At 29.4% G+C, this 66,455-nt stretch overlaps 7 protein-coding genes and 1 pseudogene across 7 annotated transcripts; 5 read left to right on the plus strand and 3 right to left on the minus strand.

Moving 5' to 3' along the window:
* The first annotated feature begins 15,941 nt into the window (after positions 1-15,941).
* Positions 15,942-18,111, plus strand: LOC125867382 (myb family transcription factor PHL8-like). The gene is made up of 5 exons (XM_049547863.1): positions 15,942-16,306; positions 16,431-16,507; positions 16,612-16,835; positions 17,172-17,241; positions 17,498-18,111. The coding sequence occupies exons 1-5, from the start codon at positions 16,168-16,170 to the stop codon at positions 17,978-17,980; spliced, it is 993 nt and encodes a 330-aa protein (XP_049403820.1). The 5' UTR covers positions 15,942-16,167; the 3' UTR covers positions 17,981-18,111.
* A 2,060-nt stretch (positions 18,112-20,171) lies between these two features.
* LOC125866985 (E3 ubiquitin-protein ligase MPSR1-like) lies at positions 20,172-21,069 on the minus strand. Its single transcript, XM_049547384.1, has one exon. It carries the CDS (start codon positions 20,940-20,942, stop codon positions 20,298-20,300), a length of 645 nt encoding a protein of 214 aa, XP_049403341.1. The 5' UTR covers positions 20,943-21,069; the 3' UTR covers positions 20,172-20,297.
* Positions 21,070-22,759: 1,690 nt separating this feature from the next.
* LOC125866986 (uncharacterized) lies at positions 22,760-24,846 on the plus strand. Its single transcript, XM_049547385.1, has 4 exons — positions 22,760-23,025; positions 23,127-23,221; positions 24,369-24,521; positions 24,651-24,846. Exons 1-4 carry the CDS (start codon positions 22,917-22,919, stop codon positions 24,804-24,806), a joined length of 513 nt encoding a protein of 170 aa, XP_049403342.1. The 5' UTR covers positions 22,760-22,916; the 3' UTR covers positions 24,807-24,846.
* A 1,392-nt stretch (positions 24,847-26,238) lies between these two features.
* On the plus strand, positions 26,239-28,236 carry LOC125866984 (protein DMP8-like). The gene is made up of 2 exons (XM_049547383.1): positions 26,239-26,707; positions 27,998-28,236. Exons 1-2 carry the CDS (start codon positions 26,247-26,249, stop codon positions 28,221-28,223), a joined length of 687 nt encoding a protein of 228 aa, XP_049403340.1. The 5' UTR covers positions 26,239-26,246; the 3' UTR covers positions 28,224-28,236.
* An 836-nt stretch (positions 28,237-29,072) lies between these two features.
* Positions 29,073-31,717, plus strand: LOC125866983 (protein REDOX 2-like; annotated as a pseudogene).
* A 310-nt stretch (positions 31,718-32,027) lies between these two features.
* Positions 32,028-34,724, plus strand: LOC125866982 (protein REDOX 2-like). The gene is given in 5 exon segments (XM_049547382.1): positions 32,028-32,503; positions 33,274-33,520; positions 33,797-33,979; positions 34,456-34,537; positions 34,540-34,724. Coding segments are annotated over 5 exon segments (972 nt in total). The 5' UTR covers positions 32,028-32,183; the 3' UTR covers positions 34,680-34,724.
* A 133-nt stretch (positions 34,725-34,857) lies between these two features.
* LOC125866981 (beta-1,3-galactosyltransferase GALT1) lies at positions 34,858-41,274 on the minus strand. Its single transcript, XM_049547380.1, has 9 exons — positions 41,093-41,274; positions 40,195-40,388; positions 37,838-38,689; positions 36,978-37,198; positions 36,566-36,847; positions 36,175-36,303; positions 35,925-36,104; positions 35,620-35,727; positions 34,858-35,476 (listed from the first exon to the last, which is right to left on the minus strand). Exons 3-9 carry the CDS (start codon positions 38,595-38,597, stop codon positions 35,267-35,269), a joined length of 1,890 nt encoding a protein of 629 aa, XP_049403337.1. The 5' UTR covers positions 38,598-38,689; positions 40,195-40,388; positions 41,093-41,274; the 3' UTR covers positions 34,858-35,266.
* A 15,104-nt stretch (positions 41,275-56,378) lies between these two features.
* LOC125869343 (intracellular ribonuclease LX) lies at positions 56,379-60,154 on the minus strand. Its single transcript, XM_049549917.1, has 4 exons — positions 59,949-60,154; positions 59,537-59,692; positions 57,220-57,412; positions 56,379-56,802 (listed from the first exon to the last, which is right to left on the minus strand). The coding sequence occupies exons 1-4, from the start codon at positions 60,054-60,056 to the stop codon at positions 56,546-56,548; spliced, it is 714 nt and encodes a 237-aa protein (XP_049405874.1). The 5' UTR covers positions 60,057-60,154; the 3' UTR covers positions 56,379-56,545.
* Between the last annotated feature and the right edge of the window lie 6,301 nt (positions 60,155-66,455).

The raw sequence follows: 66,455 nt of genomic DNA on the forward strand, positions 1-66,455 counted from the left end.
TATAAGGTTACTATATTTATTTGAGAATTTTTGGTGTTAATTTTATATATTTTTCTTATTTTTTATTAATCAATTACTCATTTTCGGGATTTACCGAGAAAAAAAATTTAAACAAAATTGTTGAAAATGGGTCGAGGAGTTTATTTAAAAGGTGGTTGATTTATGGATCGGAATAGGTGTTTATGGGTCCAAATTTTTGAGGGGCATAATTGATCCCTTTCCATTTTCATATAAATGTCATGTGGTAAGGTCAAAATGACATGGCAATTCCATGTGGGATTTAAATAAATAGAAAATGGGATGGATATGTCCAGCAGACCAACAAACGCCCATAAGGGCATATCTGTGCGTAAAGTTGGACGGCGAGGGCATGAGTGAGCCAAACTTTAAACGGAGGGTGTATCTAGACCTTTTTGAATAGTTTAGGGGCATAGTTGACCCTTTTCCCTTTCTTTTATACAAAATGCTTGCTTTTTAATACCTTTGGAATTTTTTTCCAACTAGTCTCTTCACTTTTTTATATATTGGAGTATTAAAAGAAGACTCAAGGAGACTCCTTGTTACCTTTTTTTTCTTTGAAATGGTTGCGTGAATCAATTTACGCGTATATTCATGATTCGAAGTATATGAATTTTCAATAACTATAAAAATTTACAAATGGAAAATCAAAAATATATCTAAAGTATTTTGTTTTCTTGAGTTTCAAATCTGAATGTTTTCTTGAATGATAAGATGTGTGAATTTTCCATCTATATTACTAAATGTTTATGAAACATACGTTAACTTTCAGTTCTCTACTTTTTTCCTTTTTGATATTATAGTCGTTCAGGTTGAAAGGTGAACAACTGATAATTGATATTTGTTTGGATAAATATTGGCGATAATTTAGTTAGGAAACTCACATACTTGATAATTCAGTTAAAGAAACTCAAAAAATCAAGATACTTTAATTAGGTATTCTTTTTTATCCCTAAACAAACTTTATTGTATGTGTCTGAGAGAAATCAATCCTTATAATCAAGAAGGATAGCAAAACTTAAAGTTAATTCTACTGGATCATGAGACAACTTTGATATTGGTTTCCAACAATATATTTCTTATATATTTTAATAAATTTCTCAATTTAAATATAAAATTTGGATAAAAGTTATTAACTTTTTGAGAACTCACTCCTACCATCCTAGATTTGCTCATGCGCGCATCCTGATTATTCAATATGATATATTCTATTTCTTACTAATATAAGTATTATTGGATCGGATAACTCTGTAAATCAAAACTTAAACATATGAAACAAATTGATCACCCAATGAAATTTTCTTAAGTTCTTCCTATTATTAGAGATAGATAAGACAATATCCTTATAATTGATCCAATTATAACATAATTGATTGGTTGATAGTACATGTTTTTCAGTTAATTTTGAACTTCTAAATTTTTTATTGACACTCTCTCTTGTTTTTAATATAAACGAATTATCGAGTTGTACGTATCACAATTCTTAAGAAAGATATTTAAAGACATTAACTAAAGAATAATTTATCAATATTACCTATTTTATTCTACCCAAACTCTTCTTAAAAGTAGAGATAATCATATATGAGATTTAAAAGCAGATAAAAACACTATAAAAAAAAAGAATAACTCTAAAAAATAATAACAATTAATACATTTTTGGACTTTATTTTTTTAAAAATTACAAAAAATGATCACTTTTTAAAAATAATAATAATAATACCATAAATTCAATGACCATATATGTAATTACATTTATCTTATAATAATAAGATGGATAAGGTAAGAAGAGGGAAGTATAAGGAACTTGAGTTAGTGCATGTATATAGATGCCTTAAAATGTGGTTCACAAGTTGAGAAAGTGGGGTCAAAATCAATCAAACAACTTTGCAAGTTAAAAGGTTTGAAGAAAGTAAGGTTAAAAACCTAGTTGATGATTTGTGTACATCACATTATAAGATATATACCTTTTTGGCCTACAACTATAGTACTGCTATTTTGTCATTTTTGAAGCAAATAATGAATATAGATAAGAAGCACAAAGCATTAGTTACTTCATTTACTTCTGTTCCTTTTGCTTCCAATTGAAGGCTTCTTCCTGTTCGTTTGCTTAGAATGTATAAAAATAATATTTAATATAATGTATTATCTAGTAATATTAGAAGAAATAATATTGAGATTAGTTTTGTTAGGATCAGTTATATTGAAATTAGATTTTATTCAAAGTTTGATGTAGTACATTAAAGATAATTTTTATCTTTATCTACGCTTATTCATATGTTAATAACCCTTGTATTCATTCACCAACAAGAGATGTATATAGTGGAGTGGTAAGTACTCCCTTCATCCTTAATCAGAGGTCTTAGGTTCGAGTTTCCCTGAGTACAGAGTCGCCTTTGTTAGGGAGTGATTTACCCCCAATGCGGGACTTTTCTGCGCGAATTCAAATTTAGTGCGACTCTAATGAAGACACTGAATATATATATATATAGATAGCAAAACTACATATATTCTCTAATGTATCCTACCAAACCACCAGCTTATCATATTATATATACTCTCTTCTTTCCCCTAACAAAAAGATCATTGTTATTATTACATCGGTGAAGCAACGAAACAATAATTACTTGAGGTATTAGACTATATTTTTTACTAGTTCGTTTATAAAAAAAAATGACACAATCTTCAAAAGACGATAAGATAACGTCTCATGTCAAAATTGTTGGGATTGAAATATCAAGAGATTAGAGATCACACGAAATCAAATAATTGCAAATTATGATGGCAAATTATGATGGTGATAAATCAGATGACAACGAAACTTATACAAAAAGAAGTGTGATTTTTGATATGGTTTGGTTAAGTGATAGAGAGAGCTTGTAGATCAAACACCATAAATTTCTCTACAAGTTGCAAGTATTAATTCTAGTGTTCTAAGCATTCGAAGATCAAGACAATTTTTTTTGAACAAACTTCAAGTTCTCGGACTAAAATCTATCCAAATTCAAGATGAAGTTCAAAAACCCTTGATTTTTTTTTAATAGAAAGATTATAGTTCTTGTTTCGAGTATATCCAGAGAAAGATATTCCTTGTCTAGAATTTTAAAAATATGGAAATTGTAATATTCATTGTATTGATAAGATACAGGTTGTATAACATGACTTGTTGAAGTAGATAATTTCTAGATAAACTCCTTCTTTACAGTATCAATTTCTAATGCATTCAACTCTTGATCCAAAACTTATACTAATAGTGTGGATACATTGTTAAAACATAGTTATACAATGTTTATACATGATTATATACAGTATATACATTATTTATATATTTTATATACAATGTATATGTTATGTATATGTAATATATATTAGTTTATACATTGCTTGTACAATGTATATGTAATATATAAGGACGCATGTATAATATATAATTTTGTATATACACATATATACATTTCTATACATCATGTTATATACATATTTTAAAAATTAAAAATAGGAAAATGAAGAGGGTTCTATGGTAGCTCAGGAAAGAAGGTACAAAAAAATAACTTCCAAATAGATTTGCTTCATGAAATTCAAAGTTAAGATATATTGGTTATTTTTAATTTAAAAATTTATTGGGATATGCTCATTGTAAATTGTTTGTTTAGGTAATACATATAGATAAGTATCTCTTTATTTGTTAACTCAACCTATTTTAATCATCAAATCCGAACATTTGACACTTAGTACCTGTCCAGTTTCCTCTACTAAGGATTTTTATTAAACTAACACCATAGATAAGACTTAGAGTTCCAAATTAGAATATATTGCACATTTTAAGATCGTCTTTGGTTGCCTCGATAGCTCGATGAGATGAGCACGAAAATGGCGGAGAGTAGTTTTATCAAATATAAATTTCTAGATATTAATTAAATTCATGAATCTCGTATTTAGTTCAAGGGACAAATAGTTGGATATGTGATCGAAGTCTTACATTAAAAGTTAATATGAAAAAGAAAACATGTATACTATAAGATATATGGATACTTATATTAATATATATAGTTTGAGGCCTTTTGGAAAAATACGTGTGAATTTAGAATAAAGCAAACAATGGATACTTTTTCATATTGAAATTAAAATGAAGAGTGAAAACCAGAAAGGATATTTAATTGGGATAGTTACCGATATATATCATTTGATCAGCTTGATTACTAATATGTCTGAAATATACATAATATATACATTATTAGTATACATATATTGTGTATATTATATGTATATTTAAAATATATAGAGTCTATACACTTTATATTTATTTTTTAAATTAAATAGCCAAATGGTTTAGACCCGTAATTATCCCTATTTGTTCTAGCTCATGAAATGCTCCACTAGGAGAAATACAAAAAAAAAAAAAAAAAAACTTAACGAAAACAACAAATTGCATGTATCATTTGGTGCACTTAACAACTTGAGCTATAAAATAGGTCAATTTTATCATGTTTGGAATAGCAGTAGGGTATTAGGGTAGGTGTTCCTCCATACAGGCGAAATCTTCTGAACATATGTGTATATATTCTCTGTTTTAATTTATTTGTTTGTTTTGATTTGACACGATGTTTAAGAAAGTAAAAGAGACTTTTGAATCTTGTAATCTTAAACTAAAGATATGTGAAATATCGCCCTACACTACTGACGCTTTAAAAGGCGAAACTCTACGTCATAGTTTGACGACCTGTCTTCAGTTGGAGCCTTTAGCCTTTTGATTAGAGTAGGGATCACGAGAGAGTAAAGTGTACCGCCCTGTCATAGTCATGAGTTTGCTTATAATGACGACTGTTATCATAATCAACAAGGTTGAAACTTCCAGGAAAAAACTTTGAATTGGGAGGGCGATCTCATTTAATTTTTCTCTCAAGTAATAGCTTTTGAGTTCATGTCTTGTGTCACATCATCTATACATTATCATTTTAATTTAGTACCTCAAGTTTTTTTCCCCCTCTTTTTCTCTAAGAATAAGAGAGGCAGGGACAGACATCAAATTTAGTGGAATATCTTTTGACATTAATTCCAAAAAAAAGGTGAATAAAAGGAAGTGCCTTTGTGTAAAAACTACCTGAACACTCCACAAAGATGGAAAGCATAAGATAATTATAGCATTAAGTGGATCTGAGGTGTCAGCCACTTATAAATGCAACTACTAGCTAGCTCTCATCCATCATCATCATTTTATTCCGATGGATTATGTTAAATGAACGGGCTAAGCTGAATTTGAACGAGGTAAAATGCGCTGAACTAATAATTGATGGATTCAAAAGTTACTTAGATTAAACTAAGTTGTACTAAAATGTGAATCATAATCCAATTCACACAATTCTTTTTATATTTTAGCGGGTTGTGCTGCATTTGAACGAGGTAAAATGAGTTGAATTAATAATTGGATTCAAAAGTTACTTGGATTGAATTCGGTTGGCTTAAAATATGAGTCATAACTTAATTTGAATAATTTTTACTATATTTTAATTATTTTATCTTCTTTGCTATATAATTTTTTAATCTCTGATAAAATTCTTATTTTTTCTTTATTATTACTGTATATAGCATATCAAATAAGAAAATATTTTAACTAAAATTTTATAGGCCAATTTGAGCTATATATCAACTCATGAACCCTCCCGAACTAAAATAAAACGGACAAATTATATTTTCATGAACTTATTTTATCACGTTCACTTTTATTTTATTTTCTGGTCTTAATGGTCAAAATTAGTATTTCTTCTTTCGTCATCAAACTTTGTCCCCATGGCAGTTATTAAGGATGACCTGTAAATTGATAACCAATATATTTCAAAGGAAGTACTATAAATTTCAATCGCAACAAGCAACTTTTCCTAAGTGGAATTATATGTAATAACGAACTTAAAAAATAAATTTGTTTATTATAAAGAGATAGAATAACGTTTCTCTTTTGCATGTCTATGGAGTTTTTAAAAAATTCAGACATCTTAGAGATAGATAGGAATTTCCTTAACTAACAACTTTTTTTTAGAATATGTCAAAAGTCCATTAATAAGAAAATATTGGGAAAATGTAGGTGTAAAAAGAACTTCCAGGAATTTCATTTCACCCAAAGTCTTTGTACTCAATTTGTTTCCCAAGAATCATATTATAAGTAGACATTTGGTCATAAATTCCAAATATTTTTCACTTGATGGAATTGATGTGGTTGGAGTTGAAGATGGAGTCGTGTTTGACTATACGTTTTGCAAAGAATATTTGAATATTGTTCATGTTTGAATATACTACGTCTCAAAAATGGAAAGTGAGTTGAAAAACAGTTTGTAAGCTGATGTTTTAGTATAATGTGTGAATAAAACCGTTCATTTGCTTGATCCACTGAAGTTATAATTAGGCCTCAATACCAAACAAGTTGTGGTGGCTATGTGAATCCTAAATTAACTCCACTTGTATAAGCTTGCTCATATTATCAGTCTCAAGATCGAATAAAGAGGAGTTATGATCGGCTAGTAGGTAACATAAAACTTATTAATTCATGAATCACAAAGGGGAGTTCGACTAAATTACCCTAATATCATATCCTTAAATGACTAATTATGGGAAATGGCTATATATATATTTTTCTTGGGAGTAGTAATAGTCAAATTGAGGAAAAATAACTAATGTCATCTTTGAATTTTTAAAATAACATATATTTTGAATTTCTTGCTAAAGAATATGTGGTTGGTATTAACCAAAAATAAAAATAAAAAAAAATATGTGGTTGGTAAACAAAGTAACAGTTTTTTTAAACAAGATACAAAACGTATCGTCAAATCTTTAATATGATTTCACAAAATCTAATTTTGCTGAAATAACATATTCTAGCCAATTAAAAAGATCTTCCGATCAACATAACCATTCTTGGGGAGAAATGAATTGCCACATGACCTCCACACCATCTATTTCTATTAAGAAAATATTCTTCCAAGAACAATTTTGACCAGCACAACTAAAACCAAAAGTGTACATAAAACAATTTTTGGCTTGAGAGAGATTTTGTTCTTGTGTCCTTTATTAATTTCAACCAATTTTTTGGTGAATGACATCAAAATTTGTCTATTTTCATCTTTTGTAGCATAGCTATTAAGACATCTATCAGGCAAATCAATAGGAACTATTTCATAGGGTACAATATCTGATTTTTATATGCTGAGGTAATTGGAATGCAAATCATGCACATGAAAAAAATATTTGAAATAAAAATAATTTATTACTAAGTTGTTATTTCATGCCCTTTGAAGGGTATGTGATACACATAGTTGTTATTTCAAGTTAATTGATAATCTGAAAAAATTGATATCTCTAACATGTAACAAGTTGCATAATAGATATTTCTATTGTTAGTGTATATAACTTAAAACGGACTTTGAATATATCAAGAAATGAATGTCATTGGAGCCATGTGTAGAGCTGAGATGTCAGGAGGTTCATTCGAACCTTCTTTGTAGTATCAGGTCAAAATTACTTTATGTTAATGTTATTGTGTATTTTAATATTAGAAATTAATAACACTTTTTATATATGTATGTATTTTTATATGATAAATGTTGAATTTGCTTGACTTCATCTTTTATTTACTTATTTTTATTTTCAATCTATTTAGTGAAAATTCAGACTCAATTTATTTTGATCTATGGTTATTTTAGGACAACACTATATCAAAAATAATCTTTAACAATAATTAGCACTCTTTGTAAATGTCTCTAAAGCCTATATCAACATTGAATCCAATGACAATTAACTAATGTTGATAACGACTTTAACACTTTCTATTAATGTACATATTTATTGCCGCTAAAAATTGTTTTTATCAGTGTGGAAGTTGCTTCACTTGAGTTGATGTCCTATAAACCATCTGAGGAAATTGTGAAACTAGTAATCCTTGTCCAAAATAACATGCAAGGAATATTTTTCTAATGATTTTGTTTTGTCTTCATGGCTGAAATAGTGGGGTCTTGTAAACATAGATGTGCTAATATTAACAGACAGTACATAAGTAAGTGGGATATTGATTGCCTTGGTGAAAAGAGAAAAAAAAAACAATTATATATCCAACTCATAAAATTCCTTGAAAAAGTTTCTTATATTCACACTTAAAACATTTTTGACATGAGAAAAGAAAAAAAAACTAAACTTCCTTCATCTTTCTATGATTCTATCCTTCAAGAAAATTGATGTAATAATTTGTTGCTAAATAGTTCGTAGCTACTAAGATTTCGATACTTCATCATTATATAGAGTTAATGACAAATATTCAATAATCTATTGTTAATTGGTTCGTAGCTACTATGATTTTTGATAATTCATCGCTACTTCATCATTATATAGAGTTGATAACAAATATTCATTATATAACAACAACAAAAAAAATAGGTTGAAAATTTGACTGCATGGGTGCTCCACATTGGATGTGGTCTTACACCAAATGTTTAATTATTATATGGAAATTTAGGAATCTTAATCATGTTACTTAGTCATCATGATTAATGAAGAGAGAAGGAATTTTAACTAAACTTGACCAGTCTGTTCAATGATTAGAACATTTTGCTTAGCCAATAAAAGAAACTATCTAGTGAAGAAACTATAAATTTATTCGTACCTATATTAAATAAGTACAAATAATAAATTTTGAATTCAGTAAATTAGATGGGATGGGATAGAATTCGAATTTAAATTTAAATTCAAAAAAAGTTCATCTTAAATTTGCTCCTTTCTAGCTAGGACCTATGTTGCTTGTATTATATATGTATCAGATACTTTAAAAATGCACCAGCAATGCCATAGCATGTAGGTGCAATATTCATTCCTAATAGGCAATATCATGATTTTTATTTTCCATTATGTATTTACACTTCCAATCATGTTATATTTCCTAGTCATGAATAACATTCAAGTCCAACAATTTTTAATTTTTTTTTTTTTGAATAAGAAGAAAATGATACTATTAGATTAAGATAGGTAAGAATGACATAATGCTTGTGTCATTTTCAATAGGGCAATTTTGTGTGTGTGTGTATATATATATGTTCCAAAGGTGTAAAAATAAAAACAGCTGGGGAGATAAGATATGAATTATATTCTTTGTTGGGATTGTGACTAGTTCCTTTCATTTCACTTTTTTGGATTCCTTATGAGGCCATATATTCTTCCCTCATCTTTTCTTTTCCTTTTAAAATTTTTATATTTTTATTTTATATCCGATATTTAGTATCTATTTTGCAGCTCGATTAATGAATTAGGCTAAAAAGCACTTCATACTAAATACAAATCTGTATTGAAAGCTCAACTCAGATAGCTCTGATTAACAATAAAGAAATACTCACCGTTTAACCGTAACCTTGAGTGGTGTCTTCTTTTCCTTTAAATGCTTTTCGATTTGTGAGAAAGAGATATCTTCTTGTATATATTTATTTATTATATATGGGGTCCTATTGCACAATAATAATTGATGACCAATGTCAAGAATACTTTAGTTTAAGTGACTTTTTGATCTCATATTTGCTACCCAATATTAGGCATCGTGCATCATCCTAGAATCTCCTTTTTTACTTTGTAATGGAATATATTAAAGCAAGAAAAAAAAGAAAAGAAAAAGATACTTCTATTACTACCTCTTTTTTCTTGATTTTCACACATCTTAGCCATATAATTAAAATATTACAGAATCCAATCATACCCTTTGTTCTTTTTAATTTTTCCAACTTCAACTATACACAACATGATCAACACACCATTATTTTGTATTATTAATTAGTGGCGAAGTCAAAAATTTAAAAATATTAAACATGATAGTCAAACCCGTAGTTTTTCATAAAATAATTCACTCATAATTTCATATATAAATCTAGTAAATACTACTCAAAGTTAAACAATTTACATTTCCTACGTCAATTCTGAACTAATCTCCAATACGATTAATGTAATTTTTGAACCACTTTTGTTGCTACACTAAAAGTTTTACGTATTTCAAAAGAATTTTAAAAATTTGTATATGTACAAATATAAAGTCTTTATCTTAAACAATTTACGTTTCCTACGTTGATTCTGAACTAATCTTCAATACGATTAAAATATGTTTGAACCATCTTTATTCTACACTAAAATTTTTAACTATGTCAAGGGAATTCAATTTTTTTTATATATATATTATCTTAATTGCTCAGTATAATTATGTTCTGACAAAGATAATTAAATTGAACCCTTCAAACCATATAGCTTCCCCCTACACTAGAATCAAATCGATTCCTATATATGCATAATGAATATACACACAGCTCCAACTTTAAGCCCTTAATAATTCTTCATGTGATAATGTAACCTAATTAGTTAAAGAAAGAACATAGGGAACTGTTACTTTATAGTTTTTTTTTAAGGGTAAAATGGGGAGGTGATTATAAGGGAGAGAATTGCACGCTTTTAAAAGTCCAGATAGTCAATCAACTGAGTTACTAAGATTCCTTGTTACTTTATAGTTAGAGTCTCTGTTCAAGTTTTATTATTGTCCTCCACCCGAGGGTATTTAGTATTCGTTTTAGGCTTGATTAATCCAGATCATATTGAAAAGTTCAATTTTGATGGTAAAACGCTCCCTATCAAATACAACTTGAAATAATATGATTTGATAAGATTTAAATGTTCTATTCGATTTTTAAATGCTTCTAGTGATTATAAGAAAAGTATAATTGGGAGTAGACCTTGATGAATCCCGTAGCTAACGGCGGGTTTGTTAGACTATTGGTGCACCTTGTAATTACAGATTACCCCCTTGCTAGTGAGAAGGTAGAACTAGCATACAGTTATCGATATCCCTCGAGTAGGGATTTACCGATATGAATATTTAACTTTTTTATGAGGAGTTCACCGTTATTGATTACTTCTTAAAGAGAAGGCCACACTGATTAAATGAATCATCCTTGAAAACCTCCCAAATATAAGATGTGATTACCACTCCACTGCGATCTTTGGTGATTCTCGATTCAACTATTACATAGACTTGATCCAAAGATAAAAAGCCTAATATAGTTCTAACTAGTGTATAAATATAAGTTGCACTCCAGTTTTTGAGTCTTTTGGAACCCTTAGAAATCGAGGGTAAGGTACCGAAAAGTCTAATATTTGGGGTAAAGCGCTCTCTATCAAAAATAATTTTTTATTTAGGTATCGAATTTAAAATTTCTAGTTAAGGATAAAAGACCAGAGCATTTATCACTCCACCACGATCAATAATTATCCGTTCAATTATTACAATGAGTTGATCAAAAGCTAAAAAGCCTAGTATAGTTGCTACTTACTAGTGCATTATTATTATTATTATTATTATTATTATTATTGTTATTATTATTATTATTATATATATAAGTTGGAATCTAATTTTTTTTGAGTCTTTTGAAATCCTTAGAAATGGAGCAGACCAAGTGAATGTAGTGCACTAAGAAGGCAAAACTTTGTATATTCAATCATTGGATTTGGATTCCAGCTCTTGACCATACCCTAAAAAAATTAAATCCCAAGATTGATCTGATCTAATTGAATTGACTTTTTTGTGATTTGTTGTTTGCCATTTTGGCCTTCTTTAATTTGTCCTTTTTTTTCCTTTCTTTCTTTTTTGCTTTATGTATGGATAATAACTCTATTTACTTATTTAGATCCAATGGATGTGGTTTAAGGCTTTTTAAAAAGCACACTAATCTTCTGTTTTTTTTTTCTTTTGTGTAATATAGTACAAGAAAATATGGATCTTTCTATAATTTCTACATTCGTGTGTTGATTAAAGGGAAAAAGAAGAAAAGATATATAATTAAAGATCCCCCCCACCCCCACCCCTCACCCCACATACACACCAACCAAGGGGGTATCGAACACGTTTGGTAGAGTACTCCCATAAAATTTTGATGTCTACAGATGCCTTCATGAAAGGAATTGTAGATCTTCTTGAAGTATTTGATTGAAAGGAATTGTGAAACTTGTTGAAGTATTTGATTATCAAGAAGAGTGACATACTTTGATCTCTTTATGACTATCCAAGAGTTGACGGATATTCGAGATTCTGATCTTTATGAATATCCCATGAATTTATGAAATTTTTGAGATGTCACTTCAAGTAAATATAATTCCCTTTATATAGTCATTAACTAGGGTTTAAGGTTGAGTAACTTTCAGAAATCCTAATTGAAATTAGACACATCTTATAGTTTAGCTTAAATCAAGAATGCGCCTAAAAGTGAAGTTAATTTTGAGTTATAGATACTAATATTCAGAGCAACGATCCAACTCTAACTAGGTTATTTACCTAGAAATGATAGAGGAAAGACTCTAGATTAATGACCTAATTCCAAGTAATTTACATTTGGAGTGGTAAAGAAAAGTTTTTTTTGTTGGAGCATCAAAATCATTGACTTAGGTTCAAATTATTGACTTGGACTCAAGTGGATCGAGAAAATTTTAGGGATAATTTTTATCTTTTTCTTGTTGGGGGCTTTTCTTTTGAAGTATAATAAAAAAAAAGTTGGGGCACGTTTTTCGAGAGACTTTAGTAGACTTTGAGTGAGAATTACGATAATTTTGAGATAATAAAAATAACAATAATATATTTAATGTGATTTCATAAATCAAATTTGTATACCTTTATTTTCAGTTAAGTAGAGCTTGTTTCTAATTATAAATCCTAGACTAAAAAAAGTGTTTTCAAACAAGTTTATGAAAATACCAAAATAAAATAAAATATTGATAGTAAAAATAGTAAGATAACCAAAATAATAAAAGCAATAATAATAATAATAATAATACAACATTTCCGATATAATTACATAAGTGAATTTTCAAAAGGATAAATATACACAAAAGTTTATTCTTAAATATGTCAGGTGAAATGTTAAAAATATATTTTTTTAAATATATATACTTTTTAAAATATAATATAAAAAACAAAACTGAAGGAATATTTGTTTCTGCTATCACCTAAGTTATCATTAGCATATATTAGAAAAAAATTGTGATGATCAGCAATAAACTGATCAAGCTACCTATATCTTTTTTCCTCTTTGAATTGGTTTAAAAAAATACAGTTTTTAAGTAAAAAAATAAAAAGTAGGGGAGACCTACTTTTAATTTTTGATTTATTTTAAGTCATTTTTCACCTTTCCAAACATTTCTCAACTTACTTTAAGTCATTTATGACTTATTTTAAATTAATTTATATTTATCAAAAATTGACTTAAAAATAAATTTATCCAACTTTTAAGTCAGTTCAAAACCTCCTCTAAATCAAGAAGATCAGAAAGTTTCAATATAATAATAAATAAAATTATATTTATACCTTTCTTGGCACTTCAGCCAACGTCAATTAAATATAGAATTTATTCTTATTAGTGCAAAATTGTCCTCATGCCAGCCTTTATGCTATGAAATTTTAACCATTGAAATATTCTAGGATAAATGAAAAAATATATTCCATTGGATATGAACGATGGGGAAAGGGTCAAATTTGTCCAGTACTCCTCAATGGTGACGGAGTCAAGATTTTCATTTTAGAGATTTAAAATAGGGAAATAGAATAAATATACCCTTGAACTATCGTAAATGGTATGCAGATGCCCTCCGTCATATTTTTGGGATCGATGGATAAGATTATGACACGTGTATGTCCGTTAGTATAAATGATGTATATGCTCTAGTTTTTGGACGACATGGGCACCAATGCCCAAAAAGTATAACAAAGGGTATGTGCATACCGCATACCATTTATGATAGTTCAGGGTATATTTGTCTTTTTTCCCTTTAAAATATAAAGAAGTTAACATATGAATTAATTGAAAGAATTCAACATCTATATATATACAAAATAATTTTAACAATGTATACATAGTGTAATTCTTCGTGAAAGGAAATTCAGCTCTACCTGGCTTCACCCCTAGCTCGTTATGTTTTTGATCTAATCTTACTCTGAATCTAGTCCATACATTTCATGTTATATCATCCGTTAATGGAAAAGCAAATACAAGATAATTTTCTGATGAAAAAAGTCTAAATAATCAAACGTGTAACGGATAATATTTTTGAATAGTGTAAAAGCAAATTTCATATTTTTTCTACATGAATGATTCATATAACTAGCTTCAACTAGCTGGTGATGGAAAACGTAACCAAAGGTGAATTTATAAGTTAAAAAATAAGTATATTTTTATAAAATTAGATATTTTATATATATTAATATAATTTTATCTATTATGTCATGTTACAAAAAAACTAAATATTTTAGAAATTTTAGATATATTAATGATATGGACTTGGTCTTCCCAAATTCTCTGCAAGGGAAGGGTCCCATTGAATAATTCTTCTAAGTTTGATTCCATTTCATTTCATTATTATCGATCACACTATTCTTGCTTTACATTAAAATTAAAATAATAAAATAACTATAGATTTCATTCTTCTGACCTCTTTTTTGTCTTCCAAGTTTCTTTTACATAGTAGATAACAAGCATATACTTATAGTATATCTGAAAATTCAAAGATTGATAATAAAGACATATAAAACACACTAAGGTTAATACTTTTGATAATTAATTAAATAGTTCTATTTGAAAATTTTGTTTTTTGCTTCATTATTATCTCTTAGTTACTCATAAAGTACCTCTTGATAACATAAAAAAAAACTCAATAATTATGTACAAGAAAGAAAAAATAATCTATTACTAGATTCCTTGATTCCTTTATCCCCATAAAAAAACAAATAGAATCTGCCAATACAACCACACCTCTCAACAAAAGAAAATTATTATGAACAAGAAAGAAAGAAAAAAAAACCAAAGAAAATAATTATTTTAAAGAATCCCTTTTTATCAATATTTCCAATAAAGAAATACCAAAATATAGTTTTTTTTTTTTGCTTACATCAAAGGCTCCTGTATTAAGATTTTTTTTAAAAAAGTTAGTTTCCATTATAAATAATGGTGGGGCTGGCTATTTTCAGTAGGGGAATCAAAGCAGAAAGAAAGAGAAATAAGAAGGAAAAACAGGAGGTAAAAACAAATTATAAACTTTATTTTTTTTCCTCTACTTTTCTCTCCTTTTGAGACTTCAAAATTGAAATGTGTTTGCTTTCTTTGTTTTTGCTGAATCATAGATTCTCTCACAGACACACCCTTTCAAGTCAAAGAAGAAAGAGAAAAGAGAATTATTAAATATCACTATCAGCAATAATAATATATTCAGTGTAATTTTATATGTCAATTCTAGGGAGAATAAAGTGTACTCAGACCTTATTTCTATCGAGCTTGTTGCCGATAGACTGTTGGCTCAAGAAAAAACATATTAAAGCAGATTGGAAAAAGAAATATCAGAAGTGTCAATCATGACAAAATACTATAGAAAACATGACAAAGCATTTTGGAAAAAAAAGAAAGAAAAAATATTAAATTATTAGATCACTAACATCAACAACAACATATTTAGTGTTATTTTATAAGTCAGTTTTAAGGAGGATAAAGTGTATGCAAACGTTATCTCTATCGAGCTCGTTACGTTGCTGATAGATCCTCCACTCAAGAAAAAACATACTAAAGCAGATTGAAAAAAGAAATATCAGAAGTGTTAATTCCACAAGTGAGGTCTTGTGAAGGTACTAATCTACGCAAATTGTACCCCTATCTTGAGAGGTGGCCAGTACTAAAATTGTTTTGATAAACCCTTAATTTATAGGAAAACATATCAAAGCAGATCGAAAAATGAAATCACGATAAAATACTATAGAAAAACACGATAAAATATTCTGAAAAAAGAACAATAACTACGACAAAATAGTGAGATAAGTTAAATGAGTTGGAAACACAAGAAAAATATTTTTTTATAAAGAAAAAGTTTGATATGAAATGGGAAATGGAAGAAAAGAAGGGCCACAACTCATAGGAGAGCATATATTCCCTTACAACATATGTTTCCAGATATGGAGTGAGAAAACAACATGGGACACCCTTAACAAACTTCCCAATTATATATACAACTATAAGAGTTGCCACATTTTTCAGACACACAAAAGCAAACTCTTTTCTACATGATTCAATTCAAAAAATACACATACATTTCTACCTTGTAAATCAACAACAAAAGATGGCTCTTGATCAAAATGCACAACAAACTAAAGATATGAACTTAGTTTTATCAAGTGATGCTAAGCCTAGACTAAAATGGACTCCTGATCTTCACCAACGATTCGTCGATGCAGTCTCTCAACTAGGAGGTCCAGATAGTAAGTACTTTTTACCTGCTCGGATCCTCCAAAAATGTCATTGTTGCACTTGTGTCAACTGACATAGGTGCAACAACTTATTCTTGTTACAAATTTAATTATTACTATTTGATTGATAATGTAGAGGCTACACCAAAATCATTGATGAGAGTGATGAACATTCATGGACTAACTTTATATCACCTCAAGAGCCATTTACAGGTAACTATGTTACTTAGACTCTTCAAAAATGTTGTCGCACCCTTATCAGATCCTCCAAAAATGCACGACTTTGAATTAATTGATTGGTTTTCCTTGTTGTACAGAAATATCGTCTAGGAAAGAGTTCGGTGACTGATCAATCTTTTGATGAAAACAAACAAGAAGTCAAATTGGATTTGTGTGAAATAGTACCTAATGATGATGATACAAAGGGAAATGAAATCTCCAGAGGCTTAAAGCAGAGGACTTATTTTGATACAGAGTTGCCTCAGAGTGATCATAAGTTATCTTTGGGAGTATGTGATGGATCTCAAAATCAGATGAATGAGTAATGATTTCTTCTCTTTGAATGCAATAAATTAAGATCTCGTCTGATCGTAGATTTTGAAGTTAAAACTTGAAAAAATTTGTGTTTAAACATGCATTTTACTTGGAAAAAAGTTCAAAGTTTTGTGAGTGGAAGAACCAAAAAGTGGTATGAGCCCGTTTTTGAAAACTTAAAAATATTTTATTGTTGAATTTTGAGTCTCATCAAATTTGATGGTCAAACAGATATTTGAAGATAAACTTTCAAAATCTGATCCAAAATCTATGGTCAAACGCCAGTTAACATAGAAACTTCACAAGCATTTACAACATCTAACTAGTTAAATTTTTTTCTCAGGAGTTTCCAAATTGCAAGAGCTTTACAAATGCAAATGGATGTACAAAGGAAACTTCATCAACAAATTGAGGTAAAAATTTATCAAAAAATATGAATATCTTCTTGATTTACATGTGCATACTTTTCCAAGATATTTACAAATTTGTATGTATTCGAGGATGATTCATCATAAATTGACTAGTTTTACACTGTTCGTCATAAGGGGTGTGTTACACTATAGATCAACATAAACTAGTCAAGTCATGATGAATCCTCACAATACATACAAAATTTTAACTGGCCCCAACTTTCTTGGGATTGAGGCGTAGTTATTGTATTTATTTTAGGTACAAAGACATTTACAACTTAGGATTGAAGCACAAGGCAAGTATTTACAATCAGTTTTAAGAAAAGCACAAGAGACACTAGCAGGATATGGTACTTCTTCAGGAGTTGAACATGCTAAAGCTGAACTCTCACAATTAGTTTCAATGGTTAACATGGGATGTTGTCCAAGTTCTTCATTATCAGTCATAACAGAAATCGATTGTTCAATTTCGAAAGACATAGAGAATAAAACATTGAAAGAAGGAATCTTGTGTTCGATTGAAAGTTCATTAACATCTTCTGAGAGCTCAGCAAGAAAGGATATTTGTGGACTTTCATTGAATCAAGAAACCAAAGGGAAAAAAAGAAGTAGACATAACATTTGTGGTGATGAACAATCATCTGGTAAAAGATATTTGGAGACAATTGATTTGAACAGAAAATGTCCAGATGAGTATGATGAAAATGTTACAAAAGTTATAGACTTGAATGAGTATAGTTAGTATTGTATTTATTTTTATTCTCTATAAAAGTCATTGATTCTTATAGCTAGTAATGTTGTTTATAGAAAAAAATACTAATAATAATATGTATATTGTTTTGTGAAAGAAACTTAAGAGAACTTTCCAAAGTATATTCATTTTGATTGGTATTGGATATAATGAGCACAAATTCACAAGTAACAACTCTGTTTTCCCTGTTTCACATTTACTAAAAGTACATGAATCTATTCCATTGCAGAGAATGAGTCCAATAACATATGGTTAATCTGATAACAACATATTCAGTATAATCTCACAAGTAGGGCCTGGGGAAGGTAAAGTGTATGCAGACTTTATTCCTATTTTGTAGAGATAGAGGGGTTGTTTCTAATAGACCCTCAGCATAAATAAAGCATTCTAAATAGTTTGAGAAAAGGGGTTATACTATGAAAGCAATAGCAACAACGAAATAATGTGAAATAGAGAGCATTACACAATAAACATAACATCAACAACAACAAAAGAAAAAGTGAAAGCTCACAAGTGAAGTCTCGGGAGGATAAATTGTACGCAACCTTAATTTTATTTTTATGGGGTAGAAAGGTTGTTTCTGATTGACCCTCGACAACCTTCCACCTTTATCCAGACTTGAAACCGACAATGTGAACGAGCTCAAACATGCCAAGTTAGATAGTCAATTTGATTTATGAAAAAAATGAATATGATGTTGAAAGATTATTCAAAGTGAAGTTCTTCTACCATAGGTGCAAAACAACTCAAGAGAATATGTGTAGATAAATGGCATCTCTTTTTTAGTTTTTTCTTTTCTTTTCTTGTGATACCATATTCTAACTCAGGTGCATATGAGCTGCTAAACTTGGAGAATCTATATGTTCTAGGAATCCCATTTTTTGTTATGCTTTTCTAAAGATGCAAGCAAGGAACTTGAACTACACCAAAAAGGAATATTTATTTGTTTTAGAAATCAATACAAATGAATAATAGTACTATAGAGCAAACAAGGAAAATAGAAAATGCTTAGGACAGCTTTCTTAATTAGTGAGGGTATAAATCTCCGAGGAATTTTAAGTTATATGCATCCACAATATAAGAAAATAATTACACTATCATTGTAGTTTAATGTGTTTGTCACTTATCAAATATTGTCATGTGAACAATTTTAATCATGTATTAGTAATTCTTTCTTTCTTTGAAAGGGTTTATTAGAAACAGTCTATCTACCTTTGTAAGATAGGCATAAGGTTGCGTACACATCATCTTCTTCAGACCCCACGTGTGAAATTGCAGTGAGTATATTGTTGTTGTTGTAATAGAGTACTCTTTCTTTGTTACTTTAATAATGGAAAAAATATAAAACTTGAACCAAAAATCAGGTTAGGATGGTGAGAAGGAAGAAAATGGAACTCAATACTAAAACACATGAGAATATTTGAAAAGTGGTATACAAAATTAAGCAAGAGGCCATAGGCTACTGATCAAGTTTTAAGTGGAAAAAACTATATATTAACACAAAAGTTTTTGAAAATTAGCTTTTGTACTAAATTTGGAGGTTCAATTTTGATCTCCCAGTGCAACCTAAATTAGTGCAAGGTTTAGCCTCACAACTCTCCTAGAGTGGGTGAGAAGTCAAAATTAATCTTATAAGATAGATTTATACAAAACAAAGAGGACGTATATATTTCTAAATGTGGGGATAGAATATGGAAAATTAGATCTCTCTATAAATAAAAACTAAATGGATAGTGGTTTGCCTCAAGTTTGATAAACAAGAGAGATTTATCTATAATTTAATTATAAGGAAAATGATTGTGTTCCATTAAAATAAGTGATACATGATTCAATAAATGAGGTTGTTGCTTTCTTAATTAAAAATCTCAAATTAAATGTCTCGAGTTTTGATAAAAACACTTCCCTACATGAAACCATACCCAACTCGAATTAACAAAGGGGAAAATGATTGTATAAATAAGTATCTTTTCTTCTATCTACATATTGTTTCATTTCATGATTTATCATATTGCATTTAATTGTGTCATTTGAATAAATATTTGAATGAATTTTATTGTTTTTAATTACTATATAATATCACACATTATAACACGAAAAATAGTCCTAGAAAATAAGATACGAAACAGACTTATGATTAAAAAAAATAGGTTAAAAGATAAAAACAAATAAAATAGTAAGTAACTAAATAACAAATAAAAATAAACTTCCATTTTACCATATTCAACAAACAACAAAATGTGGCCCTGTACAATAACATTATTCTTAAAAAAGAACTGCAAATTTTGAACAAAAAAATTAAAAGTTGCTTTTAAGCTTCTGATGCATGATCATTTTCAGAACTAAAATTAGCTGAAACTGTTTGGTTATTATGATTTTCTGAACTTGAAAAACTCATCCAAATCTCTCTCCTCCTTCCTCGATTTTTTGATTCGCCATTTTCTTCAGGCATTTTATACCTACAAATCGGACACGACCCATGAATCTTCAACCATTTTTCAATACAATCTCCATGAAATCTATGCTTACAAGGCATTTCTTTCACTACTCCACCAATTACCCAATCATCCAAACATATAGAGCACTCCCCTTTTTCTCCTTCTTCGCAAATCTCAACACTTGTAAGTGCATCAATTGATGCTTTGGAAGCTGGGGGTTGACCTTCTTTGCTCATCAATTCGTGCAGAAATGAATCTAAGGTTGTAGATGAACGGGTTTCCATTACGATCATGTTTTGGGTTAACGGGTTTACGAGGATGATCCGATCGGAAAATTCAGATGGGGTTGTTGATTCATCTGTTTCCTCATCTGGGTTGGATGAATCTTGAACTGAATTTGATGAAATTGGATTGTTCGTGATGGATAAAATGAAAGGTAAAAACAAAGAAAGGTCTATGTTTCTGGAATTCATCAAATTCTCCATCAACGATGAAACCGATTCTGATTCTGAAGCCATTAAATTAAGAATTTAGAGAGAAATTTGGAGAAGAAGATTCATAATAGAAAGTTAATGGTTGCAGAGGACTGAAGATATAATGGAGGCAAAGAAGCACACAGAAAGTTGTAGAAGATTCTGGAATTATGCAGACAGTTAACTGTGGTGGTTGATTTTTATGATTTGATTAATTTAATTAATTAATTAGTGTTTATCCTTTTGAGATAGATGGTAGATATTTTTGAGGGATTTAATCTAATACTAGTGAGTCTTTACTTTCATTCTATGGTCCAGCACCATTGAACTTGTCAACTTGTAAATATTAGTGTTTTAAAAGGGTAATTTTGGAAATTGTCTTGGGGCGGGGCACTGGTAAAACGTAATGAGATTCATGTATGGGGTTTAGTTTTGTGATTTGATTGTATGTTTTAAACACGTCTAATGGTCAATGCTTGAGGTTTATCTAATTGTTTAGGTAATGAGATTCATGTATGGGATTTAGTTTTGTAATTTGATTGTATGTTTTAAACACGTCTAATGGTCAATGCTCAAGGTTTACCTAATTGTTTTTGTATAAATTATGTGTCAAATTACTCAATAGTATTGTTAGTTTAAATACGTCTAATGGTCAATGCTCGAGGTTTCCTAACTATTTTTGTACAAATTATGTGTCAAATTACTCAATAGTATTGTTAGTTTAAATGCAATATTTATTTCGATTGTTAATTCAATTGTATCACTATATCATATTGTTTTAAAACCACAGTTAGGTAACAAAGAAAAATCTCATTTTGTGTAACGATCGATTTAGTGGGACTGTGTTGTTACATTTATATTTTTCTTCTCATTTTGGCAAGTCGCTTATTATTTAATAATTCTATTTTATCTTTTACTCTACCTTTTTCATTGTAGCTTTATTCATACCCTATTTTTCTTGTAAGTTTCTCATTCAAATTATTAATTCCTAACATTATGTAAATTCAATACCCTTGTTCATGTGCTATAGTTTTATCTTTCTTTTTTGACAATTTTTAAATTCAAAATTTTTCAATTAATAGACATGTNGATTGTATGTTTTAAACACGTCTAATGGTCAATGCTCAAGGTTTACCTAATTGTTTTTGTATAAATTATGTGTCAAATTACTCAATAGTATTGTTAGTTTAAATACGTCTAATGGTCAATGCTCGAGGTTTCCTAACTATTTTTGTACAAATTATGTGTCAAATTACTCAATAGTATTGTTAGTTTAAATGCAATATTTATTTCGATTGTTAATTCAATTGTATTACTATATCATATTGTTTTAAAACCATAGTTAGGTAACAAAGAAAAATCTCATTTTGTGTAACGATCGATTTAGTGGGATTGTGTTGTTACATTAATATTTTTCTTCTCATTTTGGCAAGTCACTTATTATTTAATAATTCTATTTTATCTTTCACTCTATCTTTTTCATTGTAGCTTTATCCATACCCTATTTTTCTTGCAAGTTTCTCATTCAAATTATTAATTCCTAACATTATGTAAATTCAATACCCTTGTCCATGTGCTATAGTTTTATCTTTCTTTTTTGATAATTTTTTAATTCAAAATTTTCAATTAATAGACATATTTAAGAATTAAGAGCTTTAAAAACAATTTTAGTATATTCTACATGCATTTAAAGGCAATTTTTTTTTCTCTGGAGTTTAATTCTAAAAAAACACGTTTGATCATGAGATTTCGAAAAATTTCATGGACTACAACTTTCTTTGCTTATTTTGGGCTTATATCCAGCCCAAAACCAATATACTTATTAATTGAGTCCAAAAACTATTTCATTCCCTTCTTATTATCTTCTGCAGAGTGATAGAGTGTGCGCCTGGGAAGATGGTATTTTGCAGATAACCTGTTTGATTAAATTCCCCAAAGAGCGAGGCACCAAAATGTCCATTTTAGAGAAATGGGTCTGCTTTGATTTTTCTTAGCAAGTTAAAAAACTAGCCTTAAAGAATGGCAACAATGGCTTTGAGTAATGTTTGTTCGCTAAAAATCAAGACTTGTGAGCTCTTTGGAATTTGTATAAATCACTCATATACCACTCTTCCTATCCAAATTAAAAGTAAGTTTTAATGGTCAATTGCTCTAAAGTTTCTAGCTTTACTAGATAATAATGTCTTTTGGTTCTGTTTTGTACTTAGCTTTGTATATTATACTTTGTAGGGTTAGACATGAAGCCATTGGTAATTCAAGCTACAGCTAAAGCTAAATCTCGGACTGAGAGTGCTAAACTTCGAAATAGGCGAATTCGAAAGAAGGTATGTGACATTTGTTAAAATTATGGCTCTTGATATTTCTGCCCAGCAAAATAATGTTGAGTGTCAAATTTGAGATATGATAAGCTATTTAATGTAGCCACATTTCTGTGTTATAACTTCAGCTTACTAAGGACCCTAGATAGGAAGGTAGGAAGGTCGGTAGGTAGCTGAGTGTGGTCGCATGTTAGGTGTGAGAAGCAAGGGGGCTAGCCCTATATCCTCTTCTCCTTAGTAGTAGTGTTTAGTAATCACGTAGTTTCTTTTCTTTAATGTGTTTCAACTATCTATTGCTTCATTTTGCTTTGTATCATGTCATTTTTACTTCTTGCAACCCTTCTCTGAATAACTTCTCTATTGAGCCGAGAGTCTATTGGAAACAACCTCTCTACACTCATAAAGATAGGGTGGTCTGTGTACAACTTATCCTCCCCAAACTCTATTTCTAGAATTACACTAGGTATGTTGTTGTTGTTAAGTAATGGTAGTGCAGAAGATTGGTGCTGATGTATTTATTGCAATATTTTGGTGTTCGGATAGAAAGAAGAAACTAATTTATGTAACTTGGCTTTAAGATCGTACAATGTTGAGCACAGATTGATCGTTTCTGCTTAGAAACAGAACAAGCGTACATAATTGAAGAAGGTAAATGCAAAGAATTTATTGGTTTCTTGTCATATTTGTATAGGAGTAGCCAGCAATGACTTCAACTTTCTTACCTAATGGATTACTATTTAATGCTTTCACCCGTTGCATAAAGACCATCAGGCTTCGACAACATGGCTCTTCTATAAGGACACTCATATGTCATATTACCTACACCACGACATTTAAAACATTGCATATCTCCATATCTAGTAGGAATAGGTGATTTGTACCTTTGCTCTTGCTTCACATCTTTGGACATGTTCCAAGATGTCTTGAAACGTCATTTGGTGTGTTCTGTATTTGTAAGTTTGTTTCTCCTTGACTCCTCGTTCTTGATCTACTTTCCATTTTCGTTCCCGAATGCAATGTTTAATCTTAATTGTTCTCTAAAATCATTTCATGGACTCGCTCACTCACTCACTCAATCACAACAAAAAAAGCATATATGTGTAAGTTTATTGATTTACTTTAATCATTGAACTTTTTATTTGGTCTTTGGCAGTTTAATGGCACTCCTGAAAAACCAAGACTTTCAGTCTTCTTCTCAGAAAAACAGTTGTATGCTACACTGATAGATGACCAGAACAAGAAGTGCTTGTTTTACGGAAGCACTTTGCAAAAATCAATCCGCGGTGATCCACCTTGCAGCACCATAGTGAGTATCTCCAGCACATTGAGACCGTAATTTTGTAGTGTTCTGCAAATTTCTATGTTTCTTGTTACAACAGTTATGGGATTTTCAAGTCTTGGCATTATTCCCTAACTTTGTCCCTCTCGATCACAGGAAGCAGCAGAACGTGTTGGTGAGCAACTAGTGCAGACTTGTGTTGATCTCAACATCGATGAAATTTCATCTTATGATCGAAATGGTTTTGCTCGAGGAGACAGAATGCAAGCCTTTGAGGTTGCCATTTCTCGACATGGTTTCCTGTTCAAATAGTTCTTCCTTATTTTCTATGTGCATTTTGTATAGCCTTTAAGATCCTTTTACAAAAGTAGTATAGTTCTTCCTTATCTTATATTTGTTGTTTTATCAGATTATAGTTTGTTGTTGTACAATTTAAGATATTTTTATTTTTATTTGCTCTAGACGTATAGTCAAAATTCGAAGTTCTATTTTCCTTTTGTCTAACCAATTTTGAATAATTCATTATCTGAATAAGAAAATAGAGGGAAGGAAAAATCAATTGCCTGTTTTAAAAAAAACAGTAATTGTTAGCTTTTTTTGAACATAGAATTTTTTATTTTTTTTTCTTTTTTTATTACAAGCTCTGTGATGAGAAGTTAGGTACTTCATTAGAATTAGTAAAGTAAGGTCTAGCCCCCCTTTGCTTGTACTTGTCCCTATTGATATTTTTTATGTTTAATAAAAGATCACTAGACACTGTCTAGTGGTAAATTTGTTCAAAAAAATAAAATAGAAAAATCGTTTCTGCTGCGACTCATTAACATTTTTTATATTGGCCAAACACCTTATATTTTCAAAAGAAAAAAATTTCTTTTATTTCAAAAATTTCAAAAAAGTGCTTTTCGGTTGACGTTTTTAAACTGCTTAGTATATTAACTGACACTGATAAATTTTAACTATGAAGAATACAGTTATAAGTAGTTTCAAATTCAAACATTTAAACTGCTTACGATAATTGTTAGATAAATACAAATTTACGTAAGTTTTAAAAAATAAAAAATAAAAAGATGAAAAGGAGTGCTTGCTATTATCAAGGAGTCATAAAACGTATATTTAGTTGCTACAAATAAGGGGCTTTTTATTTTTTTTATTTTATAGTATATATATATATATATATTTGTGCTACAAATAAGTATCATGAAAATACTTAGTTGGTAACTCAATTTTTATATTCACGACAATTTTTTAAAAATATTTTAAGAATACATTTCACTCATGTTGAAAAATTAGGTGTATTTAAGTTCAGTTAATTAAATAAATAGATATTTTAAAAACTGTCATCAGTTCAAAGATAAAACTAATAATTCACAAGTTTTAAGGGAAATTTTCAGTACTTCTCACTAATAGACAAGATTGAGAGGTAAAATCAACATACGACGTTTTTTTTTTTGTTTTTTTTTAAAAGAAAAAGTTAATAATGGAGTTAAGTATTGAAGGATCCATTCAAATATTACAAAATTAATTATTGAAAAGTTTTATTGATCGTGCATTGGGCAGTTTTTAAACAACCATTTAAATTAAATTAAAATAGTAATAATTAATTAAAAAAATTTATAGAAAAATACATGAAATTTTTTGTATATAGATAGAAGATTCAAAACATTTGTAAGTGCATTTACGTAACCAAAACTATAAATAAACCAACAAAACTTCATTCCTATTCTACCATTTTCTCAATCAAAAACCACAAAAATGGAGCAAACTAATGAAGGAATTGGAATAAAAATGTACAGTACATCGAAACGCGTTGATAATTCATCTTCTATGTATCCTACTAATTTACCACAAGATGATATAATCCCAGAATTATCTCAACCTGCATTACCAATTGGTGGGAAAAAAAGAAGAGCAATGGCAAATGGTGTACAAAAAACACTTTCAAAAACTTCATTACTTGTTAATTTTCTACCAACAGGCACACTTTTAACATTTGAAATGTTACTTCCATCAGTATTTGGTAAAGGAGATTGTTCACCAATTACTACATTTATGATTTTAACATTACTTGGACTTTGTACTTTGTCATGTTTTTTCTTTCATTTTACCGATAGTTTTCGAGGTCCTGATGGCAAAGTTTACTATGGTTTTGTTACACCAAGAGGTTTGAAAGTTTTCAAGACTGGACTTGGTGTTGATGTGCCAAAAGATGAAAGGTAAAATTTTACGTTGGTTTTGTAAATCGCCCTTGACCATGAACTCTATTTTAGAGATTTGTGATGGAATATTTTTTACTAAAGAGTTTCATTTATAAAATTGTGAAAATTTTATGATTGTTACAAAAGATAGAAAGGTAACTTTAAGTGATGATTTTAGCAATATTTGTGTGTGTGTGTTTGTGTGTGAGACGTAAATTGCTCTTGCACATGAAACACTATTTTTCTATGAGAAAAGATAAAAATATAGATTTGTGATGTAATTTTTTTGACTAAAGAGTTTCTTTGACAAAAGATGAAAGGTAACTTTTAGTGATGGTATTTGCAATATTTGTGTGTGTGAAACGTAAATCGTCCTTGGCTATGAACACTATTTTTCTATGAGAAAAGAGAAAAATATAAATTCGTGATGGAATATTTTTCATTTTACAAAATTATGAAAACTTTATGATTGTTACAATAGATAGAAAGGTAACTTTTAGTGATGATTTTTTAAATGTTTATGTGTGTGCGATGTAAAATCGCCTTTGGCTATGAATACTATTTTCCATGAGAAAAGAGAAAATATACAGATTTGTGACGAAATATTTTTGACTAAAGATTTTCATCCACATGATTATGAAAAATTTATGATTGTGACAAAAGATTTTTTTCCGTCACAAAATTTGTGACAGTTCTATGGTTGTAACAAAATAGAAAGATTTTTACAAAATTGTGACAGTTTTAGTCCAGAATTTATCAATATACACGAAAATTGTGACAGTTTTTTTTTTCTTCCATCACAAATTAGACTTGACGTTCTAATTTGTGATGTATTGTGACGGATTCTTCTTCCGTCACAAATATTGTCTATTTTATACAGTTATTCGATTTCACGTCTCAAAGTCATTATTTTACCATAAAATGTGACAGTTTTATGACCAAATCTTCAATATTGTGGACAAAATTCATAATGTTTTTGTAATTCCATCACAAATTTTGTGACCTTCTATGTTTATGACTGATTCTTACAAATACTGTGTTTTTTTTTAATATAGCTAGTCGATTTCACACCTCAAAGTTGTCGTTTCACCATAAAACATGACAATTTTTACATAATTAATTAGTCGATTTCACATCTCAAAGTCATTGTTTCACCATAAAACATGACAGTTTTAGGGGAAAATTTCCAATATTGTGGACGAAATTCGTTATATTTTATAATTCCAAATGTTGTGCATGTTTTTTATAATAATTTAGTGTGTTGACATTGTTACCTTTTTTTTTTTTTTGGTTGGTTGGTTGTACTAGGTACATTGTGGGATTGACAGATTTTGTACATGCAATGATGTCTGTTTTGGTGTTTGTGGCAATTGCATTTTCTGATCATAGAGTGACACTTTGTCTATTTCCTGGACATGCTAAAGAACTTGATGAAATTATGAGGAGTTTTCCATTGATGGTTGGAGTTATTTGTAGTGGACTTTTTCTTGTTTTTCCTAATTCTAGATATGGTGTTGGATGTATGTCTGCTTAGCTATTTTTTATTTCATTCTACACACATCTCTTTTCTAGTTTTATATATATTGTAATTTAAATTGATCGATATTTATTTGAAATTATCTATCTAGTATCGAACTACAATTATCTATTAAGTATGCAGTTTTATTTTGCATTTCTATAAGAGACTATTATCATGACTTAACTCATCATGACCTTCGTTACATAGTAGTTACTTTACTGGTTAATTCAAGACTCCCCTTCATGAAGGAAAGCAAAAATATTTTTGATTTTTTCAAGTGCTGAAATTTGGAGAATTAGAAGTGTGTTTTTTGGAGGATAATATAATATAGAACATATAGTTTATAATAGGTGCAAAAATAAAAAGATTTTTCTTCAAAATTAGCATTAATATATATGAAAGCAGTCCTTCCAAAAATAGTCTAGTCATTTATGATAATTTTCATTTTATTAAAATTAAAATTTTTCGTTCCAGCATCTCATTTTCAAATATATCAAAATTTAAATATATTGTTATTTTGCTTGCTGTTCTGAATATGTCCCATATCCCTCCCAATTATTGCACCAAAATAACAGCTATCTTTTAAATATTATTGCTTGGACTTTTTAAATGTATCACGTGGAGTATTTCAAATTCTTCAAGAGTCATGAATTTCCACTAATTTTTAAAACTAAATTTAATTAGATAAGATAACTATGTACAAGTTACAACCTCTGCCACACACATCAATAAATCTGTCACTTCAACAAGATAAGATAACTACTTAAAAATTGTGTCAATCCAAAATCTCTACACATTTCAAAATTGCCACTATCAAGCTGTAATCTTCTCTGTATCATTTCAATTAAGTACGTACTTAGCCATATGGCTATGTTAGTCCCAAAAGTTATGTTGAATTCAGGTCATGAAATGCCTCTAATAGGCATGGGAACAGCACCAACGGACCCAACACTTTGACACCGCCGCGGCCTATGGCTCCGAGGAAGCACTAGGCCGAGCCGTGGCTGAAGCGATACAACGCGGACTCATAGAGAGCCGTGAAGATGTTTTTATTACATCCAAGTTATGGTGCACCGAAACACATCATGACCTTGTTCTTCCTGCTCTCAAAAGATCTCTCGCGTAAGTTTGCTCATACTATCAATTTTAAATTCGAATAAAATAAAAAGTTGTGATAGATTAACATCTTATACGTGTTTCTATGGGGTGGGGGTTTGGTTCAACCCCTACCATGTAGTAATATATATATAAGCAAAAAATTACTTTAATTAGCGAGACATGGATCTTGTCTATAATCTACAAAAATATTGTCATTGGCTCATAGCAATTTATATGTGGTAATATTCCCAACTTCATTTATGTGGTTATATTTCCTTTTAAGTCCATTCTAGATAGAATGACTGTTTTCTATTTTTGATAATAATATAATTTTGACTTTCTCCTTTTTTCCATAATGACATATATGTATAATCACACAAGTATTATACAATATATTTAAAATTATATATTTCAAAAGTTTTGTCGTCATATAAATATTATGACATGTATAAGATTGTGATATTTAAAAGTTCATTTCTTTTTTAAACTTTGTATCCGATCAAATTACACTACATAAATAGAAATTTCTGATTTCTTAGTAATATTGGACTGAAATATCATTAAATGAAGTGACGTGGACGTGAGGATTCATATATTATAATCGAACATAACTTGTTTGGAGTTGAAGCAAATATAATTATTGTTGTTATTGGTACAAACACAATACATGCATCAAATTATTATACTTCATCTATTTTGTCATCAATTTCATATATTAATCATGAATGTAAAGATAGAGGTAAAATTTGCGTATATCTCATCCTCTTTCAGATTTCACATAATGTGGAAGTATCCTTGTTGTTGTAATCATGAATGTCATAAAATGTTGTGTAGGAGGCTAGGGATGGATTACTTGGACTTGTACCATATACATTGGCCAGCGAGGTTGAAGAATTGTAATGACCAAGAAATAAAGGTGGTAAATGAGGATGTAATTCCATTTGATATAAGAGGAACATGGGAAGCCATGGAAGAATGTTACAAATTAGGTTTGGCCAAATCCATTGGTGTATGCAACTTTAGTTGCACAAAACTCTCTCAACTCTTAACTCATGCTACCATTCCTCCTGCTGTAAATCAGGTAAATATAACATACTACACCCTTAGCGATATTTAATTGGGTATGAAATTTAAGAAAAAAATATTCTTTTAAAGCTATAGATATGTATGGCTATAAATCACTTCGTTAATAATAACATGAATTAGTTTAAAATTTATTTTATGATCAAGAAATGATAACATTCTATTTTTTAATAGACTAAAGAGGAAAGTACGGCATTCTTAAAATTCAAAGAATGGAGTCAGATGGGCACAAACATCTTATCACAATTTATGTTGTATTATTCAGATTTTGGAAGTACATCAGATTTCTTGATTTTTATCGTGAAATTCTAATATAGAATCTTTAAATCTTTTGAAATAAGATTTACATATTTAAAAATTGTATAAAAAATATATTATAAAATGCAATAATTGACAGGTGGAAATGCATGTAGCATGGAGACAAGAGAAGATGTTAGCATTTTGTAAAGAAAAAGGAATACATGTAAGTGCATGGTCTCCCCTTGGAGCAAATGGGATACCTTTTTGGGGCAATCATGCTGTTATGCAAAACTCTGTTCTAAAAGGCATTGCCTTTCATAGACAGAAGAGCATTCCACAGGTACCAATAAATTATTAAATTATTCACTCGGTGTTTACACTAAATTATATTAGTATATTAACGTTTAATATATTGATAGCTTTTTGAAATTTGATTTCAAATTCTATTTTGACACTTGAAGTAAGATTTGTTTCAATTTGAACATTTGAACTCATGATAAAAAAAAAATTTATTAGTAATCATTAGACACTTTCAGTTCAAATTTTGAAGAAAAAAGATATGTGCACGTTCTCAAAGATCTACTAGATAGTTAAGTTAACTCCATGAAATATGACATCTCCTTTAAGTATGCGCATTAGCCTCAATTGAGGTTTTACGGCTTATTGAGGCAAATAAATATAATCAGAGGAGGTAGCATATTTTAAGTGTGACGTTTGAATACACACGCTAAAAGTTTTTCAAAATTTGAATCGAAAGAGTCTAATAAAAATACTTTACTATGTGTTTACATGATTAGAACAAGTATTAGTTTGAGAATCTAAATGAAATTGCTGACAAAGATGGCATTGTTTGATATCTATAGGTGGCATTGAGATGGGTATATGAGCAAGGAGTTAGTGTATTGGTGAAGAGTTTTAACAAAGATAGAATGAGAGAGAATCTTCAAATTTTGGATTGGGAATTAAGCAATGAAGAAAATGCTAAGATTCAAGAGATTCCTCAATACAGGGGATTCAAAGGTGAAATTTTTGTTCATCCAGATGGACCATACAAATCCCCAGATGAATTCTGGGATGGTGAACTATAAATTTTGGTTTGGATCGGTTTTTATCCAAACCATGAACACCCCTAATATATATATATTTCAAAATTTAAATATATTGTTATTTTGCTAGCTGTTCTAAATATGTCCCATATCCCTCCTAATTATTGCACAAAAATAACAGCTATAACTAAATATTTATATTGCTTGGACTTTTTAAATATATCACATGGAGTATTTCAAATTCTTCAATAATACCCCCTCTATTCCAAATGTAATTGTCCTTTTCAAGAGTCATGAATTTCACTAATTTCCAAAACTAAATTTAATTAGATAAGATAGCTATGTACAAGTTACAACCTCTGCCACACACATCAATAAATCTATCACTTCAACAAGATAAGGTAACTATTTAAAATTTGTACATTCAAAATCTCTACACATTTCAAAATTGCCACTATCGAGCTGTAATCTTCTTTGTATCGTTCCAATTAAGTACGTACTTAATCATATGGCTATGTTAGTCCCAAAAGTTATGTTGAATTCTGGTCATGAAATGCCTCTAATAGGCATGGGAACAGCACCAACGGCACCAACATTACCACCAATTGACCAATTAGTCCCCATTTTTATCGATGCTATCGAAGCCGGTTATCGACACTTTGACATCGCCGCGACCTATGGCTCCGAGGAAGCGCTAGGTCGAGCCGTGGCTGAAGCGATACAACGCGGACTCATAGCGAGCCGTCAAGATGTTTTTATTACATCCAAGTTATGGTGCACCGAAACACATCATGACCTTGTTCTTCCTGCCCTCAAAAGATCTCTTGCGTAAGTTTGCTTATATTGTCGGTTTTAAATTCGAATGAAATAAAAAATTATGATAGATCAAAAACTTATAGTATATGTTTCTATGGGGTGGGAATTTGGTTCAACCCCTACCATGTAGTAATATATATATAAGCAAAAAATTACTTTAATTAGAGAGACATGGATCTTGTCTATAATCTACAAAAATATTGTCACTGGCTCATAGCAATTTATATGTGGTAATATTCCCAACTTCATTTATGTGGTTATATTTCCTTTTTAAGTCCATTCTAGATAGAATGACTATTTTCTAATTTTGATAATAATATAATTTTGACTTTCTCCTTTTTTCCATAATGACATATATGTATAATCACACAAGTATTATACAATATATTTAAAATTACATATTTCAAAAGTTTTGTTGTCATATAAATATTATGATATGTATAAGATTGCGAATTTTAAAAGTTCATTTCCTTTTTAAACTTTGTATCCGATCAAATTACACTACATAAATTGAAATTTGATGCGGACGCGAGGATTCATCTATTATAAGCGAACATAACTTGTTTGGAGTTGAAGCATATAATATTATTGCTGTTATTGGTACAAACTCAACACATGCATCAAATTATGTATTATACTTCATATATTTTGTCAATTTCATATATTAATCATATGAATGTAAAGATAGAGGTAAGATTTGCGTATATCTCATCCTCTTTCAGATTTCACATGTGGAACTATCCTCCTCGTTGTAATCATGAATGTCATAACATATTTTGTAGGAGGTTAGGAATGGATTACTTGGACTTATACCATATACATTTTCCAGCGAGGATGAAGAATGGTAATGACCAAGAAATAAAGGTGGTAAATGAGGATGTAATTCCATTTGATATAAGAGGAACATGGGAAGCCATGGAAGAATGTTACAAATTAGGTTTGGCCAAATCCATTGGTGTATGCAACTTTAGTTGCACAAAACTCTCTCAACTCCTAACTCATGCTACCATTCCTCCAGCTGTAAATCAGGTAAATATAACATACTACACCCTTAGCGATATTTAATTGGGTACAAAATTTAAGGAATTTAAAGCTATAGATATTTATGGCTATAAATCATTTCGTTAATAATAACATGAATTAGTTTAAAATTTAATTTATGATCAAGAAATGATAGCATTCTTTTTTTAATAGACTAGAGAGGAAAGTGTGACATTCTAATATAGAATCTTTAAATCTTTTGAAATAAGATTTACATATTTAAAACTGCATTAAGAAAATATTATAAAATGCAATAATTGACAGGTGGAAATGCATGTAGCATGGAGACAAGAGAAGATGTTAGCATTTTGTAAAGAGAAAGGAATACATGTAAGTGCATGGTCTCCTCTTGGAGCAAATGGGATACCTTTTTGGGGCAATCATGCTGTTATGCAAAACTCTGTTCTAAAAGACATTGCCTTTCATAGACAAAAGAGCATTCCACAGGTACCACTAAATAATTGAACTATTCACTCGGTGTTTACACTAAATTATATTAGTATATTAACGTTTAATATATCGATAACTTTTTAAATTTGCTCTCAAATTCTATTTTGACACTTGAAGTAAGACTTGTTTCAATTGAACATTTGAACTCATTATAAAGTGATTTTATTAGTCATTAGACACTTCCAGTTCAAATTTTGAAAAAAAAAGATATGTGCACGTTCTCAAAGATCTATTAGATAGTTAAATTAACTCCATGAAATATGACATCTCCTTTTAAGTATGCGCATTAGCCTCAATTGAGGTTTTACAGCTTATTGAGGCAAATAAATATAATTAGAGGAGGTAGCATGTTTTAAGTGTGGCGTTTGAGAACACACGCTAAAAGTTTTAAGCGTCTAAATGATTAGAACAAGTATTAGTTTGAGCATCTAAATGAAATTGCTGACAAAGATGGTATTGTTTGATATCTATAGGTGGCATTGAGATGGGTATATGAGCAAGGAGTTAGTGTATTGGTGAAGAGTTTTAACAAAGATAGAATGAGAGAGAATCTTCAAATTTGGATTGGGAATTAAGCAATGAAGAAAATGATAAGATTCAAGAGATTCCTCAATGCAGGGGATTCAAAGGTGAAGTTTTTGTTCATCCAGATGGACCATACAAATCCCCAGATGAATTCTGGGATGGTGAACTATAAATGACACTGCTAAACATTCTGTTTTGAATATTTTTTGGTTGTTCAATAAAATTAAAAATTAAATTCAATCCATTTTTCATCATTGGGGTCGATTTAGGCTCCTTCCCTTCCACTGCATAGCCATGCTAGCAGGTACTACACATAGATACAAGATGTAATGCAGACAAGAACTCCAAAGTCAAAATATACTGTAGTATATATCGATGCTCTGCATCACTCAACGATAATGGGTACGAGAGATCGTGTGATTTACATACAAAATAATCACCGAACGTAGAGTACCCGTACTCTATACAAAGTATAATGCCCCCCATTTGACTCTCTTTATAATACAGATACCTTTCCCAACATCTTCACTGATCAATCACTAGTGATATATGTAACAAGCTAATCTAATCACCTACTTATATCAATATGCTAGTAACTACTCTACCTCCTACTACAACGACGTGGTATAAGCATTACCTTTGCCTCTTCATCCCGACCTACTCAAGTACATGTCTGTGGTCAGCTACTAGAAAAGGTCAGCAGAATCGTAGTTATAGGAACTTCTGAGCCTTCAGAACTCAGACGAAAACTATTTTGTATTAATCGCCACAACATAAAGCTCGTTTTTTCTCTTCAATCTTTTGCCAAAGACACAGCATCTCTCTAGGGCTTTGGTAATGTGCAATTACATAACCATCCCGGCAACCTTCATTAAAAATCCTCTCTTCCTTTTCATACTTCACTTCCAACCCTTTTTTCTTCATTTCTGAAATCCAGATACCCATAGCAACATCTTCAAGCTTAAACATCTGTATTTTTCAAGGAACTTGTGACATTTAGAATTAAATAGGAGATAAAGGACCTGAGTAGCTGACTGATACATTTTCACATGTAAACTTCACTCACTTAAAATGACAGTTGAATAAGTGAAAAAGACGAAGGTTCACTTTACCTTTAGGCGGCCTTTTCTCTGTTTCGAACTGATTGTTTTTGCTATATCGCTGGAGACGACATAACCCGGTCCATGTGCCCAAGGAGGGTAAGTTTCTTCAGGCCATTCCTATACATCAACAAAGGATAAGATTGAATACACATATGTAACACCAGATGAAGTAAGTGTTATTTCATTTCATGATCAAATTAGTGAGAATTAGAGTTGTTGCTACTACAGATGCCCTTTCCCCATTACTGACCACTGAAATAGAGTAAGGGGTGAAATCAGCAATGACATCTGAGATAAATGACGAAGATATTCACCTCTGGACTGATAAACCACTTGCTGTCCGGACTCCTATGAGGTTGGGAATCTGTGTTAATAAGGCCATATAACAATCCACGAGTCCTGTTGACCCTCTCCATAGAAGATAAGATTTCATCCACTCGAACAAATGCATCATCGTCCGTCTTCATGACAAACTTTGCAGAAACAACCTCCGTCTGTCCAATAGATGATGTCAACAAGAGGTGCACGAGATACACCATGAGTTAGGAAGAGACAGGATTTTACCCCAAAAACACAGATGGCAATGGTTTTCCAAGTGATAAGACTGTAGTAATCAACAAAAGGCATCAGCTGGATGTCTCTATATGTCCGAGCCTCATTCCAGAGCTCTTCATTCACCATTTGGTTTTTATGCTACAGCAAATGCATAACAAAGAATATCTTGTCAAATGAAGTTTCAGTTATTGAAATCTAATATGTGACTTCTAATGAGCAGCAGAACATGAAACTATGACACTTAAAACCCAAGCCCCAAGATCCAGTAATTAGGATCAAATAAGCATCGGCATTAAACACTATACTACCTTTATTTTTTTTTGAAATTAAATGAACACTATACTACCTTTAAGCCAATGCTAGTTTCACATTATGGAGTACAAAGAAAAGAATCACTCACCAAGCCAACAAAAAACCGCACTGCAACTTGTCCAGACCGCACTGCATCATATTGCATCCATGTTCTACGGACAGCCATTCTACGCTTAAAATTATTTGTGGTAGAAAATACACCAATAAAGAGATCTAGTCTTTTTCGTGGAGGAAGAGGAGCTGCTTTTAAGGCTTCCAAGTCGCTTATATGCTCTGCATCCTCTGATGTTGGTAAACCACTTGCGACAACAGAAATTAATTTTATGTCTCCCGATATCCTCACTTCACTTATGAGCCATGGTTCCAAAGTCTAATAAGATATATAGCCAAATTAAAGAAGATTCAGTAAAACAGATAACCATTATGATGATGCAGAAAGATCCATCGTAAACTTCTGAGGAAACAAAGAAGAGAAAAGGAAAATGGGGGGAAAAAATTACTTCACGGAAAGCAAAAGATGTTATGTGTCTTCCATCAACTGTCATCTGAATTCCTTCAGATCCTACTCTCAGAGTGGCAACCGAGAGATATCCTTGCTTGAAAGGAAAATATTTTTTTGATTTAGCCCCGTCCTGAACCATGCTAGATTTATTTGTTGCAATGACATGCCGAGTGGACGTGACATTGCCCACCATCCCATTGCATTGATCCAATTCATCCACTGACGAAAAAGGTAACCAATGTTAGAAACAATGCAACGAGCACAGGGTGAACAAGTGAGGACATCATTGAAGCTGAAAAAGATAATAAAAGGAGGCTAAAAGAGAAAAGGGAAATCTCATCAAGCAGAGAGAATAGAGGAGCAAAGGAGATAATGCAATTTTAGAAATCATTTCGATTCCAGGAAATAGACCAATCAGCTTTTAACAAATCGGAGAAAAGGTTTGCAGCAATGGAAAAATAAATCAATAAGTTGGTTGACAAAAAGGGAGACAATTTTATCATCAATATCAACAGGGAAGAGACGATGAAAGAAATTTTCCAAGAAAAATAAGCATTTAAAGAGAATAGACCATTTTCAGAATGTTTAGTATAATATCAGCACACAAATTAAATTCCCATATATTTGCAGGATCTAGATGTCCACAGGTGACATCGCCTTCAAGAATAACAAGTTTATTTCCATAAATGGCATGTCCAAATTGTGATTGCAGTTAATTGATCACACAGGAGGATGCAGCATCGCTTCTAAAAAGTCGGTTGAAAGAGTTGAAAGAAATGTAGGAAAATGAGCTACAAAGCTTGAACTTCTACTTTAAGGAATGAACTCTCTTATGTGAAGAGGGAAAAAAACTATTACCTTTCTTACTCTTTTCATCTGATGGTAATGGACAGCGCTCCTCTTCACCCCAGTCATGTGCAATAGTCCAGGTGTTTTGTACGATTACAGGATCCTCGGTTATTTTATCACCATGGAGCCTAACATTGTAGTGCAGAATAACAGGAGGGTCTGGTTCACCTGGTAGTGGTTCACCAGTCAAATCTATCCGAAAATTCCCAAGAAGACCATTTGGAATGCCAATTATTGTGATGGAAGAACCCTGAGTCAGACCACAAGGAAGCCGCAACTTAAAGCCGCTAGCATCAAGTTCTGTAGCATTGGTTTTGCTAAGAAAATGAGGACATTGTTTCTGTTTCCCTGTCTTAATTGAACTATCATTTGTATCGAGTTTGTCCATCTCTACTGCACTCATGAGGTTGTTCCATGCAACAGTGGCTTCCTTAACCGCCTCTATAGCATTAGGTAAAACTAGATCATGAGTGATTAACCTTTTCAATTGATACCACGTAGACAAAGATTGTTGCTCCTGAGCTGACAGGTTCCTCTTGATAAAGAGATCAGAGACAACAATTTCAGCAGGTATTACTTGATTATTTTTTTCTGGATGGTGAGCTGCAGGTGGAGCCATAGCATTTATCCATTCAAGGGGATTTGTCATATTGAAGTAGAGAGAACTTGTAACATAGCTTTCCTTGACAGGTTTCCTCATCACACAGTATCCCAGGACCAAAAACATCAACAGGGATGTAGTTAAAACACCACCGTACCATTTCTTCATTTCTATTCTCAATACAACTATTAAATCATTTAGCACTTAATTCAATGAATGTCAGACTAGATTAGCCCAGAGAGTCAACAGAACAGTAGCACCTGCAACAGATGCTAACAATTTAATAACTTATCTCACTATGTACATGCTAATGAGGAGAAAAGAACCACAACCAACTTGAAGCGCAACACCAAATCTTAATCATGTAAGTCCAGACTCAAGTGTTAAATCAGTTTAGGTTATTAGTATAGTGCAAAAGCCAAAAAGAAACGATGTTTGTTTCCTCAGAACACCAAATAAAGCACACACTATTACATTGTTCCTGTATTGGAGGCCAAATACTGATGGTAGGTGAGATGAAAAATTGTCTAATATGAGACTATAGATTCATGTACACTGCCCAAGGAAACGTCGAACCTAGTTGACTGCTTGGCTGATGATCAATTTGGGGGCATGTTCTTGAACATCAAAAGATGTAGTTTTCCAAGAATGAATTGAACACCTAAAGGACTTATGCTTTAATATAAGTCCCCTATCAATGACTAATAGATTGAACAGAGAGATTGGTTCTAAATAAAGGAACAAAGTGCTCCAAAGCAAAGATGCCAACTTTCTCTTTTGATAAAGGGAAAGATAAGAACTTGAATGCAGAAGAGTATGTTCCAAGCTATATAGTGAAATAGTAAGGGCAGCAGCTAAGAAGCGGGTGTCTGCAGTTTATATAACTTGGAGAAGTTTCAGTAGTATTTTAATAGCAAAGACAAGAAAAAAAAAAATGTCTGTCAAACACACTAAGGCCAGCCAAGTCAAGAGAAAAGATTCGAAGATTATATATAAACACAAATGAATCATAACCGTCCTATTTTGTTATACGAAGGTGATAATATTATCTTTTCTGCCTGATATTCTTAGATCAAAAAATAAAGGAGAAAAAGAGGCTCTCAAATTAAATAACTAAACATCTATAAACCTGCCATTTGACAATCCTAATGAATTTCTGATTCCCTTTCTGAGTGTATTTAACTTTTATTAACAGGATCATGTACCAGTGGAAAGAAATGGAAAGGAACATTGAAGGCTATCAGGAAAAGGAATAGTATCAAACTCTATCTAGAGCATAAGAAGAGCTGAAAATGCTCTAAAATAAACATCCACACTAGAAAATAACAGAAAACAGAGTGGAAATTTTTATAGATAACAACTAGGTACTAATAAAAATATGATACTAGATTCTTGCCCTGTCATCTGAGAAAATTAAATGCTTATAAACTATTTCCAAGATTTTACACCCTCAAATGCTATATTAAATTCTGCTTACTCTTCAATATATCAGTATTTTAAACTAAGATGTGCCACTGAAGCCAGCACCTGAAGTTACAGAATAAACAATTATCATAATAGACAAGAACAATTTAGATCGGCACAATGCGCGAGAACCATCAGTACTCAACTGCCAATCTCCACCAGTTTTCAAATGCAGATCTCAATCTCAACAAAACACAACACCAAAGAAAAAAGAAACAGTGCAAATACCTAACATAAAGACAATTAAAAATGGAAGAAGTATGAGCATCAAACTTAAGAAAAAACAAAAGGAAAGACTTACTTAATCATACTCGGAGTTTACATAAGTACATTTCCTCCATATTCACTAGAAAAGCCTACAAATTAGCTTCTCCAGACTCCGGAGACGCCACTGCAGTCTGCAAATTCACATTAATCGAGCAACTAATCCTAGAGTGCCGCAGTTTCCTTCAATATGAAGCACAATGCACAAATCTAACAGCTTAAACCTGAAAGCTAAACAGAAGAAACTTCCGATTAAAACTCAAAACTGCTATAAAAAATCAACCGACACTTTCTACTTCCAAAAAAAGCGATTTTAACAACAAAGCATACAATTACGCCGGAGAAGCTAAAAAATAGAAGAAATTTCCGAAATGCACAGATCGATGAGCTTAAAACTGAAAAAATAAACAGCAAAACCAAACAAATTGAAGTAATTACGAACATTTTCCGATAAATCACACTTATATCCAAACTTAAAAATACTTCAACAACGATAACCGAGAAAAAACAAGCGTAATTTCGAGAGTATTCCCGAAATGTACAGATCGAACTGAAAATTAAGCAGCAAAATCCACAATAAACAAATGAAAATTCCATTAAAAAATTTGAACAATCACAACTGCCATAATCAAAGTCCGTGAACATTTTCTACCATCAAACACGTAAAAAAAAATTTTAAATGCCGAAGAGTAAGAAATTACGAGCAAAACTCGAAAAAACACACTTAAATCCAAACTTCAAAGCATTAAAACTCTGAATACCGAGAAAAACGAAGCGTAGCTCCAGAGTATTCCCGAAATGTACAGATCGAACTGCTTAAAACTGAAAAGTAAGCAGCAAAATCAACAGTAACAAAGAAAAATTCCAGTCAAAAAATTTGAACAATCACACGGTTGCAAACATTTTCTACTATCAAAAACGAAAAAAAAACGTACCTGGAGAATGGTGAGAATGATTATGCCGGAGAAGTTTGTTGAAGAAACACTTGGATTTTGTTAGCACTAGAAATGAACAATGAAAGAGTTAAAAGAGAGAAAAAAAAAACAGAATTGAGAGAGAAGCTTAAAAAAATGAAATTAGAGAGAGAAAGATGATTTATATATGGGCCCGTTGTTGCATCGCTGTCGCTTGGACTTGACTACAAGTCTTACACCAAATTAAGGAAAAATCAAAAGGAACGCGGAGTGAAAATACATTTCAACTAATTAATTAGTTTTAATTGACCATCCTCCGTTGTGCGAACCGACTCGTCTAGCTTTGATCTTCTCTTAAATTCTCAAAGTCGGATTAGAGGAGCACTCATCTAGATACAACGTTCATTTGGACTCAATAATTGATACACCAAAGATATGTCCTTTTGCATACTTTCAATACTAATGTCCACCTTGATTATGGATTAAACTGTTTCATAATGTTATAAATCTAGCTCATATACGGCTTTAGAGATAGTTCATATACTTCTACTCTTAATTAAAAATGATTTGAGTGTATAAAAATAAAAATACTAAAAGTGCCTTAAAAATAATTTTCATGATACATAAATTTGAATATAATGAGGTCCCAAACATTATTTAAGAGGTGAAAGAAACAAAAATAAAATAAGAAATCATTCGAGTATTAATTGCACTAAATTCCTCTTAATAAAAACTATAGACCTTAGTTATTGTTAGAAAAAAAAAATGCTTCTTCGTTTCTATTTATTAAGTATAGTAAATTAAAAATATGTTTTCTCTTTATTTGTTTATTTTGATAAATTAATAAAAATTATTTATTTATTTGTTTTTTAAAATTTAATAGGTCATAAACTAAATTAAAATTCAGTTTAATAAGTCATCAGAACTTATTTCGTTTCTTTTTATTTTTTATATGCTGGTATTCTTTTCATCAATTAATATATGTTAGACTTCGTCCAATCTACAAAGCTCAATGTTGTAAATTTGTACTAATAAATTATGACTTGACCAAATAAAATTTAACATGACTAGGTTCGAACAATTGACTCTTCATTTTGAATATTGATATTTTAAACTAAATTAAAAACTTGGTCTTTTAGCCACCAGCAACACATGACCCCACACAAACCTTTTTAAAAAAAAGTATTCAAAGAAAATAACTTTACAAATTAAATTAGTATTGCTTAATATCAAGATGTTACAAACATACATGTGTCGGTATAAAATAATTAGCATGCAATCCCATGTAAACTTTATAGATGCCATGGTCTTTTAAAATCGAAAATTAAGTTTGGCAAAAAAAATTGAAATTTAAAAATGTCAAAACGTAATTTATTTTTTTTACCCCAAATTATTCGAAAATTTAAAATAACTTTGAATAATTTTTTTACTTTCAAAAATAATTTATCTATTTATTTAAATACTGATAATTTTTATGACCAAACACCTATCAGAGTAGGTTAGAATTTGATTTCTATGAATAGAAACACGAAAACTATACAGTAAAATGTGCTTACTTCTCAAATAAACGTATATATATTTATTAATCATAATTAAATGAAAACTATATATATAAATTTTTGTCCACTTTTCTCATTGTGGTAAAAAAGATACTATTTCATAATCATGATTTCACTTTTTCTTTTAGGAGAAAATTAAAAAGAGAAATCAAATAAGAGACTTCAAAATAAAAGGAAGGAATCAAGATGGTGCATATGTACAACTATTCCAAGGTGCACAATTTGTCCAACTTTTTCAAAAGTTAAAAAAAAAATATTTCGTTAAAACTCAAAACTTTATTGAAATATAAACATTTGAATATTTGCCTAGTCTTTCTTAATTTATATGGTCTATGTGGATAAATTTGAAGATTCATTTGAAACACCGATAAAAATGTCATTTTCTTTCCTAAGAAAACATTTCATTTTAAATTCCAAAAAAATATTGAAATCTCTCCTCATACGTTTGTCCAAAATAATTAAGATTACTAATTACACTAATTGTTGTTCAAGAGTTCAAAAATAACTTATTTAACACACAAAAAATCAATGTTTCCTAAATTTTGTCTCCACCCTTACTACTTGTAGAAAAGTATAATGCTCCACGTCTTAATATTTGCACATACAAGTCCTTTTGATGCACAAAAATTAAATTATCTAACTTCTATCTCTACCCTTTCTATTTGTAGAAGATTTAAGGCTCCAAATATTGACTTAATAGTATTTGCACACAATTTCTTTCAACAAACAAACTATCTCTAGACATAGCAACAAAAAAGATTGATTGATATAATCACATTATATTTTAATTTTGTATCCTAAGTTACAATAAACTAACTCTAAATAGCAAAATGAAAAGTAAAATTGATCTGCAAATTCTTTTATTCGTAACATAGAAGAGATCGATCACAAAGTCAAATTACCCTCCCTTTTTAATCAGGTGAAGAAGATGAGAATTATGATTAGATGAATCAAGACTTAGCTCGATAAATAAAAAAGAACAATATCTTATAACAATATGACTATATCTTTAATTTTTCTTTCAATATCTTCTATGAAAAGAGAGGATTTTTTTTCCTCGCACCAATTATCACGAAGAAATAGTGAAAAAAGGAAAACAAAAAGAAGAAATTTGATTTTTTTTATGTTAGTTGTGACTGTGCTTTCTAGTATTTTAGTTTTTGTAGCCTCGTTTGGTAAACAAAAAAAACACTTAAACTGAAAGCAACTAACTACAAGCCACAATATTAATTAGTTAGCTTTAACTTATAACTTTTTTTTTCTTTTTTTGGTAGGGACAAGATAGTGTCGGTCAAATTAATAAAATAACATTACACATATTATTCTAATAACTTTTTGGTAACACGACAACAATATCAAAGTAAAATAAAAATAAGAATATAAGATTGAATATATAGGTTAAAAACGAATTTATAGAAAATATTTAGAATAATGTGTTGATAAATGCATGGAGATAAAAAAAAAGTTTTAAAAATGATTTCACCTAATACAAAAAGTTCATGGTTGTTTAATGGGATGCTATACCTTATAATTTTGGTTAAAACTCATAAAATTGTGATATTTTAAACTTAATTTTTTTTGGGTATACTATCATTTAATTATTATTATTTTTGAAGTATAATATTCACGGAACATGTCATCAAAAAGTGTGTATAGAAACTATATACAGACTAAAATCGTAGAGTTACCAACATAGGTTGTAGTGTAGCAGTGAAACTGCTACATGCTTTCATGCAGGATTCGAACACTGAGCGAAAAAAAAAATATAGAGTTATAATACAACAGTAACACGTATGGAAAAAGAACTACCCTTTTTTGATTTTTGTGAACAAAAATTGGTCAGACAGCTCCTAAATCCTAGTAGTTTAACTAGAGTTATATTAAATGATATTAACATGTACTAGAGTAAATATTTTAATATATAACATAAGACAAAAATTAAGGGGAAGAATTAAAAAAACAGTTGGTTTTTAAAAAATTTTAATACAAAAATAATTGTCGGTGGGGCTAATAATAAACTAGACGTACCATCTAATGAATATTGACAGTTGCATTTATTTTAATTTTTAATTTTAATTTATTTCATGAACCTACTTGCCATTGTGCTCCCTCAAACCAAACCAATTACTCAAGCAAGAAAGAAAAAATAGTGAAAAAAAAAACAAGAAAATAGATTATTTGAGTTTGTTGGGTTCTTCTTTATAAGTTTTGTTTTTCAAATTTGTGAAGGTAAAACTACTTTGAGAAATTACATTTTTCTTAGTTATGTTAAAATTTTAATTTTATGTATTGATACAATATGATGATTCGCCTAATTTTTTCAGGTATGTTCACTTTTCATATTTTGACACTTATTAATAAAACTTTTGACTCTGCTCCATTAGTTAATGATAGAGTAGAAAAACTTTTTTGCAATTGATCATTGGGCTTGGCTTACATAAAACATTTCAAAGTAGGTATGAAAAGGAAATATAATATAATAAAGAAGCCATGAGAAAATAATAAGGAAAATAACACTAACAACAATAACTAATACAGTAAGAAAATAACAAGAAATAAAAAATCAGAAAATAAGATAATAAAAAAAATGATACTAAATTACTAATAATAATATCGATAAAGAAAACTAAAGTAAACAATGCTTGATCACATACTAACTTTTTATCATAATCTTCAACCTCAGTAATTATTAAGTTCCTATCCATTGTGTTGTCAAATATCAAAAACATATAGTAGTAATATAATATGTGTTGTACTAGTGTTTTAAAGTTCCCTTGTTTTACCCGTAAGTTGTCTATTCTCTTATTTATTTAATTAATAAAAATAATAATTCAAAGTTTTATTTTGACTTGTAACCCTAAGTTAGACGATAGATGGTGAGAGGGCTGCTCAAAGTTGGTGAAGGATGATTCTATTTTTGTTTATATCCATGGTATCCAAGTTAGCTAGTTTGGACAAATATTAATTAAAAGGTCAAACAATTCATTTTATTGATAAAATATAGTAAAATTTATTGAAATCTCACTAGTTTAGGAGCTAAATATTTAGATATACGCTAGTATGCAACATTACAAATCTTATCAGATTTTGATGCCTCGAGATACATCCAGATATATGTATCTCGAAATACATGGGTCAAAATTAGATTCAAAATTTGTTCTAGATATACTGTATTCAAGTGGATTCACAAGTGTTTGGATACATAGACAAATCTCGCTTGCCGCTCTCCTATCTTGCTCACATATCTGATATCTCAGGTGAACACTTTTCATAGAATATTGTAATCCAGTGTGATTCGCATAGAGAAATCTCGCTCGCCTTCCTTTTGTTCTCGCTCGTTCTGGTATGAAAACTATTAATTAGTAACATAAAATATAATTATTTCAAATTATAGAGAAAATTAATAAATAATCAAATATGGTAAGAATATTTGTGTAATTAGATAGTTTTACCCTGAAATAATATACACAACAAACTAATGGATCTGAGTCGAACCCAAGCCCAACAATTTGTGTATCTCCTTTTTTTTTTATAGTTTGCATCTTGTTGAAAAAATTATAGCTTCGCCTCTAATAAACGATATAATATCCACTACAAGAAAACTGTGAATTACATGGGGATTTTTCCTAGGGAAAATTCTCGCAACTATTTCATGCGGATTTTCTTGCAAAAGTTTTAAATTCCTCAATGTTAGAATATATTACCTACAAAATGTATATTCCCAACAAATTTCGTAGGTAAATTTGGCGCCATTTTGCGCCAAACATGAACTTGCAATATTACCTGGGGAAAAGTAATGGTAAGTACATTATCTCTAGCTAAATTCACAGGTACATGAACCAAAAAAATATTTTAAAATCATTTTTTTATTCCTTAGAAAAATCCCCAGGTAATCCATCCTACTGATTTTACTGGAGATATTTTGGTGAAAATTTATCTGGGAATTTTATTACTTGAAAAATTATTTGGGGATTAGTTGTTGTGAAATTTGTTGGGAATTTATATTTGGGGATTTATCTAGGAATTTTATTACTTGGGAAATTATTTGGGGATTAATTGTTGCGAAATTTGTTGGGGATTTATATTTGGGGATTGACCTGGGGATTTTATTACTTGGAAAATTATTTGGGGATTAATTTGTTGCAACATTTTCTTGGGATTTATATTTGGGGATTTTCCTAAGAATTTTATTACCTGGAAAAATATTTAGGGATTTTTTGCTCCAAATTTAGCTGAAAATTATTTTTTGAGAATTTACGTAGGAATTTCGTGACTTGAAAAATTAACAAATTACATAAAAGAACATTATAATAACATTAGTAAAAGTAATTTTAATAGAAAAATGTTAAAATCGAAGATATACCTTATTAATGTGAAGTTCAATTACCCCTCGTTAATAGAATTATATAACATGAAAAATAAATATTTTTATTTATATATTCAATTGATATATTATTTTTTACCGATATTAAAAATGATAGAATTTCTCTATAATATTTATTTCCCAATATATAATTAAGTATAATTATTAAAAGATAAATTTAAATTGTAAATATCGCACACACCTAACAAAATATACTATCAATTATTGATTAACTTCCTTCCACATTAAAGTTATAAATATATTGATATTTTTAACTATTTATTTATAAGAACTTTGTATGTATAATTTGAATTTTGTCTACGTTTAATATGCTTAGTTATGGATATTATCTCATAGAAAGTGTAAACATAAAATTTTCATGATATGTTTTTTGGTAGTGATTTATTTTAAATATATAAATAATTTCCATATTTCTTTTTTTAAGAGTTAAATCACATGAACTTTAGCCAATATTCAACATATATTTCGTTACCATATTAATATGAGATGACTTTATAGTTCTTTTTGTGTAATTTATAAATATTAAAATTATATTATAATACTCAATTAATATAATTAAATTTAGCTTTAAAAATTAATCAAATTGAAGAAAAATACTAAAAATTAGTGTAATGACATTAGTACTAATTGTACCACATCGACGGAATACACTAAGAATTTTCCATATATAATGTTATGACTTAGATTATTGTGAGAATGTAGCAATTAGTATAGTTTGGGCATTGGATAGTGTGTTGGGATTAAGTAGTGCATTTAATATAGGTGGAAAATTGTATTAAATATATAAAAGTAATCAAGAAGAGGTGTATATGTGGAAAATTGAATTAAATACAAGTATTCTACTATTATATAAGAGGGAGTTTATAATGTCCAATCATAAACTCCCTATATAATATATAATATAATAAATTATTTTTTCTACTATATAATATATATTTATTTTTCTACTATAAGGGAGTTTATATAATATATAATAATATAATATAATAAATCATTTACAAATGACTTAAAATATTTCATATTTAAAGGATATATAATAAAATAGGTTCACTCTCAAAATTCTATCCGGATCACATATATTGGGACAGAAAAAATAACATATATTATTTTAAAATTACCAAAAAAGTATTATAAATAATACTAACAACTTAAAATATCTTAAAGACATTTTAAAAGGGTTAATTTTGTAATTCTACTATTATATAAGAGAGAGTTTATGATGGGACATTCTATGTGTCCCATCATAAACTCCCTATATAATATATNGAGAGGGCTGCTCAAAGTTGGTGAAGGATGATTCTATTTTTGTTTATATCCATGGTATCCAAGTTAGCTAGTTTGGACAAATATTAATTAAAAGGTCAAACAATTCATTTTATTGATAAAATATAGTGAAACTTATTGAAATCTCACTAGTTTAGGAGCTAAATATTTAGATATACGTTAGTATGCAATATTACAAATCTTATCAGATTTTGATGTCTCGAGATACGTCCAGATATATGTATCTCGAAATACATGGGTCAAAATTAGATTCAAAATTTGTTCCAGATATACTGTATTCAAGTGGATTCAAATGTGTTTGGATACATAGACAAATCTCGCTTGCTGCTCTCCTATCTTGCTCGCATATTTGATATCTAAGGCGAACACTTTTCATAGAATATTGTAATCTAGTGTGATTCGCATAGAGAAATCTCGCTCGCCTTCCTTTTGTCCTCGCTCGTTCTGGTATGAAAACTATTAATTAGCGACATAAAATATAATTATTTCAAATTATAGAAAAAATTAATAAATAATCAAATATGGTAAGAATATTTGTGTAATTAGATAGTTTTACCCTGAAATTATATACACAACAAACTAATGGATCTGGGTCGAACCCAAGCCCAACAATTCGTGTATCTCCTTTTTTTTATAGTTTGCGTCTTGTTGAAAAAATTATAGTTTCGCATCTAATAAACGATATAATATCCACTACAAGAAAACTGTGAATTATATGGGGATTTTTCCTAGGGAAAATTTTCGCAACTATTTCATGCGGATTTTCTTGCAAAAGTTTTAAATTCCTCAATATTAGAATATATTACCTACGAAATGTATATTCCCAACAAATTTCGTAGGTAAATTTGGTGCCATTTTGCGCCAAACATGAACTTGCGATATTACCTGGAAAAGTAATGGTAAGTACATTATCTCTAGCTAAATCCGCAGGTACATGAACCAAAAAAATATTTTAAAATCATTTTTTTATTCCTTAGAAAAATCCCCAGGTAATCCATCCTACTGATTTTACTGGAGATATTTTGGTGAAAAATTATCTGGGGATTTTATTACTTGGGAAATTATTTGGGGATTAGTTGTTGTGAAATTTGCTGGGGATTTATATTTGGGGATTTTCCTAAGAATTTTATTACCTGGGAAAATATTTAGGGATTTTTTGCTCCAAATTTAGCTGAAAATTATTTTTTGAGAATTTACGTAGGAATGTCGTGACTTGAAAAATTAACAAATTACATAAAAGAACATTATAATAACATTAGTAAAAGTAATTTTAATAGGAAAATGTTAAAATCGAAGATATACCTTATTAATGTGAAGTTCAATTACCCCCTCGTTAATAGAATTATATAACAAGAAAAATAAATATTTTTATTTGTATATTCAATTGATATATTATTTTTTATCGATATTAAAAATGATAGAATTTCTCTATAATATTTATTTCCCAATATATAATTAAGTATAATTATTAAAAGATAAATTTAAATTGTAAATACTGCACACACCTAACAAGATATACTATCAATTATTGATTATAACTTCCTTCCACATAAAAGTTATAAATATATTGATATTTTTAACTATTTATTTATAAGAACTTTGTATGTATAATTTGAATTTTGTCTACGTTTAATATGCTTAGTTATGGATATTATCTTTGGTGATTAAGTAGTGCATTTAATATAGGTGGAAAATTGAATTAAATACAAGTATTCAAGAAGAAGAGGTGGTGTATATGTGTATGGGGTTTAATAAATTAAATAATTAAATAGGAGATAATAATTAATATTTGCTTACAAGAAATTTCTTAAAAAATTATTAGAATATCTTCATGCGGCATTAGAAAAAATGGTAAGAAAATTCCTATTTTGTTAATTCTTACCAAAAAAAATTCAAATTTTAAAATAAATTTTGCAATAAAATTTGCAAGTAATTTACATGAGAAATATAAATCTCTAGGTAAATTACTTGGGGATTTTGAAATTCGTAGGAAATAATTACCTAGAAAGGTTTTATCATCGGATTCTTTTTGGCAGTAAAATACGCAAGAAACTAAGTTTCCTGTGAATTTTTGTATACAATCCCTAGGAAAATCCCCAAGTAATACACACTTTTCTTGTAGTGATCTTCTCTAATTTGCACTATATAGTTTGCAAAAGCTTCTATAAGCATAGCTTCTCTAATTTTTTATTGAACAAATTGCAAATGTAATGTTTGTTGGCAAGATTAATATAATGTTTTCTTCACTCAAAACAATTAAACAAAGAAGGATTTATTCATCTTATAAAAAATATAAATCATCAATGAAGTGTGGTCTTTATAATTAAACATGACTTTTTCTATAGAATACAATCGATCAAGGCTTATTCATCTTATAATAGGATTGATTTTGTGAAAATAATAAAGAATTTACTATTCCCAATTCTTGTGTGTCATTTACTCAATATAATATACATTTCTTCTTTTTCTTTTAAAATTGGGAAAAGGAAAAAGATTAAGCTAATTCACATGCATCAGTGAAACGCATTATGATGGATTAATCTCCTATTTAATTTTTTTTTGGTTGGTTTTTCACCTATGCTCATTATTTATTTTCGTAATTCAACTAATTTGAATTCGCGTTGAAATGTTTCATTTTTAATAAACTAATGGGCCCAACAAAATCTAAAGGCGTAAATCAAGCACACTTTCCTCCCAAATTCCTAAAATTACTCGGCACTTTTTCATACTGCAAATTTATTTTTAAATCCTAATATAAAACTAAGATAGTATTTTATTAGACATATATTTATATCATGTTTACTAATTCTTTTTATAATTTAAAATAATTATATATTGTCTTATTAATTATTAATTTTATATAAGAAATTTTAAGTTATATACACCTAGATACATGCATTTTTGCCACCAGATACACTGAAATAGGGAGAGTAGCGAACATGATAGTCTATATATCCAAATTCATGCGAATCACACTAGATACATCTATTTGGATTACCAGATACATTCTGAAATACAGATACACAGGGAGAGAGGTGAGCAAGAGAGTAAGATACATGCGAATCAACTTGAATATAGTATATGTGGAACAAATTATATCTAATTTTAACATGGGAAAATTGTATGAAATAACAAACTATTAGTTCAAATTAAATGTTATCGCCATAGTTTATTTTAATTGTAATTCGTGCAAATATCCCATTTTTTTGCCATCTGATTCGGTATACAATGAGCCATTTTATACATTTCAGTATAAAATATATAATATGCGTTTGTGTTTGTATAAAGCAAGAGAAAAATGTATATACAAATACATATATTCTCGTCCTATATAATTATACAAATACAGATCTTATTATACAAATTACAATGTATAAATGAATTTATACAAAATTGAACAATTTGTATAAAACTGGATGTTTCTAGCGAATTATATAAATCAAAAGCTCCATAGCAAACAAAAAATTTGTTATGGAGCGCAATTATGCAAACTATAGCTATAACATACAAATATGATTTTTATGTTTGCTAAATGTGAAAGTTGCTCTTTTAACATTATATACTTGTCAGATACATGTATACGAAATCTAAAGTCAGATAAGTTTCGTGATATTTGAAACTCACATGAAGAAAAGTAATTTACTTCTAAACTAATGAAATTTGTATTGTTTATCCATAAAACTATTTAGGCACTTTCTCTTACGTCCATAAATTTTAGGTGTTGTAAAGATGTTCAATGATAAACTAACTAGCATAGTTTGGAAACTACTGTATCTAATTATAATAAATTAAATAAGCTTTTTCCAGATGAACGTGAAAATATGATTAATGTGTGACAAATATATATAATAAGGAATATTAGAGATAAAATTAAATAGAAGAAGATTAAAAGGTCAAATGATCAATTTTTTACTCTACTCTGAGAATTAGAGAGTTCATTTGTTTCTTTTCAATTGCGCTCAATGCATCTTAATCCATCTTAATCGTTCAATTGATTAACTATCTGATTTTTTTCATTTTATTAGTAACGGTTCGATTCCCTAGCTTGTAATTCTCTCTCCATTTCTCCTTCTCCTTTTCCCACCCCCAAAATAAAATAAAAAAGCGAACACAAAAATTCTATGATTGATAATAAATAATAGATTTAACAAGAAATACAATATCTTCTATGGGAATATAATACATATCAAGAACACCAATGGGAAAATTAAAATGGAAGTTAATTGGATATATTAGGCCAAGGTTCTACTATTCAAAATGCGTTTAATTTCAATCTTTTGTGATTTGTAGAATATTTATATAGACTATAGAGGTTAATAAAACTAATCTAACAATATGCTATAATTGAACATAAATGTCAAGATCCTTACATGGGAGAGTCTCTATTTTATTAGGTGGTTTATAGCTCAATCATTGTCACTCCAAAGATATTGTCAACAATATGTATAACCAGGTTAATTTTTTCTTTGTTAAATTAGAGCATTATACATAAATACCATTATAATTCAACCACAAAATTTCATTAAAGAAATTTCTTCCTAAAGATATGTGTTTTGCTCCTTTTGTGCTATATTCACTTTCAATATCACATGAGTGGACTTAAAATGTATATTAAAACAAATACATTCTTCTTAAAAGATGCTTGAATAATCTCTTTAGATGAAGATTAGATTTATAATGGTTAAGAAGTATGAAAAAAAATTAAAATACATTATATATATCATTCGAGAAATATCTTATCAAAATGAAAAGTTTGGATGGATTATTGGAGGCATAGGTTATATTGGACAGTTATTTGGGTAATTCTGAAAAATAAGGGAAAATTGACATATATATACAATATTGTGTCCACAACCTCGTCCACATAACCAAAAATAAATTAGCAAATTGTTGACCTAAAAATATTGAGATAACTCAGTCAACTAAAACGGAGGAGGGGTGGAAAATGGAGGAGCGAGCATAGTGAAAAATGAAAAAAAAGGCAGAAACTCTGCCAAAATTGATTAGATCTAGAGGGGAAGAAAATATGGATTTTATATATCAATAAATGTTTTTTTGTCTCTAATTTGTTGGGCCTAATAACAGAGGCGTATCTAAGGGGGGTCACCGGGTTCATGTGAACCCATGGTCCCCTCCCGAGATCATATACATTAGTGTTATATTTTAATTTTTTTTTGAAATATAGATGTGTGAACCCACACGTGAAGTATCACATAATGCAATTATGACTGGGTGCACCTCTCTCCGCGAGGTTAGAAATTTGAATTTTATATTTATCTTGTTTTATTTTTCTTTCTAAAAATTAGATAACACTTCTCTAAGTGGTAATTGGTAATTAATTTTAGACCTAAAATTTTAAAATTTTAACGGTTTTCAGTAGTAAAAACCTAAATGTCGAATCGATTAAATTTATATCATAAATCAACATTTTTATAACAGTGAACCCATCATCTCAAAATTCTGAATACGCCTCTGCCTAATAATATGCACAACTTAACCAGGTAAATAAGTATTTTTTCTATCTAAACTTGGTGAAATTGGTCTTTTTCTTTATTTCTTTTTCTTCTTTTATTTCTTTTTCTGCGAATCAAAATAATGTACACCTAAGTTACTAGTGTATACATGAATCAAATATTTACAATATATTTTGTTTATATTGTATTAAATTCATCAAAAGTATATACTTGAACCAAATGTATATAACAAATTTACTTTATATTTATATTGTATTAAATTCATCAAAAGTATATACTTGAACCGAATGTATATAACAAATTTACTTTAGATTTGATTGACAAATTTCATTATATTTATGTATATACATGAACCACATGTATATTATAAAATTACCAACATTAAATTGAACGTACACGCATATATTAACATCGTTTTTCATCACAAAATNATGTATCCCGTGCACAACGCTATGTATCCCGCTATGTGGAATGTATCAAACGCTATGTATCCCGTGCACAACGCTATGTATCCCGCTGTGTGGAATGTATCAAACGCTATGTATCCTGTGCACAACACTATGTATCCCGTGCACAACGCTATGTATCCCGTGCAGAATGCTATATATCCCGCTATGTGGAATGTATCAAACCTAATATATCCCGTGTACAATGCTATGTATCCCGCTATGTGGAATGTATCAAACCTAATGTATCCCGTGCAACTAGAAGGGATAAGATGTTATTTAGTACTTATAATATGTGGTTCCTATAATTTATACATGTTTTTTTTCTCTAATTTGTTGGGCCTAATAATATTCACAACTTAACCAGCTAAATAAGTATTTTCTCTATCTAAACTTAGTGAAATTGGTCTTTTTCTTCTTTTATTTCTTTTTCTGCGAATCAAAATAATGTACACCTAAGTTACTAGTGTATACATGAATCAAATATTTACAATATATTTTGTTTATATTGTATTAAATTCATCAAAAGTATATACTTGAACCAAATGTATATAACAAATTTACTTTATATTTATATTGTATTAAATTCATCAAAAGTATATACTTGAACCGAATGTATATAACAAATTTACTTTAGATTTGATTGACAAATTTCATTATATTTATGTATATACATGAACCACATGTATATTATAAAATTACCAACATTAAATTGAACGTACACGCATATATTAACATCGTTTTTCATCACAAAATTGTCCATATTAAATTAAATATTTACATATACTTTGATAATATATATATTTGTGTCTAAAATAAATTGACTTGCTCAAGGTATGTGTTACACTGTATACCTTTTTTTTTTTTTTTTTTTTTATCATTTGTATATATGAATTCTATCTTTACTCAACTTATTGGGTAATTAGATGCTAATTTTGAAAGGTTAGAATAATATAATTTTTATTATAAGGGAACTTAAATAAGAATTTAATTTAAGTTATTGAAAAAAATGGCATGGGACTTGAACTACCTCAAACCTATTAAAGAGAGAAAGAGCTGGAGAGATAGAGATAGAGATCACGAAAAGCATTTTCACACGAGGAGGCAGGATTGAGAGGTTTTGCTTCTAAAATGTCGATTATATGGGAACAAATGTTATATAGGTTAATTCTAATTTTTGTTGTCCACTCGATTCCAAAGAATAAAAGGAGGGTTTGACTATATTTCCTCAGTAAAAAATAGATCTCACTAAAACACTTAATACTAGAGATTCTGCCGCACTACTTTCCCCTTTGATACACATGTAGAAAGATCTAGCAATATTTATATTTGTAGATAAAATTGGTAAAAATGAATAAATACAATGTAACCAAAATAAGGAAAACAAAGACGTGGGCTGCCTGAGCTGAGCTGATTGTTGGGCTAAATGCTGGGCAAATTCATATGGGCTTCTCTCAAGTCACTCCAACAAAATGTTTAAAATGTAATTGCTTGATTGCCTTCGATGAAATTTCAGATAACGTCATTGGAAAACTACCTTATTAGATATATATTCATATTATATATATTAAATAATTACGTATCTTATTATTAATTAAGAATTTTCTATCATATATTGAGGAAAATACACCTAGATACATGTATTTTTGCTACCAGATACACTAAAATAAAGAGAAAGGCGAGCGAGTTTGGGATGGAGACAAGCGAGATAATCATGTATCCCAGATACATGCGAATCACATATCTAGTGTAATTCGCATGTATCTGGAATACCAAATATATAGGAGAGTGGCGGCTGGAATGGGAAGTAGGTGAGCGAGATTTGTTCTGTATCCCAAATACACGTGAATTCTATTTGGATACAGTGTATCTAGAATAAATTATACCTAATTTTGACTCATGTATATCAAGATACGTGTATCTGAACGCACCAAAATCTGGTTAGATTTGTAATACTGCAAAATAGAATGTATCTAAGTAAATTAACTCCTAAACTAATGAAATTTAGGTAAGTTTATCAATATTTTAAAATGCAATTCTTTGATTCTCTTGAAAACTTCGGATAAAGTTATCCTATTTCGAATAGTTTAGAGGTAAAATTAATATGCGAAAGTGAATTACATCATTAACGATAGGATAATTTTGAGCCAAAAACAAAACGAACAAATTAGAGTCAATATTGACCTTTTTTCACTAAATATATTTTGACATGTTGTTACCTTGGAATGAAATTTTATTAGTACAAATATGAAAGGGTTTCAATTAAAAATACAACATAGAAGATCAAGAATATGATCATGATGAATTAATTAGTTTTAAAAAAATAATTAAAATTCAGCATGGTCATCATTTGAGGAGAAAGGAGGGAATTCAATTTTGGAACCACATTTTCCTCCATGTGGGAAAATAGGGCAATCAATGAATTTTGCTGCAGAAGAATCCACACAAAGGTAAACTTGGTATAATTGATGATTCCCTTGTGAATCAACATTGCACTCTATGAATGGGGTATGTCCAACTCCTTCTTCAATTGCATTTTTAATGCTTTCTACACTATAATGCTCTCCATTCCTTGGTTTAATCCCTAATTAATAATCAACAAAAAATTAAGTTAGCATCTAACTTCTAATTAATATAACAATAACATTCAGTGTAATTTCATAAGTGAGTCTGAAGAAAATGGGGTGTATATATATATATATATATATATAGACCTTATCCCTATCTTTCTAAGGTATAAAGGTTATTTCTGATAGACTATTATTTTAACTTATTATGAGCATTGCTAATATCTCTCTCTCACATAGTTTGTGTGTTTATACATTGTATCGAAAGTTATAAGTTCAAGTAAACCGTAGCCAAAAGGCTACATCCATTGTCCGTGATCTCATATATTAGAAGGTTTTCTATAGTTATCTTTTAAGTGACCTGATACTATACATATTATTTTACACGTACATCAGTGTATAGAAGCTATAAACTCTATAATATATTTATTTACCTGCATTGTTGAGATTTTGAAGAAGGTTAGATTTGGTCTTGAAGTCAAGTGCAGTTTGGAAATAGGCATGTTGGTTAAGAGCTGAACAAGTGCCATGTTTTAGCCATTCATGACTCCAAAATTTCAAACCATCACTACTTGGGCAAGCAAGTGATGGCCAATTCTTTTCCATTGTGCTTATTAGATCTGAGAACTGCATATATACAACATACAAAATAAAATAAAATAATTAGCTTATTGCATGAATTTTTTACTTGATAATTATTTAAGCATGGTTTTATTGGAAAATGTTTGGATTAGAAACATTTCATATATACAACTCAATAAGACAAAAGGGTGTGTTTGATACGAAGGAAAATATTAATATATGTACATGATTTCAGCGAAACTTATTTAATAATATGGCTGAAATTTATAAAACCTATACATCGAATATGTATATTATAGTTAAATACACAAAATTTATACATTTGCTGGCGATTTTGTTAACTAGATCACCCAAAGATATTGGACTGTAATTACCCTTATTTACTTGTAAGATATTGGACTGTAATTACCCTTATTTACTTGAATTCAGTACGTAAGTAAAAATATTACTCCTAATTCCTAAAAGCATTTGAATATAATCTAGACAACTATTATGGAAGGTGGAAAGGACACGATCGATATGAAATGTAACTTGTGAAACTTGTTTGCGTTCCCCGCTTCCACTAACAAGTCACTTTCTTCATTTTAAGAAAATATTTTTCAAAATTTTGATCTATCAAACATGAAAAAATTAGAAAATATTTTCCAGACCCAAAATGACCACTTAGAAAGAACATTCGTAGAAGCAAATGCAATATCCCATCATGTCCAACAACCTAAAAACAAGAACAACTAAGCAAGGAATTAAACATGGGTTCTAAGCAACAAGTCTCAAGTCAAGAATTCTACACTAACTTATTTATAAAATATTTAAAATTTTAAATTAGTTACATAATCTTGAAGTAGAAATATAATTAATACGAGGAAAGAAAAACATTTCGTAGAAGCAAAATTATGCAAGTGGATATATAAATCCATACCTAAAAACAAGAAGTCTAAGCAAGGAAACATGGGCACCAAAAAGTAGGAATAACATATTATACTTTTTGTCAAAAGAAAAAAAAAATCATCTAAAACTTGACAGCATGCATGAATATTACTAGGTCCGTCTCATATTAGTTATTATATTTTTTTCTAGTCTCTTTAAGAAATCATAAATAAAAAAATTATTTACTACTTTATCCTTTTTCTCTCTCTCATATTAATTGCACTCTAATTAATATTTATTTTCAAGAATACTTAATATTAAAGATAAAATGGAACAAAAATTATTAATTTATTTTAATTTTGTAAAATTACAAGTATTGTGAGACAATTAATATGAGATGGAGGGAGTACTGTATAAGTAAATATTATTAAAGATAAACAAAGGAACTTTTGTACCTAAAGTAGAATTAATTAACTCAGTTTCATTTTGGCAGGTTTCAATCTCTTTTGTGATTAATCTAAAAGTTGAAAGAATCAACTTGGAAGTCACCCCTAGCAGTTCTTTAATCCTTTTCATGATGAAGGATTAATTAAGACTAATTCTACCAGTAAGGATTGTGGTGGAATGGTAAGTACTCCTTCGTTCTTTATCAAAGGTCTCGTATTCGAGTCTCGCTAGGTACAAAGTTATCTTTATTAGGGACTTTCCAACATGAATCCAAATTCTGAATACCGAACATCCGGTGGCGGGAACCAAAATAACTTAAGACTTGTTTTGAAATGTCATCTTTGTATGTGTTGATTAATTATTTTAACTAATCCGATAGGTCAAAGTACCTACATATGATTTCTTAATGTTTAAGCCTAATATATGACTCTTCATGTTTTCTTAAAATAAAATCTACGTATTTAAAAATTACATAAAAAAATACTATATAAAAACAACATATATTGATTAATTATTTTTTTCATATTTTGACACAATTTTCTCTTTAGTTTATTAAAAAGCATCATATACTCTTTCGTTAAATAAACGGAATGGGGATATACCATAAGAACAAGTCTAAAAATAATGGAATCGTCGCACAAATAACCAATTAAATTCACTATTTCTTTTTCTAACAGATATACATAGATTATACGCTTTTTTATATACTCTATTAGGGAAGATTTTAACAATATATAGAAGACCCCATTTGTACAAGTTGAAAATGATATTGACATATACCTAATTATAATAATTTATTGCTTACTATAGGTAGACTACTTCAAAGCTAAAGTTTGAAAATTAATGTGAATATACCTCAGATTCATCCAAAGAGCTTTCCTTATCACAATTTTGTGGCCATTTTCCATTTTCGTAGTTTGGCCATAGACCATGGATACTAAAATCTTCATCTGGTTTTCCAGTAGTAGGATAGCAACAACTACGCCTCGTGTCACAATAAGACGCTGGCCACTACAATAATATCATAACGAACATCCTTAGATGATCTGATAGCATAAAAATTTCATTACAGTAATATCAACAACTTTCTTTCGTTGAAAAATTGCATTGCATTGCATGCATAAAGGTCAAGGTATATATGTAAGAGAAATTTTCATTGTAGTGGCAAAGGTATTTTCAAAAATTACTTTAGCTTAAAGTTCGATAAATTCATGATTTTGTCATTGCTTGGCGTATAGAAATTATAAACTCTTACTAGAGGACGTACCTGTTGAACAAAGTAGAAGAAATCAAAGTCTTGTGCTGCAACACAAAGAACTAACAAACATTGTACAACAATAATCTTAATCAAAAATGATTTTGGAGATTTCATCATTTTCTAGTTTAATAATAATAATAATAATTTCTCCTACAATAAACTTTTGAATTTTCTTTTTGGGTGAGTAAAATAGAAAGAAGGTATTTTTAGTTTGATATAGTTATGTCTCAATTTATAGGCAAAATTAAGACAAGTCGTGAAGGAATATGCTGATAAGTATATGCCAACTAATTAATTAATTAATTGTGTAACAAAATAATATTTAAAATATTGTTGCGTGTACTACATTAAAGTACATGTGTTAATGTCCTGGTTGTCAATATTTATCTTCCTGTGCTTAAGATTTGGGGTTTACGCATTAATTTATCAGCTTCTACTTCTCTATATTCATGAACAATTTAAACCTAATTAATTACGATCTCTATGATTAATTTCTCAATCGAGCTTATCGCTTGAATTTGTCTAGTGTATTTTATCTTTTTATTATTGTTTACGAGCTACTATATTAAATCGGAGTTTACCCTATGCGGTTGTATATAGAGGTGATAAAATTAGTCATGAAATTATAACTCGCCAAAGTGATAATTTACTCGCACACTTATTTATTAGCTCAGTCCATTAGAACTTGGGTTGATATCTTGCCCAAAAAAGTTTTTATCAAAATATTTTGAAAAGATGTGTTTTTGTATGTTATACTATATAGTTATAATAAAGAAAAATAATAATTTTATTAGCTCCTGAAAAATTATATGTGCGTGCCACCCATTCTATTTAAATTTTGACCCGCTTTTTAGCTCATTTCAACCTATGTAATTTTGGGGGCATTTAATATAGTAATCAGTTTATTTATTAACTCAATCCATTTTGAAATGTGATCCTCTTACACATATATGTGTGCACATCCATTCTCTTGTCAAAAAAAAGATTAATCCCTTTATCCTATTTTAACTTTCTTTTAAATATTTTGATGTTCATTAAGAAAAGTAATAAAGACAAGGTATAGTTTACACTTTATAAAAAAAATAAATAGTTTACACTTAACAAAGTTAATGGAAATAATAATAAAAAAAGTTAAATATCGTGTCATTATTAATTTTAGTCTTGGATTTCTAAGTTGATAATTATCTTGGAATAATTTTTCTGAATTAAGCTGATTGTTAATTTGGACGAAGGGGTCAGACCGATTCCTAATTAAGTTGTAAATCAATCAACCTATAAATATAAATATAAGTATATATCTAAAAGGAATATTTCAATTGAAAGAAAAAGAAGAAATTTAACTATTTTTTTCTAGTTGGGAATTAAGTTCAATTGGAAGTTAAGTAAAGAAACGTACAGCTTGAGCTACGTTTGAATATTAGTGAATAATAGCTTGTGATTTTTCATCAAGCAAGAAAATTTCAAATTCATACATAGCCAATGAATATTAAAGTGTTTCTTAAAATTGAGGTTTTGAATTCGAATTTGAATATTTAAAAGTTCTCGCTAGTGCAATGAGCATAAATTTTACTTCTGAACCTAAATGACGAGTAAATACTTGAATGTAAGAGTAAGGATCACCCTGTAAGTAAACAAGCTCAAAGGGGGAGGGGAGAGATAGAAACATACATTAAGAAACTTAATTCAATCCGATCAAAATCTTATATGTATTACGAAAATAATTGATTAAGTCGTATCAAATGGGTCATTCTCCGAATAGGACGGAGCAAATCTTTTAATTGTGTAATAGGTTAGGTGATTGATCATCAACGTAAGCACTTTATCCTTAAAATGAATCAACGGATCACTTTATCTTTAAAATGAATCTTATAATGTAAATCTTAATTAGTTAGGTTAAAGAATTTCATATGTTAGAGGGTTAAAAAGGAAAAAAATCATGATTTATTTATTTATTTGCGTACACAAAAGAAGATAAGGATACCCAGGTTAACTTTAGACTATAGAGGCTCTCAACCAATGAAATTTATTTGCTGAATCAAAGTGCAGTAATTTTTATTAATGTCATAAACTGCCAAATCTATAATTAATTATTATATTTTTTTTCTTACTGATTAAATGAAACTTATGTAGTCGATCATTATGGGAAGATCCCGCCAGGATCTCAACATCCCTCCTCTGCACTTATTCCATCTATTTAGTCAATGACTCAGCCTTTAATCTGCTTTGAATGATCCTATCTGCACTTATTCCGTCTATTTAATTACTTAGTAGTTAGGAAGATGTTTTTATCTTTCATTTTGTAAAAGTTAATCTTGAATTAACGAAGCTTATAAGAACCTTCTTAAGATAAATCTCATTTTAAAGTAATTATTTGTAAATATCATTTCAATGTGATGAGCTCAATTGAAAAATGTGTGTAAATAATATAGAAAATAGAAACTCGATTTGAAAAATTCCTTGCTCAATCAATTACTTAGCCGCCACCAAAGTGGCTCATTAAATAATATTATTAGACAGTTTTGAGAAGCTTATCGTGACATGCCTTGATAAAACTCCATTTTTCTGACATTTTTGGACAAAAAATTCAATTATTTTACTTAATTTCTTATTGGGTCAATTTTTTTTAATTCTTCAAAGACTTAATTAAGTATAAGTTTTTGTTAAATGAACAGAATAAATATAGATCAAAATTAGGTGATAGGCTCGATCCAATCTACCAAACAACTTGGTTGTGTATATCTCATTTAAAGTCAATTCTATAATTTTCAATTTAATTAACAAGCAGTGTTTCATTAATTCTGCAGATTATTCTTTTATGACTTTTTATAATTAACAAATTAAATAGCAAAGTATAGGAACATGTCTTCGATCCCTTTGGGTTAATATATTGCTTTAATACATGTTAGAAATGATTCTCCACAATTATTAAAACTTAACTATACCATTTTTATAAATATGATAAATTAGGTTTTGGGTCTAATTCAATAAGAAGAGATTTATCTAAGCTAGTTCAAGAAGAGATGATCGTCTAGAGAGGTCATTCCTAACAAATGTGAGATTTATTTTATTCATGAATATTATATATTTGAAATTTCACTGTCCGATCTAGTGCGTACACATTTATGGTTTAGAGGTATTTTCACACACAAACACCCCTTCAACTGATACTAGGGCATTCCACCCCACCCCCTTATCTGAAGGCCCATTGAATTGGATCCGACTCTTATATTATGTCAAGTTTAATTTTGAACCTTATAACTCACACCTTAAAAATTAGATCAATGGAAAAAAATAATAATCTTAAACCGATGCATGTGAGATTCAATCCATTCATCATATACTCCTTTGTTACATTTTACCCGGCCTAAGTTAATTTGTGCTTCTTTTTAAAAGGTATTTATTAAGTAAATTAATTTAATAAATTAACGTTGTTAATTATACACTGTAGATTGACATGAATTTTATTTTATTTAGAAGCAAATATTTGTATTTTTTTTTTATGACTGTGGTGTCCGGGTCAATTTTTGTCCACCTCAACTAATTTCACGGGATACATGTCACTTCCACTAGCAACATATATCAGGTAAGCAAATATATGTATTAATCCCCACTAAATATATATAAATTGATAATGAATTCACTTATCTCCTGGAAAAAAAACTCACTTATCAGTTTATACTGATTAGTTTGAGATCATTATATGAATTTATAATTTTCAAATTTTTAAATTTTGAATTCACCTAATGTTAAAATAAGAATTAAGATTAACAAACACATTTAAATTATCTCAATTTTGAGTTTCATACCCTAAACTATTGAGAATTTGAACATTTTACTTGAACTATCACCTAATGATTAGCAAAACACCTAGGCGACTAGATCAAATGTTTTGACCATAAAATCTTCGTTCACCTACTATATATATATATATATATTTCTATTATATAGAAATGTGATGAGGAGGACGACCAAGGGCAATTTCGTCAATTTACTAAAAATCTCAATTTAAAGCAGTTGTACATAATGCAGTGGTAGTTCTTGAATTTCCCAAAAAAACAGGCAATTTACTAGAAAACTCTATTACCTCTAAAAAGTGGGACCCATCTCTTGTAAAAAGTAGAGTACATTCAAGACCAATCTTTTTATTTTTTTTATTTTTTGATCTTTCCTAAAATTAGAATAAAGTCTAATCTAGTTGATGTATTTTGCTAAAAAAAATAATATATGGTTAAAAACAAATTAGTATTAAATTAAAATTTGTAATGACCCTAAAGGTCATTTTTGGAAATTTTCATAAAATGACCGTTTTACCCCTCCCGATAGTTGCCCCGAGTCCTAATTGTTGTATTTTCGAAGTTGGTTTGAAGGAAAATTGATGAAAAATTGAGTTTTTGGAAAGTTGAGTTTTTAAGAGTTAAAGTTTGGTTAAAAGTGCTATTTCGAGTCATTTGGAGTTTCGAAACTCGAATCGGATTTCCGTCGATTCCAGCAGTTTTAGAATGTCGAAACGGGTCTATGAGAATTTACGGAGTCGAATTTGGAGTTAAAACGAAGATTTGAGGTCCTAAGTTGCAAAAATTGTGAAATTTTGATCAAGAGTTGACTTTGGTCAACAAACGAGGTTCCGGGGCTCGAAATAAAATTCCGAGGGCACCGTTGGATTCAGGGGGTGATTCTAAGTCTAGAATGAATCTTGGTTGAATTTTTAGAGGCCCCGAGTGCGTTTCGAGTTTTTGAGCCTAAAGTTAGTTTNTGGTAAGGAAATTACTTCTATTTTCTGTGTTCTTTTTATGGGGAAAGAAAAAGAAGAAAAAGAGAATTATTTTATCATATGATAAAAGAGATTTGGGATGAATTAGTACTACTTTAATATGATCGAGTATATTTTTTATAGTAAGTTTTCCTTGGATGGGTAAAATTATTTTTATTTTCTTCCCAAGTGCATTCAAGCATTGCACCCCTTCAGTTTTCTTTTCAATGAGAAAAGTTATTTTGTGCATAAAGGCTAAGATGTGCACTTTAATTGTTTTTCCTATATTCTTGGTTTTATATAACTTTGAGAAAAAGTAAATGAACAAATATTGTCTCCTAACAATATTTGAACATGAGTTTAGTTTCTCGTTGAAATTCAATGTCTTCTGAGGAAAATTGAAATCTGATGGAAACTGAGAAAAGGAAAAAAAAAAATTAGCAAGAAAAGTGACTTGCATCGAATTATTGCTGACAGATAGAATATGATTCAATGAGAGTAAAAATCAGGTTCTATCTTTATTTTCCTTGATTATTATTTTATTTTTCTATCCTTTATAAGTTATGAAATTTATTTCATAAATGTTAGGATAGATGATCATTATGTGATGATTTCAGAATATATCTTTATTTTTATTAATATGTATTCTGTTTAAAGGAGGAAAAATAACACTTTTGTAGTTTTCTACTCCATGTGAAATTTGATTGTGTTTGACTTTTGGAGATTTTTTTTCTCCTTTGATTTGAAGAATATAAGAACTTCACGAACAAATCAGATTGTGCATTGGTTTGAAGAATATAGAAACTTCACCAATTTGTTAAATACTCTGTTTGAATGAATATTTTGACTTGAAGAGTACAAAATCTTCGTCAGGAATAATAAGGTTAAATGATTGAAAAAAAAAAAAATCTTCATCATTAGCTCGAAACAGTGTTGTATTTGAGGTTTCTGGAGATTAAAACCTTATTGGTTTACTACTCTGTCTGAATGTGAAACTGATTCGAAGAACATTAAAACTTCATCAGAATTCAAGGTTCATTCGGTTAACGATTAGAAGAATATAAAAACTTCATCGTTAAACTAGAAACAAGTTGTATAAAGAATGAATCTTTATTGTTAGTATTCTAAATACTAAGTGATTTGTCTAGTTGTGACAAAAAGGGGAAAAAAACACTAGTTAGTAATTTTTGTGCTTGCAATGGGTGTTTATATGGATTAAATCTCCAAAAGAAGGCTTCGTGTTGCCAATGTATAAGCATGGGAAAAAATATGTGGAAAATAATTTCAAATACTTGAAAAATATTTTTGAGAACATATTTAAAATGTGGGGGGTTCTTTACTTATGAGAAAGACAAAATTAGACTTACTATCTAATTTAAATTTAAAAGTACAAGATATGAAATTTAATGACATTCTTGTATTATGTTAGACCCACAAAATTCTTCGAGTATATTTGCTATTGTGGTCATTGAGTCTCTCTTTACTAGTATATGATATGACTAGTATAAAACCACAACATTATATTACTCGTTCAAAAGAATTGTATTCTTTGATGAAAAAGTGTCACTTAAAATATTGTGATTTTTCATAAAAAGATATGTCTATTTGTATAGACATGAACAGTGGTGAAAAGTGATATGTTATATTTGTGTTGTAAAACAAACATTTGGGTCATATTGCCCTTATTGGACCGAAGAGACTATGGTCATGGGTAATTCTATAACAAATTGAATGTTATGGAAAGGTCCTTCTGAAAAGGACATATG

Source organism: Solanum stenotomum, chromosome 6 (genome assembly GCF_019186545.1).
Source record: "Solanum stenotomum isolate F172 chromosome 6, ASM1918654v1, whole genome shotgun sequence".
NCBI classification, from domain to species: Eukaryota; Viridiplantae; Streptophyta; class Magnoliopsida; order Solanales; family Solanaceae; genus Solanum; species Solanum stenotomum.

What these genes read in the sequence shown, in the direction of transcription:
- LOC125866985 (XM_049547384.1), bottom strand. Translation starts at nt 20,942, where the DNA reads ATGGCTTCAGAATCAGAATCGGTTTCATCGTTGATGGAGAATTTGATG.
- LOC125867382 (XM_049547863.1), top strand. Translation starts at nt 16,168, where the DNA reads ATGGCTCTTGATCAAAATGCACAACAAACTAAAGATATGAACTTAGTT. An exon ending in TCAACTAGGAGGTCCAGATA is followed by an intron (nt 16,307 to 16,430) that starts GTAAGTACTTTT and finishes TTGATAATGTAG; the next exon opens with AGGCTACACCAAAATCATTG. An exon ending in TCTCAAAATCAGATGAATGA is followed by an intron (nt 16,836 to 17,171) that starts GTAATGATTTCT and finishes TTTTTTTCTCAG; the next exon opens with GAGTTTCCAAATTGCAAGAG.
- LOC125866984 (XM_049547383.1), top strand. Translation starts at nt 26,247, where the DNA reads ATGGAGCAAACTAATGAAGGAATTGGAATAAAAATGTACAGTACATCG. An exon ending in GATGTGCCAAAAGATGAAAG is followed by an intron (nt 26,708 to 27,997) that starts GTAAAATTTTAC and finishes TGGTTGTACTAG; the next exon opens with GTACATTGTGGGATTGACAG.
- LOC125866986 (XM_049547385.1), top strand. Translation starts at nt 22,917, where the DNA reads ATGGCAACAATGGCTTTGAGTAATGTTTGTTCGCTAAAAATCAAGACT. An exon ending in TCTTCCTATCCAAATTAAAA is followed by an intron (nt 23,026 to 23,126) that starts GTAAGTTTTAAT and finishes TATACTTTGTAG; the next exon opens with GGTTAGACATGAAGCCATTG. An exon ending in ATAGGCGAATTCGAAAGAAG is followed by an intron (nt 23,222 to 24,368) that starts GTATGTGACATT and finishes GGTCTTTGGCAG; the next exon opens with TTTAATGGCACTCCTGAAAA.
- LOC125866981 (XM_049547380.1), bottom strand. Translation starts at nt 38,597, where the DNA reads ATGAAGAAATGGTACGGTGGTGTTTTAACTACATCCCTGTTGATGTTT. An exon ending in AGATGAAAAGAGTAAGAAAG is followed by an intron (nt 37,199 to 37,837) that starts GTAATAGTTTTT and finishes CTTTTTCGTCAG; the next exon opens with TGGATGAATTGGATCAATGC. An exon ending in TGCGGTTTTTTGTTGGCTTG is followed by an intron (nt 36,304 to 36,565) that starts GTGAGTGATTCT and finishes CATTTGCTGTAG; the next exon opens with CATAAAAACCAAATGGTGAA.
- LOC125869343 (XM_049549917.1), bottom strand. Translation starts at nt 60,056, where the DNA reads ATGATGAAATCTCCAAAATCATTTTTGATTAAGATTATTGTTGTACAA. An exon ending in TCTTCTACTTTGTTCAACAG is followed by an intron (nt 59,693 to 59,948) that starts GTACGTCCTCTA and finishes ATATTATTGTAG; the next exon opens with TGGCCAGCGTCTTATTGTGA. An exon ending in GCTCTTTGGATGAATCTGAG is followed by an intron (nt 57,413 to 59,536) that starts GTATATTCACAT and finishes GTATATATGCAG; the next exon opens with TTCTCAGATCTAATAAGCAC.